Source organism: Anoplophora glabripennis, unplaced genomic scaffold (genome assembly GCF_000390285.2).
Source record: "Anoplophora glabripennis isolate ALB-LARVAE unplaced genomic scaffold, Agla_2.0 scaffold46, whole genome shotgun sequence".
In the NCBI taxonomy this organism is placed as follows: domain Eukaryota; kingdom Metazoa; phylum Arthropoda; class Insecta; order Coleoptera; family Cerambycidae; genus Anoplophora; species Anoplophora glabripennis.
In genome coordinates this window covers 1,739,077-1,811,165 of record NW_019416736.1, presented here as the reverse complement: position 1 = coordinate 1,811,165, position 72,089 = coordinate 1,739,077, and the positions used below count along the sequence as shown (strand labels likewise).

At 32.7% G+C, this 72,089-nt stretch overlaps 6 protein-coding genes across 8 annotated transcripts in view; 4 read left to right on the top strand and 2 right to left on the bottom strand.

Moving 5' to 3' along the window:
- The window catches only part of LOC108904231 (adenylate cyclase, terminal-differentiation specific), a 1,528-nt gene extending 273 nt beyond the window's left edge, over window positions 1-1,255 (top strand). The window contains exons 1-3 of the mRNA XM_018706697.2: window positions 1-588; window positions 713-1,038; window positions 1,129-1,255. The exon at window positions 1-588 is cut by the window's left edge and continues 273 nt beyond it. Of these exons, the coding sequence (XP_018562213.1) occupies window positions 1-588; window positions 713-1,038; window positions 1,129-1,172 (958 nt within the window). The 3' untranslated portion in view covers window positions 1,173-1,255. The remainder of the gene's footprint in view (window positions 589-712; window positions 1,039-1,128) is intronic.
- A 5,425-nt stretch (window positions 1,256-6,680) lies between these two features.
- On the top strand, window positions 6,681-8,274 carry LOC108904233 (putative uncharacterized protein DDB_G0271606). The gene is made up of 3 exons (XM_018706699.1): window positions 6,681-7,458; window positions 7,550-8,067; window positions 8,150-8,274. Exons 1-3 carry the CDS (start codon window positions 6,698-6,700, stop codon window positions 8,194-8,196), a joined length of 1,326 nt encoding a protein of 441 aa, XP_018562215.1. The 5' UTR covers window positions 6,681-6,697; the 3' UTR covers window positions 8,197-8,274.
- Window positions 8,275-10,898: 2,624 nt separating this feature from the next.
- On the top strand, window positions 10,899-11,619 carry LOC108904246. The gene is made up of 2 exons (XM_018706718.2): window positions 10,899-11,070; window positions 11,354-11,619. The coding sequence occupies exons 1-2, from the start codon at window positions 10,945-10,947 to the stop codon at window positions 11,612-11,614; spliced, it is 387 nt and encodes a 128-aa protein (XP_018562234.1). The 5' UTR covers window positions 10,899-10,944; the 3' UTR covers window positions 11,615-11,619.
- Window positions 11,620-19,135: 7,516 nt separating this feature from the next.
- On the bottom strand, window positions 19,136-19,874 carry LOC108904241. The gene is made up of 2 exons (XM_018706712.1): window positions 19,753-19,874; window positions 19,136-19,481 (listed from the first exon to the last, which is right to left on the bottom strand). The coding sequence occupies exons 1-2, from the start codon at window positions 19,822-19,824 to the stop codon at window positions 19,209-19,211; spliced, it is 345 nt and encodes a 114-aa protein (XP_018562228.1). The 5' UTR covers window positions 19,825-19,874; the 3' UTR covers window positions 19,136-19,208.
- A 35,257-nt stretch (window positions 19,875-55,131) lies between these two features.
- On the top strand, window positions 55,132-57,489 carry LOC108904238 (splicing factor 3B subunit 4). Its single transcript, XM_018706708.1, has 4 exons — window positions 55,132-55,299; window positions 55,355-55,438; window positions 55,488-55,762; window positions 56,620-57,489. Exons 1-4 carry the CDS (start codon window positions 55,266-55,268, stop codon window positions 57,421-57,423), a joined length of 1,197 nt encoding a protein of 398 aa, XP_018562224.1. The 5' UTR covers window positions 55,132-55,265; the 3' UTR covers window positions 57,424-57,489.
- A 1,831-nt stretch (window positions 57,490-59,320) lies between these two features.
- LOC108904247 (ribonuclease P protein subunit p25-like protein) lies at window positions 59,321-60,360 on the bottom strand. 3 transcript variants are annotated; one of them, XM_018706722.1, is made up of 5 exons: window positions 60,147-60,360; window positions 59,994-60,091; window positions 59,753-59,934; window positions 59,585-59,701; window positions 59,321-59,531 (listed from the first exon to the last, which is right to left on the bottom strand). In XM_018706722.1, the coding sequence occupies exons 2-5, from the start codon at window positions 60,087-60,089 to the stop codon at window positions 59,342-59,344; spliced, it is 585 nt and encodes a 194-aa protein (XP_018562238.1). In that variant the 5' UTR covers window positions 60,090-60,091; window positions 60,147-60,360; the 3' UTR covers window positions 59,321-59,341. The 3 variants fall into 3 exon arrangements, with proteins under 3 accessions (XP_018562238.1, XP_018562237.1, XP_018562235.1); XM_018706721.1 differs by having other exon boundaries at window positions 60,150-60,359; XM_018706719.1 differs by having other exon boundaries at window positions 59,994-60,360.
- Window positions 60,361-72,089: the final 11,729 nt, after the last annotated feature.

Below are 72,089 nucleotides of genomic sequence, written 5' to 3'. Positions count from 1 at the left end.
GCCTGATACTCTTGCCCAAATCCTATCCCAGTACCAGGGAGACATAAACCAGAACACTTACCAACAACTTCTTGGTGACGTTGACTCCGCTGTTCAAGATGGACAACTCGGCAATGCTATCTACGAGGCTCTCCAGAACTTAAACCAGGTAGGACAAATCCAAGGTCAAGTTTTTGGCGGACAAGTCGGTCAACAGCAGTGGCAAGCGTTGAAACAGGCACAGCAAGTTCAGCAATTGCTTCAGCAGCAAGCTCAGAACCAGTGGAACCAACAGGGGCTGCAGGTTCCTTATGGACAGACCACTGGTAATGTTCAAGGAGTCGTTGTACCTGTAGGAGTAAGCCAACAAGGACAAATAGTTGAAAAACTACTCCTCCAAAATCCTCAGATAGGTTATCCATACTCTGTTGGACCCATTTCTGGACACCAAGGCGTTTTTGGACAGCAAAGCTTTGGAGGTAATTCCGCTTGGAACACCCTTATCAACAACATCTTGTATGGCAGAGGACAACAGCAAAACCCCCATCAATATGGTCAATATCAGGTTGGACCTGTTGGACAAACTGGCCAATTACTTCAAGTAGAAGGGTATGAGTTTATTTAGTTATTCTTGATTGTGTATCTATGTTTTTGATATCAAGTAGTATTCTGAAATGAATGAATGAAAATGTAATAGAAAATATTAAAGCAGTTGCAATTGTTCTTTTCGTAGAGAAATCTTGAATCAGCAGAATCAAATCCACCAGGGACAGATGCAACAACAACAGCAACAGCAGCAAATGTTACACCAACAGTTCCACCATCAGCAACAGCAGCAACAGCTACAGGGTCAGCAGCAATATGTGCAGGAATTGCAGGAACAAGTACAAAAGGAACAACAACACGTACTGGGACAACAGGAACAAGTACAAGAACAGCAAAAATACAATACTTGGATGAACCTTCTATCTGGCACTAAACCTTTAATTCAGACTGTAGGCCAGCAAACTGGTTCCTGGCAACAGCAACCTGGTGTCTATTCTCAAGGAGGACTAAATGGTAATTAATAACTTTTTTCTAAGACTGTAGGCAAATGTTGAATGGTTGACATTTTTAGAATTGTAGGTAATTTTGACCAATTTGTTTCAGTTTTTGGTCAGGGACTCCATCATAACATCCCATTGGTTTTCTAAAAGGATAAATCGACTGAGGGTGGAATTATGACGAAAGTGACTATTTTATGCATTTTTATTAATAAACATCATAATGAAATATATTTCCTCTTTTATTTATCTATATTTGTTTAAGGCCATTTTTAAACTGATTTATAGTGAATCAATAGTGGTAAATTAGAATACTATCAGTAGATAATGCTCATTGCTTGGACTTATTTTTAGCGTTGATCGGAATTTGTTTGAATTTTGAGCACTCGAAAAGCCTACAAATAACTATGGACACGGGAATAAAACTCTAATAATTTTTTATTTTAATGCGTGGTGGTAATAGTTTAAATAACTAGATGGATTTCACAGGGTCTAACGACACTTAGAGTGTACGATAATTCTGTAAACAAAGAAATCTAAATAAAAAATTTAGATAAATTTGGAACGAATACACTGAAGATGAATTTTTCGAGACAAAACGTCTGAATCTGGTTCGAGTTGAGGCAGTACAGTATTGGGAATCATGAAGGCTTGCAAAAAATGTAATAAAATTTCTAGGGTCGTATTTAAAAAAATGAAGTTGATGATGGTCCTGGAGAGACGAACCGTTACATATAAAAATTGATTATGCCATTCGATACAGGGCAAAAAGTGGACATGAGGCAGTGTTCTTATTTTTTAAATATCACCTCAAACAAGACTGAAATGAAACAAAAACTGAAATCCAAAATTTTAGTTTTTTTCAAATATTTCGAAAACTAATCATGTTAGCGTTGATTTTTTAGATGCATAATGTTGGCCCCCTGATTACGCAACTTTGCCCCCATTTAAGCTACTTAGTACCTCTTACCGTTCCCGAGATTCCTGTAGTGAGAAGCGAATTTGTAACAGCCTGTATATGATTATGTAGAATGTCTCAATTTTTAAAAGGAAAATTTTAAATGTTTAGGAAATTATTACCTAAAATATGCGTTAAAATATATATTTTTTAATTATATATTTTTTATTATTATTACCTCTGTTATAAATCAAACGACTGTCTGAGAGATACTGAGATTTATTCGAATTCCTTTTTCAGTTCAGTACAACTTACAAGGATACTTTTTGTACTATTCAATATTATAAGTAAATCAACTTAATTCATGACATCTCCCTTTTTTATTTAAAATTGCTATATTACTTAAATGTGGCATATATTCAATATAAATAACTAATAACTAATTGTAAGATCTAACAAAACTTATAACTAGGAATAAACTAATCTATCAGGTTTTATAATTTTTCTGCCATATCTAGAATTTTGAGATAAACAAATATTTTGAGGACTTGATTCCACAACACTTTCGTGATCGGTGTCACTTATGTAAATTATGTCATCATCACATTGATTTTCACTAGAACTCGGTACAGGTTCGATAAACCTAACTATTATTTCACCTTAAACATTTTGAGCTAATTCAAATGAATTATCTTTTTTAATTCTTTCGAATAAAAATTAGTAGTATGTCATCAAATACATAGGCATCTGAAAGATATATTGTAATTGCATGGAGAAACTAGTCTAATAATCCAAAATCTTTCCTAAAAGTAGTATTTGGATTTATAGTCCAGTCGAATTAGACCATAAACCCTGACAACCTACAAAAATTATTAGAAGACATTTTATTGCACTTTATGACGGCGAAAAGTATACAGGGTGTCCGGAAATACCGTTCGAATAATTCTAGGGGTGATTCTACATGTTAAACTATGAAGAAAAGTTCATATGAACATAGGTTCAATTCAAAGATTGCACCGGGATATAGGTTTTATTTTATATCTCTGGAACCGTTTCAGATAGCCATCTGAATTTTGGCATATGAATTGCCTTTAATAGTAGGTACTTTTCAGTGTTTTTACTAAATTATTATTTTAATGGAAAACAGATTTATAATTAAAAAGAAACAGGGAACAATACAGAAACAAATAATACTAGTGACTTATTATTAAACCTGAATGTTACTTCTTTAGTTACAGCAAGTGTTGGAAGTGATGTCCATTCATTTCAATGCAACTGGCTAAACGATTTCTCATTGAACGTTTAACTCGTTGAAAAACACCTTGCATATTCCGTATTTCTTGGCAACAATGAATGACTCTTTGTTCCAGTTGTTGTACACTGTCAACAGGCACTGAATAAACTAAGTGTTTTAAATAACCCCATAGAAAATAGTCTAACGGATTAAGATCCGGCGAACGGGGAGGCCAAGCTACGGGTCCACCTCGTCCAATCCACCGATCTGGATAAGTCTGATTTAGATATTGTCGAACTAATAAACTGAAGTGGGCTGGAGCCCCATCGTGCATAAAAAATGTTTCTAATCTTAATCCATAAGGCAAATCTTCGAGCAAAACTGGTAAAGTGTTTTGTAGAAAATGTAAGTATGCGGGCCCATCTAAACGATGCGGCATAACATATGGTCCTAGTAACCTATTTCCTATAATACCTGCCCAAACATTAATGGAAAACTTATCTTGGAATCGAGCTTCGAAAATCGCGTGAGGATTTTCATCTGACCAAATATGATTGTTATGAAAATTTACCACTCCTTCACGCGTAAATCCTGCCTCGTCTGTAAACAAGACTTTATCGAGGAAATGACGGTCCTGATGGCATTTCATCTGCATCCACTGACAAAACTCCACTCTAGGCAAAAAATCCCGAGGTTTTAGCGCTTGAATTCTTTGCAAATGGTATGGATACAAAAGTTCCTCGTGTAAAATTTCCCATACAACACTTTTGGGAATATTCGTTTGTACTGAAATTCTTCTGGTGCTACTACCTGGATTAGCTTCAATCTGTTGTAGAACAATTTCCTCTGTCTGCGCCGTTCGGGTAGTACGGTTTCGTCCACAATCTCTCTTATTTGGCGTAAAATTACCAGTTTCTCTTAATCTCTGATGTAAACTGCTGAACAGTTTATCAGAAGGAAGCTGGCGATTTGGAAAAGTTTCTTGGTACAACCTCCGAGCTTCCAAAGCACAACCGTTTGCTTTGCCATACATGAAGTGCATGTCGGCCATTTCAGCAAAAGAGTATTCCGGCATTTTTTGAAAGACGAGAACAATGATTTTTTTCAATTACACTGTTATTAACACAATAATAATCGAATAAACTTTATTTTTAAACCTTATGTCAAATTCGTTTACCGTAACTACAGTAATTTGACCTTTTTCCATTTTCAACTTAGCACCGACATAAGCCTACTTTGATGTAGAAATTTTTATTATTGGGCGACCATGCATGCACTATTTTCTTTGGAGAGTATTTTCTCGAAAACGGCTAGCCTGACAGGTTTTCTACAAGAATACCTTTTTTATGTCATTTATACCGCGGAATCAGAATTTCTAAAGAAAACTGCAAAAATATGACGTTTAATAAAAATGTGAACAAATTAAATCGAGGCCTCCCCTGTCGGTACGCCCCTGATTAAAATAATAATTTAGTAAAAACACTGAAAAGTACCTACTATTAAAGGCAATTCATATGCCAAAATTCAGATGGCTATCTGAAACGGTTCCAGAGATATAAAATAAAACCGATATCCCGGTGCAATCTTTGAATCGCCATAGCAACCTTATGACGCATTTGCGGACCTATGTTCATATGAACTTTTCTTCATAGTTTAACATGTAGAATCACCCCTAGAATTATTCGAATGGTATTTCCGGACACCCTGTATAGAATGATAATATCAAAAAACTCGAAAGAAGCGATGCTAAGTTGCATACATTTGCAAAATTACATGTTTTTTAACTTTTTTTATTGTTCATGAAAATCGACGACCTTTCGGAAAATTCGTTAAGATACCTAAAGTCATATTTTTACCAATTTGTTAACTGTAAAATAAAGGCCGAACGCGGAAATGAAAGTCCTCGAAAATTATGCATTATAGGCCAGGAAAAAGAGCTGGGAAATTTATCACTATACATGCTAAATATTATGTACAATAACATATTAGTTTCCACAATCATAAAAATGGGGGGAAGATTGTTTACAGGGTGGTTAATTGTATAATTTTTACGTAAATTCACGTTTTTCGCTTATAACTTTTTTCCGTTTTGGTATCGCATTCGTATCGAATGGTATCTCATTCCTTATCACTGTCTAATAACTCACACGAAATCTGGAATCGGTAAGTTGAATAGTTTACAAGTTATGGCTTTATAAACAAATTAACTAATTAATAGTTTGGACGATCCCGAGCATCTTCCACAATCACACTGATTTCATAATGATAATGCATTGAAATCTTTCATTTTTTTTTTAATTTCAAATTTGCAACCTGGAAAGTTTTTTTATTTTTTAGCCTTCGACGCACGAGCGTGATATAGTTATATATGATTACATATTCGGAAAACTTATGAAAAGAGCTTTAAGTTAAAAATAAATCCTCAAGATTCGTTGAAAAACAACGAAGTTACAGACTGTCAAAGTTGACGGCCTATTGTTAATCAAATTAGGTTGGTAGCGGCAAAAAAAAAATGCTGTCATAACCGGCAACCCGAGTACTTTCCCAGATAAAAATATTTTATTTGTGGAAGTATGTTAAGTGCATAAGAAAAATTGTCAAAGTCAGTGGGTCGCTTGATTTTCGGCGAGCCGTGGCGCGGCGGACGGGTGGGGGAAGCGAACGACAGCGAGTCCAAAAAAAATTACCATAATATTCATAGTTCTGTCGTTAAATAAACGAAATTCGCTTGAAAATAATATATTTGACAGTCTGTAACTTAAATATTTCTTTTCGATACGTCTATTTGGATCAATTGGAACCTATATTTACGATGTTAACTTCTACAATTATTAAGGTTTAGTAATTAAACAATTACTTGCAAGAAAAACGAACGAAATTAATTAACAATTACCTGTAGCAACAATTTCACGGTCAATCAAATCAGCCTTTAGTACACATGTTGGTCATTCGATTGACCGTCTTTTCCATAAATTTCGTCGCTTTTTGCAATAATGCCCAATTTTTCAAAACTGATTTTTCCGCGTTCGACCTTTATTTTACGGATAACAAACTGGTGAAATATGAAATATAAGTTATTAGATAACTTAAATTGTATGTAATTTAATTGTCTACAACATAAAATAACAAATAAAATATATTTATATTAAAAAAAATTCAGCGACCTTTTTTATTTATACCCCTCATTATGGTATTTTTAAAAATCAGTTGTTCTTCGCATAATTTGTTTTTGGATAAATTCACTCTGTATAGCTTTTATTAAATCATAGTTAAGAATTATTATTAAAAGCTGTATAAAAAAGTTAAAGGATCATTATTGTTCAGAATAATAAGTTTAAATCGGATACACTACTATAATTAATTTAATGATTTACTTTATCGTTAGCGTGGGTTATCAACTTTATCCCATATAGACATATAAATTCGCTCCTGGGGGCGACTTAACATAGAAACTCATGAACTTTTATAGACAAACAATGATAAAATCGCATATAAAAGATCGCCTTTCTTTGCAGAAAATACACTCAGTCGGCTGTGCTAAAGATGAAGTGTATCGTTCTGCTCACCTTCGTAGCCTTCTGCTACTCCTACCCATACGGTTCCGGGTCCGGAGGAAATGTTGAAGTCAACCAGGATGGATCCATCTCCGTAACTGCTGCCGATGGTAGAAAAATCACCATCTCCAGAGGTCCTCAGCAGAACAATATTGCTGCTGTTGGATATGAAAGGTATAATAAAAATATCTGGTACCAGCCTCCTCAAACGGATGCTCTCGCAAGAATTCTTGCCCAGTACCAGGGAGACGTGAACCAGGACTCTTATCAGCAACTCCTCGGCGACGTTAGAGTTGCGGTCCAAGCTGGACAACTCAGCAATAATGTTTTTGAGGCTCTTCAAAATTTGAATCAAGCTCAGAACCAGGAAAGACAAAGGGCTCAGGTACGTTTTGGTACAAATCCGTTCCAAAACCAAGCTGCACAAGAAGCTCTGCAAGAATTGAGGCAAGCTCAGCAAATTCAGCAACTGATTCAGCAACAACAGCAGGTTCAACAAGTACTGCAACAACAGCAGCAGCTAAGCCAACGTCTTCCAGGATCTCAAGTTAGTGCCAACATCAGAGCAATTGAAAATCAGGGTGCCTATGGACAGCAACGCATTGGAAGAGGTGCAGGAGTTGGAAGGCCTTGGGGTACACTCATCGCTGACATTTTAAGTGGCAACAGGCAACAAAATGCTGGGCAGAACAATCAACAGATTGGACAATCGGTTTCTGAACAGCTCTCTCAAATTGCAGAAGAAGAAAGGTATATATCTAACAATTAGGTCTTTAATGCATTGCCGTTTCCTTAGTTAAAATATATTTTACTTATTAACATTATATTATTATTTCTTCAGGGAAATTTTGGCCCAACAGGATCAAATTCAGCAACAGCAGTTACAGCAGCAGCAGCAACAGCAACAACTTCTCCAGCGACAATTGCAACAACAACAGCAACAGCAGCAACAGCAGAACCAGCAGCAGTACATCGAACAATTGCAGCAACAGGTCCAACAGGAACAAGAGCAGATATTGAATCAACAGCAGAGGCTACAACAGGAACAGCAGCAGCAGGAACAACAGCAACAACAGCTGCAACAACAGCAGCAACAACAACTGCAGCAGCAGCAACAATTGCAGCAACAGCAACAACAGCAGCAGTTGCAACAACAACTGCAGCAGAAGCAACAACAGCAGCAACAGCAACAACAACAGCAACAACAACAGCTAGAGCAACAGTTGAAGCAGCAGCAACAGTACAATGCTCTTAGAAATCTTTTGAACGGTGCGAGAGCTTCCATTCAAAATAGAGGACAACAAGGTAGTTTTTGGCAACAGCAACCTGGTGTCTATTCTCAAAGGGGACAATATGGAGGTGAGTTTCATATAAGACCCAATTAATTTTATTACACTTTTTTGCTTATGGTTTATAAATTAATAAAAACCTGATATTTCAGTTTATGGCCAAGGATTTCAGCGTCAGTATGCTCCATTGGTTTTCTAAGAGGATATAGCAAACGAGACTGGATTTATGGAGAATGACCAACTATGTATTTAGTTTATGAATAAACGATTATATTGATACTTAATTTTTTTTACCTTAAAAATTGAAATATTATATATGTAATTTACTGAAATTTGTTAAAGAATAATATTCAGTTGGCGTTTTGGTTGTTCATATGCATTTTTAAGAATTAATTTGACATAGTAAAATTAAAATTGTAATAATTAATTCATATTGATGCAACATCGCAAATTTCCAGAGTCGTATTTAAAAAAATGAGGTTGATGATGGTCCTGGAGAGACGAAAGGTTATATATAAAAACTGATTTTGCCATTCCATAGAGGGCAAAGAGTGGCCTTGAGAAAGTGTTCTTCTTTTTTTCAATATCACCTCAAATAAGGCTGAAATTAAATAAAAACGAATTTAAAAAATTTCGTTTTTTTTTTAAATATTTCGAAAACTAATCATGTTAGCCTTGATTTTTTAGAGGCATATTGTTGGTCCACTGATTACGCAACTGTGCCCCCATTTAAACTATTTCGTACCTCTTACCATTTCCGAGATCCTTGTAGTGAGAAGCGAATTTGTAACAGCCTGTATATTTTAAGTTTCTATCTAGGAGAAAATAGTGAAGATCAAAGTTATAGGAAATCTTGCTACATTTCGAGGATATAAATCAAACTTTTGTCTTTTTTTTTTAAATGAACACCCTGTATATTTGTAGCTTATTGGAATCCTCTCCTTTTTTGATTATAGATCTCATATAATTGCTTTGACAGTTTGCATAATATTTTTGATTTATTTACTGACAACAACGGATAAAGTCAAGATTGTCATGGAACAATTGCATATTTATGCTTTTCCGCTATTAAATAAATATATAAAATAGATCTGTAAATACTTTATTATGAAAAAATATAAAATATAAAATGTGTTTTATAATAACCTCATCGTATTGTAGACAAAGGTCATTTTTTTAAAAAGTTTTATCTGATGAAGAGATAATATTATGAAGACCAATTTGATATCAATGAAGTTTTCAGTCAGTTGTTTTTACCTTCAGAATGTTTCTTAGGTAGAGGTCATAAATCCAGGGGCATATTCTGTGGCAAAAATAAGGGTTTTTTGTTATACAGGGTGATTCATTAACAATGGGAAAGTCGAGAGCTGAAGATACTACACTTGAAATGGTGACCATTGGCGCAAACATGCCTTATCCGAAAGTTAATAGTTTCGGAAATACAGGGGTTGGAAGTTAAAATTTTAAATCGTTTTTTTGCGATTATTCTGAAAATATGTAGGTTAGGAACTTGAAAATTTGTGAAACTATATTTTTTTAGGCGACGAATAAGATGCGTGATGTAATTTCAGCATTGCTCATAGAGGGCGCCACTTACGACCAATTTTACCGAAAATTTAGTTAATAACTTTTTACCCTGTATTTTTAACATGAAACTTGATTCAAAACCTAAAAGAGCTATCATTTTGCCATTAATTATGTACTCTTGTCTCATTTCGGTATCTCGATCCATTTTCGAGAAAAATCGATTTAACGAACACTATGTTTTGATAATGTGAGAAATTAAAAGCGAAACAAACCAAGTGTTTCTTCGTGTTATTACAACAATTAACAATAAAATAAATGAAATACGTAATTAAAAGTTATTAACTAAATTTTCGGTAAAATTGGTCGAAAGTGGCGCCCTCTACGAGCAATGCTGAAATTACAACACGCATCTTATTCGTCGCCTAAAAAAATATAGTTTCACAAATTTTCGAGTTCCTAACCTACATATTTTCAGAATACATAATCGCAAAAAAACGATTTACAATTTTAACTTTCAACACCCTGTATTTCCGAAACTATCAACTTTCGGATAAGGCATGTTTGCGCCAATGGTCACCATTTCACGTGTGGTATCTTCAGCTTTCGATTTTCCCATTGTTAATTAATCACCCTGTATATGTTATTAGACAGCCATTGCCCAGCTACCTCATGTCAAAAATTAAAAAAAAATCAATTTTTAATTTTTAATTTCTAAACCGCTTGAAGTAATTTAACTAAATTATGTGTGCATATTTAGCATGGCAGTAGGTATGAAACTAAAAATTACCAGTTTTAGAAACTTACCAGTGGCGGAGGTGTGTGTATCATCGAACATTCCAAAAACTCAAAAAAAAAGCGACAGTGTATCAAGTATTTTATTGTAGAAAAAAAACTTTAAGCTTCGTTGATATTAGGTATATTTCTTTCAAATCAAAAGATAATTTCCTAAAATTATGGTTTTGGTTTAGGAAAGTGATTTATATTTTCGAACTGCGACGTGCAATGTTTTTTGATATATTTATTTGCCCTTACTATTTTTTTCTAGACAGAAGACCAAATGGATATGAATATCCTTATTGCCCGAAGCCAATTTTTTTGGTGAATAATTAAGATGGCAACGTATTTTGTTTTTGTTAACATTTCAAGTAGGTACGTAAACAAACACTAAAATTAGCTAATTGATGTTCTAAGAAGTACTTTTTTATTATTTTTATAGATCTCTCCAGAGATATTGAATGAAATCACTTTGTTGATTATCTAAATCGATATTTGTACGCCGTTATCTAACAAAGGAACAACTTAGCGGTGTTTTTCATCGTCTAGGAAATTTTGAGATACGCCCTGTAGGCGGGTGTATTTAATAAGAGTCCCAGATTGACACCAGAATATTCAGAAGTAGAATTTGAGAGTAACCGCAACTATGGCATCTATCCGTATCGCATTTTTGGTCGCTTTAATAGCTTATGCTCAAGTACAGTTTATTGCTGCTGACGACCTTACTACAGATGATACACTATCAACCGAAAATCCGAGTTCAGATCGATCGGTGAGTAAGTTTAATTTTTAGTACGTTAATAATAAATAAGGCTTTTTTTCGCGAGTGAAGTCGTATGTTGTAGTATGTGTAGTATGAGTGAAAGAAGAGATTTAAACTACCATATGACAATTAAGATTGAAAGAGATAGAAATAGTAACTACAAGTCAGATATTCACCAATATTCAGTCGCGAAAAAAAGCCTATAGTTTCTGTAACTGTTTAAAATTCATATAATATTGTTTCAAACAGATGTTTTGTACAATTCGTATTATTTGTTTCTTTTATTTTTCAGTTTTCTATCGAAAGCAGCAACGTAGAAGACCCCCAGTACGAGTGGGACGCTATCAAGTGTCTTACTGAAGCTTACGTTATTAATCCTACTAGCTTCGATATTGTCGTAGAGGATTTCGCGAAGCTTTACAAGCTACAACATTCTGGAAATTGGAACGTGAATGCTGGATGTTCCTCCCTGTATATTCCAAAGGCCAAAATTATCATAGTTATCAAAGTTACAGAGGGGGCAGATACATTTTTTATTACTCTTTATGACTAAGAGTATCTTTTATTTTTGCAATATTTTTCAGTAAGATTAATAAATTATGTTATAAAAGTAGTTGTAATTGAGATTTTATTTAAAATAGGTACATTCCTAAATCCTATGAAATCTGAAATTTTAATTGGAGATATTTGATTTTTGTAAAAATGCGTTTATACATATGGATATAAACGGTGTTACAAAAAAGTGTGGAAGAATAAAATGACCTACTAGAGTATTTCTTACAATTTCCGTCCAAACGTTTAAACTGAAATTATGTTGACATCTTGAAACAAATATTTCATGAGTATTTTCTTCCGACCACGAATGAACATTATGAAGGTTTACTGCACCTACTCTAAGAAAATTTGCTTCATCGGTGAAAAGTATATTCATTAGGAAATTTAAGTCATGCCTGGAAATATTAATGTACCATTGACAAAAATCCATGTGGTTAGGTAATTCAGGGTCATTCAATTCTTGCACGGGTTGATGGTGAAAAGGGTATAAAAGATTTCCACTAGTTATATTCCACACAAGTCTGTGAGAAACTTTCAGTTGCCTGGACACCTGTCCTGTGCTTGTACCACAGTCTTGTTCTAGATGTTCCAGTATAGCTTCCTCAGTTTCAACAGTTCGGACATTACATTACGCCTTCTTCCGGCACCCTCACGATTGAGCTAAATTTTACCAGTTTCGCGAAGCCTTCTTTCCACCGAGGCCAATGTTTGTCTATGAGGAATCGGTCGGTTTGGATATCTTTGGTTGTATAATCTTACTGCAGTGTTACTATTTTTTCTGGATTCGAAAAACACTTGGAGCATGTCGACATATTCGTCATTGGTATAAATATTATTTGCCATAATTATTCTGATAATAAATTTATCAATTGGTCAATTATTGGTTGACAGAAAGTGTCAATTTATTAATATGATAAATAACAATTTATTTGTTATGACATCCACCTACTTTATTTTTAGAAACTTTCGCATTTACCCCTTTAGAGAACGATGACGCATCTAATTAAAATGTGAATTTCAATGTCCTCCTTTGAGAGGGTATATCGCCTCAGGGGTGCAACTTTCATATAAGGTATTTTTACTTCAATCCTCTTCTTTTTGGCTTTACATTCACTGGTACCATTTTTGCTACTTCAAACACCCTTATATAGTCAATCATTTTTATTTCAAAACGCTCTAAAATGGCAACGAAAAAAATATCTGGAAATTTTTCTCTTGGACCCCAGACGAAATTATAGCGACAATTCCACTCATATATAAAAAATCCCATTTACGAATGCCAAAATCGTGGTTTACTATCAGTTAAATAGGAAGGAAGAGAAATGCAACTGAATAAAAAAAAGCGGATAAATCAAAAATTTATCGACATGTCTCGATTTGGCAATAACTGTGAAGAAGAAATAGAAAATGAAATTCAAAATTGTATCCCTAAGAATTCGCAAAAAAGCCAATCTTCAATTTGGAACCAATTTAGAATATTTTGTAAAGAAAGAAATTTTGATTTGGACACACTGTTTGACGATGTGGCAAGGATATTAATGCATACAGGGTGTTAAAAAAAGAGTGTAAAATATTTCAGGAGGTAATAGTATGAACCAAAATAAGCAGAAAAGTCTTAATAAACATGGGTCCGCAAAGTAACGGTTGCGGAGATATGGACCACTATTCGTTTTTCAAACATTTTATTTTATTAGGAATAAACCGACAAAGGAAGCTTTTAACAAACAAAAAACAAAGTTACAGAAGATGTTCAAAGTGCCCTCCGTCCATTTCCAAGCAGGCACGACATCTTCGTCTCAACGATATTCGAACTCTTTCGAAAACACCCTCCTTGGTTTGGATTTCTTGACACTTTTGATTAATCCGTAGCTGCAGCTCTTCCAGGCTATTTACAGGAGTACCATACACTAATGTCTTCAAATATCCCCAAACAAAGAAATCTAGAGGGTTCAGATCAGGCGATCTTGGAGGCCATAAAACAGGTCCGGCCCTTCCTACCCATCTATGTGGAAAAGTTTGGTGTAAATGCTCTCTAACGGCCATGGAAAAATGAGCTGGAGCACCATCATGCTGGAACCACATTTGTTGCCTCTGATTCAAAGGAATGTCTTCCAAAAACTCATACAGTGTGTTCTGCAGAAAGTTGAGGTAAGCAGCGCCTGTTAATCGGTTTGGTAAAACAACAGGACCTAGAAACCTGTCACCTACAATACCCATCCAAATGTTTAATGAAAAACGTGCCTGATGTCCAGATTCTATTAGAGCATGAGGATTTTCGTCGGCCCAAATATGCGTATTGTGAAAATTAAACACTCCATTTCTTGTGAACCCGGCCTCATCAGTAAAAAGAATGTTTGCAAGAAAACGAGGGTCTTCAGCATCATGACGTAGAAACCAGCGGCAAAAAACCAAACGTGCTTGATGATCATTTATTGGATTTAAGGCCTGTACTCGTTGCACATGGTATGGATAAAGCAGTTGCTCGTGAAGGATTCTCCAAACAAGAGGACCACTAATTCCTACCTCGGCTGATATTCTCCGCACACTCGTACCTGGATTCTGCTCTACCAGTGCTAGAATTTCTTCTTCTGCTCTAGGAGTGGATACCGACCTTGGTCTTCCGGATAAATGGCACTGTTTGCTCAAGGAACCGGTATCACGCAATCTTTGGTGAATTCTTCCAAACATGCGTTGTGAAGGAATCTGGCGATTTGGATAAGCGTCAACATAAAGACGTCGCGCTTCGGTGGCGTTCCCATTAGCACGACCATACATGAAATGCATGTCTGTTAATTCTGCGTTAGAGTAACCAGCCATAGCGAAAGAAAACTTGTGCACTGAGAACAACTGTCAAATACGTACTGTTTATTTCACTAAACATCAACCAACTATTATAAGAAAATACACAACGTTTTTGCAAAATAAAAAAAGGGGCTAAAAAACATAAAACATTCCATATCTCTGCAACCGTTACTTAGCGGACCCATGTTTATTGAGACTTTTCTGCTTCTTTTGGTTCATAGTATTACCTCCTTAAATATTTTACACTATTTTTTTACACTCTACAGACTGTCTTTTACATGATAGCAAAGTTCGTTTAGTATTTTTGTCACAAAATCACTGATTTAATGCTCTATGGATTGGCCTATAAGGAATCAACGAAATTCTTAAGTGGACGAAAATTTCTGTTAAAAAAATTGCAGCAGGTATTAATGAACAATAAGATAAGTGGACATTATTCAGTAAGTTCTATAAAACCTTTATAACTCGTCAACGATTATCGCTTAAATCTTCGTAACAAATCTTCGAAATAAACTTTTGAATAACGTCAATGTCAACAGCTCATTCAAAAACAGCCATACAATCAGCATCCACAAGAGAATCATTAATAGAGTCAACGTCAACAGGGCAAATTATTTACAATAATTGCGTTTTTAATAATTGTTCACTTTAAAAAAATATATTCTGTTTATTATACGCGATTGTTGTCTTTTGTTTCTGTACTTTTAAATAAAGTTTACTCAAATTTTAGCATTATTATATTCATGAAATTGTCTTACCAAATACCATTCGAGCTTAGATTTTGAACCTTATAATTTTTTACGTTTGTTTTCTCGTACTTACTTTCGTAGGTAATTTAACTCTAGCTGTTAAGAAAACGACGAGTTATTAATAAAAATATTTGTTTACAGTAATTTTGACACTAAATGAAAAGTGATATAAGAAAAGTCCCATTATTTTCACCAAAGGAATCTATAGTTAATAGCTTGAATTACATTTTTTTTAATAGGTACCTTGTATAATTTTTGAAAAATCAATTATCCCAAAATCAAGTACAGAGGAACTCCGGCAATATTTTGCACAAACAAATTATTTGAAATACTTAAAAAGCACATATTTTCTTGGCATATATTTGATAGTAAATACTCTGTATATTAAAAATTAGCATATATTTGGAAGTAGACATTCTGTATATTAATAATCAGCACCATTTATGTCATTAGAGAGTTGCAGAGTTGCTTAAAAACTGTTTTGATATTAGAAGTGTTTACTTTAATTTAAACATAAGATTACAATTTTATTTGTAGTAATCGTTGTCAAGTGATGTTTTTTTGTTTACTTTTGTCTACCCACTTAATGATTAAATAGTTAAACATTTTTTTGTTTGATGTAAATGTTTTTTCAACATTCCGTAATAAAAAAAGATCGAGATAATTTAAAAAAAGGCAAGATCAGTATATTGAAATATTTTTTGATATTGCTCTCAGAAACACAATTGAACAAAATAAGTCACAAAAAAACGATTCATAGCAGAATATCAGACATTTTTAAAACTATTGAGCGTCGTAAAAATTGTAGTTTTCGCAAATATGAGTTGACAAAAAAAAATATAATAAAACCATGAAATCATTATTTATACTTTGTAAAATAGTTAAAAACCATTGAAATCGTTATTTTTGTTTTTTATAAAAAGGAGTTCATTGAGTTTTGGGGAAGTACGCTGAGCCGATACGATTTCTTTATTACTCGTATATTTCTTTAGATTTACCAAACACTCGAAAACTATTAAGATTGCGATAAAATCAATTATATTTCGATATGTTTCCTAACAATACAATTCCTAAAAAAACCTCTTTATCGAGAAAAAAACATTTATTCAATACGATAACAAAGATCCAATATATTACTAGAAATTTGCAAAAATTTATTCTTTTAAAAATAATACTGTAACAACATGGCGGGTTCTGGAGAACAAACAGAAAGGATTTATCTATTTTTGTTCAAATAAAAAAGTTATCAGAAAAAGTTATTGGCGTTCTAAGTTGACTTTTCAATTTTTTTAATAACCAATTTTTAGTTAATCTATATCGTACAGGATTTTTTTGCATTAATTTTAGTTTCATAATTTTACAGTTTCTTTTGTAATAAACAAATACACACATATAAATTACACAAAAATGGTATACTTACCTGTTAAATTATAAAAAAATGCTTAATTTAGAAGATATTTTAGAGAAATAAAAATAGTGCTTATTAGGATATAATTTTATAAAACTTTCTTTCACCGTACCCATAGCAACCATACAATCGACGAAATTTCACTGTTGGAATAATTATTCAAAATAAAATCTAAAATTGAAATATTTAAATAATTAATAGAAAAACACATACCTGATATGTTTACATTCTGAAATAATGCAATAAATCAGAGAAATATCCTAGATTATTGTTTTCACCTTTGACAAAGTTTAATCAATTAGAAAAAAAAACAGCTGCTACATAGAGAACTTTTTCCACATTTTACTTGGGACTCTTTCAATCTAAAAAGGGCAAAATTTTGCGAAAAGTACCAAGGAAAAATTGTTGAAATAATAATAAATCTTTGAATTATTACTTGTATTTTTATTTATGTACATTACTTTTAGTTTTCCGTATACCTAATAATATCTATACCTACTACGATTAATTACAACAATGCATTTAGATGATGTCAGTAGTAAAAATAAATAATTTTATAGATGTCTTTTAAGGTGAAAATGTTTTAATTAAATACAAAAATGTAAAGCGTATTTATTACTAATGGGCTGTAAATAAGTACACAAGTATGAAATTATTAGAAAACAAACAACTTTTCTCTATCACATTTTTTTCAGTTTTTGAGAAATACTTGTAATTCCACTTTCAGCAAATTTTTGATTAACAATTGGCGGAGATTACAAAATTATGCTTGATAAAAAATTTACAGTATTCTCCACCAAACAAACTTGTAATATCAATGGTATAAATGAATTTACTTTTATATTTATACCAACACTGTGGCATGTACTTCAATAAAGTGTAGGTATAGAATACGTCAATCTTTTAACATCTAGTGTAAAGAGAGAAAAGGTTTATCAATTTTGCCAATAATAAAGAATGGCCTTATAGCTCAAATACGATAAAACGGTAAGAACTACCACCCTGTATACAGGGTGATTCCCAACTTATCCAAAAAAATTTGGGAAAAGATGCGGCATGAAAAATAGTCAATATCGTAAAATTTTTTTGTAAAATCTTTATAATTTTTGAGAAAAAAATTATTGAAGTTGTAGTACTTTCCACTATTACATAGCTGGGTTGTGCGCTCTACGCAATGCGCGTGGAAAGCCACGTGGTCCCAGCAACTCCAAATACTGAAATCCGATTTTACAATTAGTATTAACGTTATTGCGATAGTATTTACAATAGTTTTTTAGTAGTTAGTGTCAAAAATGGCTTACGTGTATAGCATTTCGGTGTTGATGGATATCGTTTTAATTTATGGTGAAGCATTTGAGTTATGGTGAAGCAAGACAACATTTGTGTTAGTTCGTAGAAACTGTGTAAGACGGGTCCAAATGTGTTTACATGTCGGTGGACTAAATTTTGAACAGTTGTTGTAATATCAGCTATTATTTTATTAAGTAAAACCACAAATTAATTTCAATAATTAATAATAACAATAGCGACAAAAGCAGTTGAATTTGCTGATATCAAATAGGTGGTATAAAATTTTAATTATTTCTTTCCTTGCGAAATTCTTTCAAGTTTTGTCCGTTTTTTATTACACTTCGCCTTGTGTAAGGTCAGGTTTTACAGTGAACCAGTTTCCAGTGCCGTGTAGAAGTGTATTTTTAAATCATTTTCGAACTACCCATTTTGATTTTTTTTACAAAGTTGTATTGTAATAACAATTCACTAACGAAACTCCTTAAGTGAGTTTGGCCGTTTTGCATAAATTTTCGAGTTTGTGTCCCCATAGAAAAAAGTCTAAGGGTGTTAGATCTGGCGATCTGGGAGACCACTCAATTGAACCTCTGCGTCCTATCCAGTGATTTGGAAAGCTTATCAGGTATGCAAGCGGAAGGAAAGTGATTTGAATACTTAATAAAATAACATTCTTTCATTCATTGATATTTTGTCTTATTCTTTAAGTGATGATTTTATTGTTACATCTAAACAAAAATTTAAAAAAGTAGTACGTCGTTAGCAGAATTGAAAAAGCTTTAAAATGAGGTATCACTCAACAAAGTGTGCCAATTAAAGTTTTAATAGAAATACCCTGTTTGCCGCCCTACCCCTACACACAAATTCATTCCCCATCGTATATGCCTTGGAAATCTTAGTTCGAACAGAGTCTTATAAAAACCGCCAAAACGTAGAGGTCCACCATTTTCCATTTCTATTCGATGTGGAAAGGTCCAACCGACACAACGACACCAAAATCACTCCGATCGGTCCACCAAATAATACATGCAGTTGAATACGATTTACATTATGGAAATGTATTTCATTAACTTAATCTGTTTGAAATTATTCAATAGCAGAATATGAGCATTAGACCGTTGATATTAGCTGCCCGACCCAACGAAGCGAAGCGAATACTTTTTGTTCATTTTGTATACGCCTCAGTAGTGTATATCCTCTTATAAATATACACAATAAGTATATAGGTGAACTCACCTGCACATTTTTTAAAACGTAAAATAAAGAAAATTTCAATTTTTTCAGTAAGGTCTATATTTTATGTATGTAATTTGTCTTAGCCTAACAATTATTATTGATGATGATAATCAGTCGTATATTTTCAATATGCTTCGGGTTCCGTCATCACTATCTTCTATCAGTATTTTTATGGAAATGGTTGCGGCAGGATTATAAGAAGAAATACAGCCCTCTGCGATGTTCCAGCCCTTCTTATTGGAATGTTTGTTGTTGAATAGCTTTGCAACAGCCTCATTTCTGTCATCCATATTTTCGGGGTAGAGGACGTACGCTTCTCTCAAACATTCGATGGCATCCACGTCGTACTGCAGATTTGGCGCGTTACTGGACTCTATGGAAAACTAAAAAATATTTAACAATTGGTTTTAAATTAGACTAGACACTGAAAAAGATAACTGAATGGTTGTGACATTGTTATAATAAAAATAAGACAGATAATTCAGAATTTTATTTTTAGTATGCTGTTAAGGTAAATCTGAATTAAAATTATATCATTTTAGTTACTGAAAAAAAAAAAATTAGTTAAACCAAGCCTTGCACCAAACGGATTTGTTTTGTCACAAATCAATAACTTTAGATTATACGTAACTCATACTGTTAAAAGATACTTACAGTTTTTTCAGCAATCACATAGGCCAAAATCGCACAAAGTACGAAAAACAGGTAAATCTGAGTGAATTTCATTGTCGCTATATTTTTTCTATGCAAGTTTTACTCTCAGTTTAAATAAAATCTAAACATTGTCAGTTTATATATACAAACTTTATCTGATTTCTGTTATAAATAAAAGGGTTCCGGTGATCATTATCGACGAAGTATATTGTATTATTGATTAAATAAATAAATAACGATAATTGTATTTTCTTGTTATAAGATTTGTAAGTACCTTTGAAGATAATACCGTACTATCGAAAAAAAGTGTCCATGTTGATGTTGAAATAACTTTTTTATATTTCAAATATAATAAAAATATTTTAACTTGTCTTTATGCTTGACTTAAGAATGAACTTTTAGCTTTGTGACAAATAAAAAAATGTATTTTTGTAAAGATACCTAAAGGTACGTAATACTATGTTTTGAGTGATACCTACACAGCTACTAGTATATTATAAAAAAGGTTTAATTTTGATATGAACAATACATAATCGTTTATAGTGAGAACTGGGAATCAAAGTTCCTTTTTCACAATAGATTTAATAGAAAACATTTCCGGAAAAGTTGAGTGCCAAAAAAAACGTTTTTTTTCCAGACGAAAGAGGAAAAGTTGGACTTATGTTCCAATTTAGAATATAAAAGATTGTTGAAGCTACCTACCATGTTTGCTAATTCAATATTATTATATTATATTTAAAAAATATAAATATCTAATATATGAAATATTCTTTGGAATAAGTAAAAAAAAATTTTCAACCATTAGAAGATAAAAATCAGAAGAACTTAGTACCTATACCACAGACAATATAGTTTATCGCCACAGACTGCTTCTTAAATGCTGGAAATTTGCTACCCGAAATGGAAGCAGGCTTTTGTTAGCCGGCTTCCATCAATGAAATTTAGCGTGGTAACTCTTCTACTTGGTAATAGGCGGCAGTTCAAGCGGTGGCTTTGTTGCCAAATAATAACTGCTAAATAAATTTAATGCTTTCAATTATGTAATTAAAGAGATATGGAACTTATCTTCTGTTTGGAAATCACATTTGCCTTAAATGCTAAATAAAATAAATCAAATTAGAATTAAAATTATGAATTTACCTAATTAATTATTTATTTTATATCACCTTGGAATGGGAAAATTCAAAAACTTGAAATTAATGTTTTTAGATTTGTGCGTCGACTTCCAATATGGTACGATATTAACACCTATGTTTAAAAAAACTGCATCATACAGGTTGTGTATCCTTAGATGGGTACTGCTCTCTTATTGTTGATTTCTTTAGATAGGTAAAATAATTATTGACACAAGTGTTGCATATTATGGATGCCATTGGTAGTGCTCATATTTGTGACACAAGGTGTTCAAAAAAATTAAGGTGGCCATATCCCTGGCCGAGAAATGGTGAAATTTCTGGCATTTTTAGGTAGTGAAATCTTGAAAAGTAAAACGTGTACAACAAAAATAAGCACAAAAATAAAATCCTTGATGTTTTGTTTATTCATTGTTACCATTTAAATTTACCCAAATAAAATAATAACTAAAAAAAAGCGTTTGTAAAACATGCGCTTTCTGTTATCCTAACCCCACATTTTAAGAATTATTTTCACGTACTTATAAATAAAAGTAAACAATTTTATATGTAGGACTAAGCAAGTAAATGTTATAAGAATATTTACGTGTGGAGTTATATATAAAAAAGTTAGTATTTTCCTAGATTTCAGTACCTAAAACCTTGATGGTTTGATCGTTTTTTGTACCTGTTTATTCGTTTTACTGCGGCGTGTTTGAAAATATCCAGATGGCATGACATAACATTCCTATTATTTGATAAGCTTTAGATTATTCAGTTATTAAATGTTTGAAATTATTTGTCTTTGCGAAAAACACTATTTAAAGAATATGGGGCCCTTAACACAATGTAACATTGCTGGAACCTCATCAAGGTGTAGTTGATTACGAAATTAAAAAAAAAAACAACAAATCATCAATCAATACAGAATACAAGATAATGCGTTCGCTACTGCTGTTGCAATTTTTGACTAACTTTTTTGTTTTTCGACATACAGACTTCGGACCGTTTCCATTCAACGCAGAACAGACAATCAGAACCAGAGGAGTGGGGAGATTTTTTTAATTATTTTTTCGATTCAACGCACCGTTTCCGAATTATAAGACCTTTTTTACTGTATCACCTCACACACCTCTTCTTTCCGAAATTTATTTTCCACATACGGACTTCGGACCTTTTCTATTCAACGCAGAAATGATAATCAGAACCACGGGTGTGAGGAGATTTTTTTAATTACTTTTTCGATTCAACGCACCGTTTCCGAGTTATACGGCCTTTTTACTCTATGACACACATCTTGTTTCCAAAATTTATTTTCGACATACGGGCTTCGGACCTTTTGCATTCAACGCAGAACTGACATACAGAACCAGGGGTGTGGGGAGATTTTTCAATTATTTTTTCGATTCAACACACCGTTTGCGAGTTATAAACACTTTTTTTTATCCTATGATGTCGCACACCGTTGGTCCCAATTTTTTTTTTTTTTGACATGCGGGTTTTGACGTTTTTCACTCGATCAGAACCATGGGAGATTTTTTTATACTTAAGAGTCCAAGCAAATACTGTTTTTTTTTTCTTTCATATATTGTGACACCCCGCGCTGCGTCACCCACCGAGTGCTCTACTCAGAACCAAGTGGACATTTGTTTATATTTCCAGCCATTTCCGAGTTACGAGCAAAAACCGTTTTTTTTTGTCATACTGTGCGACATCATAGATCGATAACGAAGGGTAAAAAGGCCACGCGCTCTACCCCACGCTCCCTCCCTAGGTGTCGTGAAATTGCTGGGGAAGCCCCAAAGACTCCTGAAGCCAGCAGAGAGAGAGAGAGAAGCCCTCTATGAGGACAGAGTCACTCTTTCTCTATCGCACACTATAACTCTATCTCTCTCGCACACAATCAGAGAAAAACGACAGGAACGAACCTTCTTTTAAAAATACATGGGATTTATCATTATTAGAATAACCCATTTTAATTTAAAAAATTTAAAAAAATTACAATGGGTTATTCTGATGACGAAAAATAAAACATAATTAACTGTATTATTCAAATAACAATAATGTGCAAAAGGTCTTCAGGAATATTGGCAAATTTATTTTGGAGGAAGAATCCCATCAACGAACACTAAAAAATATTATTAGAAACCTTAGGTGGCCAGAAAACAGCCCCGATCTCAGTCCTTTAGACATATTTTTGTGACGACACATCAACAAAATATATTATTAAAGACCTGAAAATTTACAAGTATTGAAAGAAAAATACAGGACGAAATGTTTGATAATTTTGAATTCGTTTTTTATGCAATTAATAGTAAATTAAAACATATTTTCAACTGTATCATCACAATCACTTGCATGTTGATTTGTAAAAATTGTAGGTATACATATTAATGTTATTTCGTTTTTAGGTATTCTCCTTATGTTGTTGTAAAGGTTAGTTATAAAAATCGTTGTTTGTTCTTTTCATAAGGATGAATTTTAATTTTTTTAATGATTTTTTTATTTTAAACATATATATTTTATGCCAGCAAATTTTGATGTCAAAAGAAATAAAGGAAAGGTCGTACATTTGTATTTAAAGTTTATTTCTATCTTTAATTATTAAACCTATAAGTGGATGTCAAAATACAAAAAAAACCCTGTACCTACATTCCGCGACGTACTAATAACCCACCTTGTATATTAAATCAATTTATCGTCATCATCAAATATTAAAAAAATTATATTATAAGCTGTTTAAAATATTATAACGAATTTTGTTAATTTGGAAATATATTTTCTGCAGTATTTCAATACCAAAAAATGAAAATATTAGGTAGCTAATTGACGAAATTATGATTAAATAACTAATTGTAACACCGCTATAGAATATCATATGAAACTAGATAGATATTTGTTGATTCTTTAAAAACATTTTTATCAATACCTACATCATACATTTAAGTAAATACAATAACGCAAAAAACAGATATTGAAAAAAAAGTGTACAAAAGAAATCCGTAAGTACGCCTGGCAACATTACCAATGTCTTGTTTATATGTTGCTAGGATACGCGTAGGTATGCGGGCCGCTGCATTTGATTCTTCCTAAAATTCTGCTGGTGGTGTACTCTACCGGCAATTCGGGAATTTAAAACTGCTGGCCTATTCGAGTAGCGGTCTGTGGCGATAGCTATTTTGTCTGTGCCTATACTTTTATATTGAAATTTGGTTAAAAATGCTGTAAATCTTTTTTAATTATAGCGAACTGATATTTGTTTGTATTTGTTGTTTTAAATAAAATTTTATATTTACCGTTTGCCAATTTATGCGCTTAAATCCTGACTTTAAATTTGTTAAAATTTGAGGTTTATTCCCGCAAAATATAGGTATATGAAAAAATATATTAATATATTTTCACGTCTGCTTTTATTTCGAGCTTCTTCAGATTTTTCCATTTTTTCAATTTTTCATTTAGGAAAAAAAAAGGAAAGAAGCATTGTTGCCTCTCGAATTTTCCTGTTTTTTTCTGAAAGGTACAAATGTACATTTCAAGGCAATATTTCAAAAAGTTTTAAATTAAGCAGATATATCAATCTAAGAGTGTTTTTATGGATAGGAACAATATGAAGATTACTGTATACCCAAGTTACTTAATAACGCTCGTTTTATAGCAACCCCAGAAGACCTGATGAAATTATTATCATTCGTGAAAGAAGTATCCTACTATTTAAATAATATAAAATAAATAGCTCTGTTTGCTGTTATGATAAAATTAAAATTGATCGGCGAAAAATTATGTGTTTAACTTGGCACTAAAGTAGATCTAATGGCTTGGTTGTTTAAATAGACGAGGTGCAGCCGAGTCTATTAAATAATAAATAATAAATACCAGCCGCGGCACTAAATCTTGTACCTTTCTTCCTAGTTAAGTAAATTAAACTATTTTGTTCTATCGTGACTAAAAATGTATGAAAATTAACTCTCGTTAACCAAAATCTAGAATGTGTAGGAAAATTATAATCGCTAGTCGATGCAAGATGTTATTTTATGTAATACTTAAACGAAACTACAAAAAAAACGATGTTTCCATAAAATTCCATTTTTCTGGTTGCATGTGAAAGTAACATGAAAACTAAAGGCATAGTTCGACGACATTTGTCACTGTACAACTTTGTTGTAATTTAACTGATTTTGACTTTGTGATATTTCATTGTTCAGCATCCTCATTCAATGAATTAACTTGATTGAGTGATTCTGTTTTAAGATTTTTCGTTTGTGAAAAATCTGTTGCCATATTATAAACTTTACTTTCGAAAAATGTGAGATTGTGATTTACATGAAAAGCATGAAAAAATAATCAGTTGTCGCTATGGGAAAAACAAAAGTAATCGTTCCTTAAGAATTAAAAAAAAAACAAATTTAGTATCATATATTTATTTTTATTTCTGCTTTAGTAAACAGTGGTTGTATTTTTATGGTACAACTAACTCATGTGCCAATTGATCAGTTGTGCAGTTTGATGACGATGGTGATACCAAGCACAACAATTTGAACAAGAATGAAGATTGTGGTGTTGGGTAAGTAGCAGTAAGTGCAGTTGGAACAGCAGTTCCAGCCCAACGCAGTAGGATGCAGGGCGTTGAAGAGGGTGGAAACGGTGACACATATGCCGTTCAAATTCAGTAGATTTGCAAGGATAGCTTGGACGAGAACCAAGAGGATATCCACCAGATATATGGCGCTGGGCACTAAGCTGTCTAGGATGGAGCACTAAAAAAATTGTCAAGTTTAAATTACTGTTTACTTGAGAGGTCTAGATGTAAAACTAAAAATATATCATTTATCTATTTACACTTTCAATGTAAGTTATAAACTTATAATTTAAAAAACTTCCAGTTAAGTTTCTCCATCTATTGTTTATCTGTTGAAGCAGGATATATTACTAGAAAATAATAGATAATTCTACACAACGCTTTGTTTTAAGTTTGAAAACAACATGTTTGCACGCCATATTTTCAGGAAAATTATAAAAGATAGCAGGATTGTGCATTTAATTATCAATATTTTCTACTAATATGTTTTCTCTACTCTTACATTTGAAAAAATGATAAAATATAGCAGGATTGTGCATTTAACCGTTACTTTTTTTAGTTACGTTTCTGAAAATAACTATTTTCTCATTGCTTAGTCTATAGGAAAGTAAATTTTTTCAATTTTGATCTCTAGACGGAATGTAATATTTACGCGGAAATTGTTCTACCAAGCTATTTTTAAATTATATTAAATTTAAAATAAAAGTTTACTTACTTTTTACAATTTATGTCTGCTTTAAGTAAGATAGTTGGAAATCGCGTTTTCTTATTTGGAAAATGTGATTATTCTCCTTTTTTGACTAAACCCCGTATTTAAGCATGATTTGAGTTCTCGAACAACTTTGTTAAATACAGTTTTTAACGAAAACGCCGGGTATGTTTTAGTCCCAAGACAAGCAAAACTTTTTATCAAGAATAACTTGTTCTCGAAATATCAACAATAAAAAAAGTTTACAAGAATGCGGTACCTCATCAGGAGACACAGTGTATATTTTTTCGAATATCTAAAGCAATATATTATATTTTAATAGCTTATTTCATGTGAAAATAAGTTGTATACTTACTGGACAAATAGTGTCGTTAAGGCCAGCTTGTCGGAGGGATATTTGGGAGATCTCCTTGATGTACTCGTATTCTGGGCTGCTCTTGTTGAAAGGTAGATCTTCAATGTTGATGGACATCGGATCGGAAAGCTGAGCTTCTGATAGTTCGAACACCTCACTGCCCACAACTGAGGCTACCCCGACAGCGGCAAGGCAAGCGAGAAATAGACACTTTGACGAAACCATTTTTCCAAGTGTTGATTCCAGGACGACTGATGATCGGTGGTGGTTTCGGCAGCTTTATATGAAGCTGCTACCTGTCGTCAAATAAATGGTGGCATGGAAATTGAGACATTGCAAATTTTTATCTGATGGTCTTGCAAAACTTGAATCTGTAATGTTTATATGTTGCATTGAGTTTATTTCATAAAGAAGTATGATATTTAGTAACATCAAATCAGCAAAATCTTTTCTTCTTGCACTTGTCTTTTGGGCAAGTTTTGGTGGATGAAGTTGCTCCAGAATATATGAATTAATATTTCTTTATTTTTTCTTATAGATAGGTAGCAACTTTAAAGAATCAGGTAAAAATTGAGATTTTACAAATACAAAAGAAAATATATTTGGGTTAATTTTGAAAAAGACTGGATTTTTTTTCTAATAGAAGCTCATAGGTCTATAATGTTTTGCTATTAACTTTTAAATTAACATTTGAAAATAAGGTAGAAAATAAAAGGACAATTTTTTTTGATTATTATATTTTTTTAATTTATTTTTTTTCTTTTCGATATTTTTGCGTAAAAAACATTATCAGTTTAAAAAAATGAATTAAAGATGCAAAATTTATCCTTTAACTGAATTTTAGCAAAAATTACAATTTCAGTCATTCGGTTCAGAGTGAACAAAATATCATAGCAGTTTGAACTCTTGAGGGTTTCTTTGCAAAAATTTAATAATAAAAAAATGGAAAATATCCTTAGTCCTTAAAAAATTGTTCCTTGCTATTTTATGTAAGAATTACAACAACTATTTTTTTCCACGGTCGGGAGTAGAAATCTGTGTCTATGACATCAAAATTAAAACAGAAGTAGTCGATTATTCCCAAGGGAGTATAATGCTCCCAAGGGAGTTGGACATTATGGAGAACGTTTTTCATGCAAAAAAAAACATTGAAATTATTTATTGACATTTAAATTAAATTTTCAAAATTAATATTAGAAGGAATATTACTTTCGCTTACATTTACAGTTTTTGTGATTGCTCTAGTAGTGGTACCTACTAAAACCTGATTAGCAATTTTGGTCTTATTTTCAATGGAGTTCTCGACATAACCCTCAGCGACTGTCGTTGATTTCCAACCAGCATGACGCTTTATTGTCGTGATATCCACACCAGCATCTGCCAGTAATGTCGCTGAACATCTTCGTAAGCAGTGACCAGTATAACATGCAGCATCAGGTAATTTTAAATACGAAGCTACTACACTCGGAATTTTTCCCATGGTATTCTTGCCAACTGGCTGCGAACTACATTTTCCTGCTTTGTAGTACAAAAAAAGGCGCTTATGCTTGACGTGGGGAGGACGAAGGGACAGGTATTTTCGAAACAATTCAAGCATATTTCCCACATCGGTAACCACAAAGGTTCGTGGAATCTTTGTCTTAGTGTTTGGAATTTTTACAATCAAGGAAGAGCCTACATCCTCAATATCATCTACAGTTAAATTGACTAGTTCATCAGTTCGACAAGCTCCGGCAATCCCCAGAATTAATCCAACCTATAAAAAATCAAAATACTTAATAATTGAAATACCTAACAACAAAAGTAATCTTACCTTAATCATTAAGAATTCTTTGTCATCTGCACTTGATAGAAAACGGTCGATTTCACCCTTTGTCAATATTTTCGATTTTTTCGCTTGATATCCGTCACCGGTTCTTTTCAAAAATGCGATTAGCTTGGGGAATTTGCTTATATCTATGTTGTCGTAAATTATCAAACATGACTTAACCATAGAATATTGCGCCCATAATGTGGAAGACTTGCAATTCTTTGCATTTTCACTGAAGTATGCCAACAAAACATTCTCGCTGTATACTTGAACATTTTTCTCGGCGCACCACTTTTTGAACCGATTGTAGGCTATATCGTATAATATATATAATAATTCTGGTGCTACTTACTTCATAATGACAAAATATGTGTTTTTAAGTTAACGAGACCGTGGAAAAAATAGTATATACCATTCGGGAGAGACGCTATTTTGTCCTCGGTGCATTGTAGCCCGCGGGCTTCAAATTGCACCTCTGCCAAAATAACGCATTTCTCTCCCTTATAGTATAATGTACTATTAATTTTACCGCGAACAGTCACATTTCTGTTGAAAATAAGATGGTTGTTTTTAATCAGATTATGCGGTTTGATGTCGTTTATCAAATGTGCAGAACTTAACGCATTTTGCTGAAATTATGCACTTGTCGCTTTTTGAAGGTGCAACGACATTTGTAAAGTTATCTTAAACATACAATTTTTTTGCATCCAATTTTTTTTATCAAAAAACGATAAGAACTTCTTATAGAGAATATTTTGAAGTTTTCTAAACCACGCTTATAATTTCTGTGCGATCATTAGTTAACGAGTAATTAATTATCAAAATCAGATAGGTCATTTTTGCTCTGAACGACATAACTCGGAGACAAATCATCGTACACAGTCCTTGAATAGTTCAAATTTAAGAGGATGAATTAAGCTAAAAGAGTTGATACCAGTTGATTACCAAAAAAAAATATTAAACCCGCTGACCATTTGAAAGCGAGGCTAAAATTTTGAAATTTTTTTTTCTTTGGATTTATTACGATTTCTTAACTGTGGTCAAAGATAAAAATTTTCTTTTCTTTTATTGTTCTATGACCATTCACTTAAAAATTTGGGATTTTTTTTCATCCGTTAATTTTTGTGGCTAGCAAAAGAAGAGAACTAAAAATTTGTAAGGGACACTTTGCAGGTGGTGATACTAATATGAAGTACTTGTACCAAATATTTCTTATAAGGCCATAGTAAGATTGTGAAACAAAGCTTATGGTAATATAAATTTGCACAGATTTTCAATATTCTAATAAATTTCTTTGAATTGAAAAATAACAATTCTCAAAACAGATTATAACTTATTACATAAGTTTGTAAGTATATTTGGTGCAAAATAATGTGCGTTTTTTTGTTTAACATAGGGAAATTATTGACGAAAATTTTTTCCTTGGCAAGTCTACATAATACATATTGATTATTTTGTCAGCAACATTTATTTTGTAACTTCGTGCTCTTAAAGCCACTTTATATCAGTGATATGAATACTAACTTTTAAAGCATTTACAGGGTGGTCCTTAAGTAATTGTACATAGAAGTATGGTAGATTTGTGACTTGAAAATATTACGATTTGAGCCAACTTGCCTTAATAAAATATTGATAATAAAAAAGATACAGGGTGTTATAAGTGAAATTTCAAAATTTATTTTTCGCAATAACTTGAACGTTTTTGGACATTTATACAAAAATTTTTTTAACTGGGGGTGTTTTGGTATGAGAAATCATAATTTGGTATCTAATTTAATGTATCTTTTAGAGGGCGCCACATAAGCCACATGTGTAGCATAAATGTACGCTAAACTTTAAATTATTAATATATTAAAGGCACGGCATTGTAAGAACAAAAATGTATACTTGTTAACAACCTCTAAACTTAACGGTTTTCGAGATAATCGAATTTTAAAAATCGGCTTCATAATTCTTCTTTAATTCATTACGAGAAATATTAACGTAGAAATCGTACACGCTTATCATGTTTTTACATCAACAGGATGAATATTAACGTAATAGTAGGAGTTGACATCAAAAATTTAAAATTTTTTAAAAATCAAATAAAAGCAATTAAAATATAAACTAAATAATCATAATTAGAAATGAATTTTACACATATTAAGAAAAAAAGACACTAAGCTAACTAACATTACAAGTTTAATTATGTCAAAGTAAGTATTCGATATGTCCACCATTCTCTTCGATGCATTTATCCATACATTCCATAAAAGATGGCCTCATATTAAATAACAAGATTGGTCCAAAAGAAACTGCAGTTGCATTTATTTCTTCCCAAAGTTGGTTGCGAGTGTTTATGGGACTTTTATAAACAAGTTGTTTCATTGCGCCCCATACGCCAAAATCGAGAGGATTAAAGTCTGGGCTACGTGCTGGCCAAGGGAAATGACTACCATGACCAATTCAGCGTTCAGGAAAGGTGGTATTTAAATATGTTCTGACTCCTGGTGTACAATCTTGTATAATCCACATATTTTGCCTGAAATTTAGTGGCAATTCTACCAAAAGATCAATGTTTAAAATATTTTAAAATGAGAATTTTCAATTTCCCAGATATGATTTCTTAAATTAAAAATACCACGGCGGCTAAATGTTGCCCCGTCCGTAAATAATATTCTATTAATAAAGGTAGGTGGGGTCAAGAATTTGCCTATTTCGGATATCACTTGCAAATTGGTATCTTAATGGTAGATCTGCTGGCAATAAATTTTGCACAGGCGTAAAATGGTAGGGGTGATATTTATCGAGGTGTCTTTTTAAAATTGAAGTTTTACTGATTTTTAAAGCTGAAGATAACCTTCTTGTACTAACTTGAAGATCATCTGCAACTTGAACCAATTTCATCATCTTGATCAGGCGTAATGATTCTCGGTCGGCCTAAATTATCACGTTTAGGACGAAATGAACCACTTTCGCCTAAATTCCTAAATAGATTTTCAAATGTTTGGTGATTAGGTTGCAGCCTGTTTGAATATCTTCTGAAATATTCCCATTTCGCAGTACATCCGTTGAAAAATATTGCTGGCAGTAAATAGTAACCATATCTCTCATTTCTGTATTAGAGAAATTATTTTCTCGTCATTTTCTGTTATTCCTTAATTATCAGAAATACTCAATTAAAACTTTTTCAAACGTCATACATTATGAAAACAAGAATGTTTAGCTGTTAAAATCATTCGTGACTTCCGTCTACTACGTTACTATTTCTCGTAATGAATTAAAGAATTATGCAGCCGCTTTTTAAAATTCGATTATCTCGAAAACTGTTAAGTTTAGAGGTTGTTAACAAGTACACATTTTTGTTCTTACAATGCCGTGCCTTTAATATTTTTTTCCCAAAAGAGGGCTACCTTGATGGGGAAAAAAGTTTAGTGTACATTTATGCTACACATGAGGCTTATGTGGCGCCCTCTAAAAGATACATTAAATTATACTCCGCGGTCGAAATTATAGAGAGTGATTCATCGCTAGCTTTTGGACTAGTAAGGGGGATGAAGCTTGTCGGGAACGAAACTCCATTGGCGTGTCTGCGTAAAAGGCAACAAGATATAGAAAATAATGAAAAAAGATAATAAAACATAACAACTAATATTTTTTTACGTTTTGCTATAACAGGCACTTTGATCCATTTTAATTATTACAGCATTTTAAAACGTCCCAATTGTGTTTTTTTAATTTATAAATTTATTATAGCCATGTAATTAGACCCCTCGTCTACGCTTATGCTATGACATTTCTCAGGACGGGTTAAATCAAGTCCGTTTACACCCATTAAAAAAGCATTTTCCTATTCCCTACCAAGTGCAAAAGACAGAGATAGAATATAGATCGACGTTCAGTGTAACTCAGTCTATACACGATTATAGATTCTATCGATGTGCGTAGCGAGCGGCACAAAGATAAATAATATTGAACCGTATAAAAATCATTTTATATTTTATACGCATTATGGTAATAGTGTTTTTATATTATGTCTTAGTAACTCTATGATTTCTCATACCAAAAGACCCCCAGATAAATTTTTTTTTGTATAAATGTCCAAAAAGTTATTGCGAAAAATAAATTTTGAAATTTCACTTTTAGCACCCTGTATCTTTCTTATTATCAATATTTTATTAAGGCAAGTTGGCTCAAATCGTAATATTTTAAAGTCACAAATCTATCATACTTCTTTGTACAATTACTTAAGGACCACCCTGTATACTTGACATTTACGGTAGCTTTTAATGAATCCATTTTAATTAGTGTTTATCATCTTTTTTCGCTTAAAATGCATTCTCAAAAAGAAGTTTTGATTTGAAATTCTTAAAGGGCCAAATACTGTTTATACATGTATCACTGTGCATCACTTTCGGCTCAATCAAATGAAATAATGCAAGGCAAAAATTTTACAATTTTATTTTTTCAAAATAGCCCATGGTAGAAAAATTTTTCTAGCTTAATCAATACCAATTTGTTTTTTTATTTTCTGTACGATTTCTCATTGAGATATCGGGTATTGGGTGAAAAGTCACGTTTTTTTTTGATCATCGATATCTCATAAAGTAATGATCGTATAACGAACGTAAGATGGGTTTTGCAAACTTGAATCAATCCTCTTCAAGAGACTTTAGGTGTGTAAAAGAAAACAAATGTAGTATTAATTTGAAAAAGTGCAAAAAATTACCTTTTCTGCTGTTCTGGAAAATCATCAAGATTTCAAAACTAGAATAATCAAGTTTAAAGATTCAAGTTTTTTTCGCGATACCTACGACCATTATTCACGAAAATTTTTCTGCTCCCTTCACTTTTTTGCTGAGTGCATATACCGGCGATTATATACCTTATAAGTATGTAAAAGTAAGACACAATAATTAGTAGCTTCTTATTTAACAATTTTATTTTGCTAAATTCTTCAAAATCTCTATTTACTATTTTTAAATTTCATTTTCAAATAACGAAGTACTCGTTGACTTATGAAATGCCTTATTTCAAACAGTCAGTATCAGTATCAAACTGATAAAAGAGTTCTACGGTAGGTCAAGTACAGATATGTTTCACAAGGCAATCTGTAGCAACCAGTACAATACAATCGATATTTCTTACATAAATTCAAGAATATTTTTCGTAAAAATAAACCATTATTGGCATTAAAAGAATCAATATTTGCCATTACATGCGATATTTAATTACTTACGAAATATTTTAAGTGTTGAAGATTACGTTAGAATTGCAATACCTGTAATATTTGGATTAAACTGTAATTACTGACATATTATAATCACTGAGAAAATTGCATTTACGGCAAAGGACCCCGCAATAATCTTATGGAAATTGGGTTTCTGTCAAATTGTCTGAATTTTTGATATGTTGTAGATTTTGTCATCCTGAACAAAAGTCTCAAAGTGCCAAAATGAAGATTTTGGCAGCTACGGAGCTGCCAAAGCTCCCCTGACCCGTTGCAAAACTATTCATTTTCAATACTATTTACAGATGTCAAAAAAGCATATTTGAATTATTCTAATATATAGGGTAATGTTTTTGAGGTCACTGGATTCAACCCTCATGTCAGATTGGACAAATTGACCGTTGACGGCTGTCAATTTTGCCAATCTGGCATGAGAATTGAATTCAGCTCCCTCAAAAGCCCAAACTCTCAATGTGAAAAGAGAATATTTACTTTTCTATTCTTCGTTGACAGTGTATTGACAGCTGTCAACTGTCAATTTTGCCAATCTGGCATGAGAATTGAATTCAGCTCCCTCAAAAGCCCAAACTCTCAATGTGAAAAGAGAATATTTACTTTTCTATTCTTCGTTGACATTGTATTGACAGCTGTCAACGGTCAATTTGTCCAATCTGACATGAGGGTTGAATCCAGTGACCTCAAAAACATTACCCTATATATTAGAATAATTAATATATGCTTTTGACATCTGTAAATAGTATTGAAAATGAATAGTTTTGCAACGGGTCAGGGGAGCTTTGGCAGCTCCGTAGCTGCCAAAATGTTCATTTTGGCACTTTGTGCCCATGGAGACTTTTGTTCAGGATGACAAAATCTACAACATATCAAAAATTCAGACAATTTGACAGAAACCCAATTTCCATAAGATTATTGCGGGGTCCTTTGGAATAATACGGAAGACGACTCTTTAAAAATTCACATGAGAATTAACCTTATTGTCAAATTGACACATGTTATTCGAAAGATGATTTGTTGCTCTATCAGCCTGTGTTTTTGGTTGCTTGGTTAGATTTAAATTTTGGAAATTTTCATTAATATAAAATGGAATATCAAGTTGATAAAATTGATCATTTCCGGCACTTGCTTCTTTTTGTTCTTAATCGAAATTTATGCCGTATGTATACAGGGTATTCCCATTAAAACATCCGACCTGGAAAATACCGTAATTAAGAAAAAACAAAAAAAAACCTGACACGTCCATATTCTTTTCAAGATTTTGAAAAATTGAAATCGGTTGATTAGGACGGCCACAGTAAAAGTTGCAAATTGATAAATTTAATATACTTAATTGTTTAAAAATAAAAAAAAGAGTGCTGACTTTAAAAATTTACTGTGGCCGTCCTAATCAACCGATTTCAATTTTTCAGAAACCATTTGAAAGGTTGTGCGGTCTTTTCTATGTGAAAAAAATTTCAAGTATCTAGATGCTTTATTTGAGGCTGTGCAACATTTTTTTTTAAAGATTTGTTTCAAAAACTATAGAACCGATTTTAATGAAATTTGGTGTGTTGTTTTATTATACTCTAAATTTTTTTTTACCAAAATTAGAATGCCCTCGGAACAATTAAAATATTTTTAAAAAAATATCCAAAAAAGTCCAGGTATCCAGGAAAGGCATACGCAGCATCAGAGGAAATTGAATGTTTGGACGGGCATACTAGGAGATCACCTCATAGGGCCTTTCCTCCTACCGGGAAATCTTGATGAAAATGTGTACCTGAATCTACTGGAAACGAATATCTACGCTTTGCGCTTTGCCAGAAGAAGATGTGTAGTTTCAGCAGGATGGTGCTCCACCACATTATGCCGTAGCTGTGCGTGATTTTCTTAATCAGAACTTTCCAGATCACTGGATAGGACGCAGGTTCAATTGAGTGGCCCCTCACAACGCCAGATCTAACGCCCTTAGATTTTTTTCTATGGGGACATTTAAAGTCGAAAATGTATACAACACGAACGAAATCACTAGAGGAGCTCCGTTGGCGAATTGTTGAAGATAAGCCCAAAATGCTTTGAAATGTTCGATTGCAAGTGGAGCAAAGATTTTATTATTGTGTCACTCAATATAGGGTGCCATTTAAAGTTTAAGGGTAACTTATACTCCTGCTTAAGGGCTTCCAAGACACCAAAATTTACGTCATCACGTTGAAAAGAAATTCGACTTGTCTTAGTTTTTAAATTCATAACTTGTTTATTTATTATTATTATTTATTAAGACTTGAAATTTCGGGAATAAATCATCATCTCTTAAACTTCATAATAACGGTTAGATATCGAAAAAAATGAACTTTATAGCAATATTTAACCCTTTAAAAAACGTCCTCGAATACATTTTTACACCTGGAATGTGGGTAGGGAAAATAAGACAGAAACGTTCAAAAGTGGAAATCAAGGCTTCAAATCTTAACTGCCCGAAAAATTTGTGATATCTCCGGTAATTGCGGACCAATTTTAACGTTTTTTTTTTTTTAATCTGTGGTAGCGCATGAAAATAATAACAACTGCAAGGTCCATTTTGCAATAATTAATTATTAATTTGTAATAACCTATTAATTTTGTAAAAAAAAAATTTTCCCGCATATTTTCCATATGTGGAAAGTTTTAATGTATGTCTCTAATACCTTCCGAAATTCCTGTGACAATAAAATTTTATTCAGTTTACACAGTTAAATGTAAATGAAAGCAAAGGATGAATAAACAAATCTGAAGTTTGCAAAGAATCTACATTAATAACCAGAAAATTAAAAGTAAAGCAAACATGTTAAAGGTAAATAAATATAAAAAGAATATACATAATTCCATAATGTTGGACCTAAAAGTACCTGTAGTCTTTGTACTTTTAAAGTAAAATAGAATTTTGTTTCTTATATTAAGTACCTTTTTGATAACAACGTTAAGAAATGAAATATTTCCTATACTTTGAAACAAAACAGGTAATATAATGTTTATTAGGAACATTAAGAAAGAAAACATGTTTTTACACAACATTAAGAAACCCAATTGTTTACCCAAACCGAAGATTTCTCATATATAAAGAACATATTTTTTGCTTTTCTGCAGTAGACTTCGGCATTACAAACATGTTCACTTCATCGTTCTATGTGTTCTTGGTAGCTGCTTTTGGTGCAGCTGGTCTAACCAGTAACGTGGTTACCGCCTACGTTATTCACACACCTCAAGGACCCACATTTGAGTTAGTACCAAACTCTAATTCGAGTCAGTCAAGCCATGATGTCTCACACACCGAATTTAACCCCTTGGCCTTAGATCGCAACAATTTGACCACTTGCCCGGTAAGTTTGTCAAATTAAAGAGAGAAAATAAGTCAAACAATGAATCTTATTAGCAAGAGATTATAGAAATGTCTAGATTTTAAATACTCCTTAGCTTCCTGAGTAGCAGCTTTATTATTTATTCTGTTATTAGTACAGTAAATATCATTTTAGTTTTACTTTCTTTTACATAAAATACGTTTTAACTAGATTTAATTTTATTGTCCTTGTTTCAGTGCTCAGTTACTGGCTACCAAGTACCCAGCCCGACCTATTTGACCAACGTTCAACAATGTGTGATCGATGCCTACGCGATATATCCTAGCAACTTGGAATCGTTCTGTCAAAAATTTGCTCAACTTTACGTCGCCATATACATTCTTCCAAGCAACAGAATCTGGAGCGTGTGTGCTGGTTGTTCCAACTGCTACAATCCCGGCTGCGATATCTGGATAAATATTCAGCTGAACATATTCGGTGGTATTACAATTAAAATTTACAACTAGAAGAGCAGTTGGAGAATATTCACGTGTAAGATGTATGTGCACTTTGATTAAATTCAGTATATGATTATATTTATGCATTTTTTATCAACATTTCCTCAAAAACTGTAGACTTAAGATAATAATTAATAGATGCACGCTAGCGTATAATAAGCATCCAAATTGTGGTAGTTTGAAATAACCTAGCAGAAATTAATATTGATTAGCGTTTGACTAATAATAATAGACCGCCACCCATCCTACACAACGTCTTGATTCTGGAGCTAGTTCGTATGAATAGAGCTGAACCAATTTTGGTGTTATTAAATACATTTTCAAAATTAGAAGTCTTCCTAGCATGTTTAAAAAGTTGAAGTTATTATGAACTACATATTTAGATTTTAAGTCTAATTGCACATCAATGTTAATGGTTTAAGCAACCGAAATCTAAATTTCATATAAATTAAATAATTTTCTGTCAAGAGCAAATCTTTTAATCAAATTTCCGGTAATACAGAAGTTTTGGTTGGAAATCTCTGACAGATTCTTTTAATTCTGATGTCAATGGACAGACTTTGTTCAGATTTTCAGACAGGTAACTAGTACGAGTATAAGAGACTATACTGAAGTATACGTTGGTATTAAGTGGATTGATTGTTGTTGAATAACCCAACAAAAGTTCACAAAAATAGCTTGTACTAAAACCAAAAGATCAATCGTTCAACACTAGGCTGTCTAGAATGATGCCCTGGGAAAATATCGATTTGAAGAGACACTAAAATTCTTAAGACGTATTCTTATTTGGTAGTTCTTGTGACAGTTGCAGTAACTTCCTTGGGGCTTTGCATATTCTCTATAATATTCAGAGTAGGTAAGTAGTTTTATTTATTTTTGAACTAGTCATTATGTAACAAAAATTAAATCGTTCATAAAAGAACATAATATTTTAATCGTACTTGTTCAAGTAAAACTCATAGATAAGGATTGCAAAAAACATATTCATCTGATAATTGTCACATTTTTTATCATTGAAATATATAATTCATTTTTATAATTTCATAATTAATCACTTTTATTTCAAAGTTTACATGAGACTATGCAACTGCATTATTTAGATAGGCAGCATTACATCACGATGGCAGATAGCAACAAAGCTGCAACAGTTGAGACATAGTGTTTCATGAAATGAATAGTTGAGATAATATTTTTGGAAATACTATTGTTGCAGCCTAAATATTTTATACTTATTTTTAAAAGTATATGTATAAATTTATGATGCGAATAATACTAGCTTTAACTTTATAGAACATAGAAAATATAATTTTGATTGAATCGATCGAAGTCTTTGTTCTATTAACAATGGCAGAAGGCAAATATATAAAAACAACTATTGACGGGACAAATCGTTCTGCTGTTATTTAGACAGTATCGTGGGGAAATTTGGGTAATTTCCTCAATATATTCACATTATGAAATATTGGTATTCCAACGTAGATCATCAAGCAAAGAACAAAGATTTTGAGGAAATTATTTTTCCCGATTTTGGTTTCAGAAAATCTATTGCCGTGCAGTAAACAAATAAATAAATTTGAAACACATAAAAAAAATGGTACCTAGACCGTTTTCTAAAACAACTCATTGAAATTTTATATATGTGTACTTAGTTCTCGTAAAATTGTACATGCGTCTAGTAAACATTTTCAGTCAACCATTTGTCGTGATAGTCTTGTTCGTTATGCGCATTAATTTGTATTGATAAATTTCTGATGGTTTTAATTTAAAGAAATAATAATTACTAACGATGTGTGTTTCAACTTCAAATTTTAATATTCAAAGCTCATAATAATAAGAATTATAAAGGTGCTTGCTTTTGGTTTAACATTCAAAATTTACATCATTTCTAGACATAATTTAGTATCTGTAGTAGTATAATTTTAAAAAGTAACCAAATTTTGAGGAAAAATTGATGATGGTACCTATGTGATTGAGAAAAAGAAAAAAAAAAAAGAAAAAACAAAGGTGAATAACTTCTTTGGCAACCTTGAGAAATTGAAATCAGTCCATAATTAGACAGATTCTCCAGTTGGAAAAATAATTTCACACAAAAGTACGTTGCATCGACACAACTTTGCGAAACTTCTGATAAAAATCTTAAGCTTATGAAACAATCACATTATCCATACTCAAACACAGGTATATAAGCATGGATTTTTTTCACATTTCCACAGTTGCCCTCAACATAAGACAAAAAATGTTCGCTTCATCATTCTGTTTCTACGTAGTAGCTGCACTCTGCGCAGGTGCATTCACTGGTAACGTCGCTACTGCCTACGTTATGAGCATCCCTGATGGACCATCGATTGAAATCACCCAAAACGTCAATTCCAGTGAACCGATTTCGGACATGATCACGTACAACGGTACCCACACCTTCGCTCTTGACCGCAATAATTTGACAGTTTGTCCGGTAAGTAAGGCGTGTTATTAGAACGACATCAAAGAGATATCAGTATTGATGCTGTTTGATTACACAAAGGAACAGTCGTATTTCATGAAATTTGTGGTATCAACAACATTATTATTACTGAATGAACAAGTTTAGATTTATATTTTTATAATGGTAGTATTATTTTCTTCTAACACAATTTTTTTGTTCAGTGTTCGATTATTGGCTATCAAGTACCAAATCCAAGCTACCTCGTTGATATCATAACTTGCATCTCAAGCGCTCTAATTCTCTACTCCAACAACCTGCAACTGTTCTGTCAAAATCTCGCCCTCCTCTTTCTCCAGATTTATATCCTGCCGGGCAACAAAATTTGGGCGATATGTGCTGGGTGCCAGTACTGCTACAATCCTGGGGTTACTATCTGGATTCTGATACAGCTTAACTTATTCAATGGCATCACAATTAAGATTTGCAACTAGAAGCAAAGTTTGTAATTCATACCTATGAAGGATATGTGACACATTAAATAAATATAAAATAGCGGACTAAATGTTTGTTTCCTTTATTAACAAGACTCCAATTAGGTATATTATTGTACACATAATTTTAAAGATCGCAAAAGTTAGCAGCAGTTGATTAAGTTTTCATAATAAATAAGTAAGAAATATTAACAAGTAGTATGGTTTAATGATCTCTATTGCAAAAGATGACTCTTGTAAAAAGATCCATTTCTACAGTACTCTATTAGTATGAAAGTGCCAAAATCTGTTTAGAAACATCCAGATGATTGTGTCAGATTTGCTGAAAACGTTAGACACACAAGATGGAGAAAGATTGTCAAATCTATGTTATATGAAAATATAGAAAAATGTGCGTTCATAAATTAATAGATGGTGTGATTTCCGATAACATGCCATTCTCCTAAACCTTACTTAAAATATTATTCAATTTATGATCGCAATCTGGGGGTTGCAAGAGGTTTTAATCGGATAGAATGAAATTATTGGGTTTGAAATAAAAATCAACTTAAAGTTGACGAGCACGTAAAATAACATGGCAAATTTAATACATCAGGCTCAACGACATTATTTTAGTTTTGTCTAGTTATTGAAACAGATTCGTCCATAACAATGCAACTTTTTGGTCTCGGTCCATTGGTGGCTGGTGCGGTAGCGCTCTGGGACGCCGCTGCCCTTGTAAATTTTTGTAGTAAAAAGAGTTAATTTAAAAGGTAGTTTACAATGTCATTTAGATAATTAAAAAGGAAATGTTAAATTTGTAATGTGCAGTCAATTTAACTCGACTTGCAAAATTCATTAAAAAAACACTGAATACGTGAGCTCTCCTCTAAATCAGTAAAGTGTTTACAGCGGTGGTCATGGTTACCGTAGCGCTGTAGTTAGAGTAGCGCATATTTAATTTGCAGTTTGGGATCTTCAATACCATCTATTGAAAAATCAATGGTGCGAGAAATACCAAACTTCAATGAAAAAGTAATTCACAAGTTTATTTCGGACAAAAGCAGAATAATGCACTCTCACGTATGTAAAAAATAATGTTGACCAGATTTTCCCTATATTTCAATAGTTCTTAAAATAAAAGAGCCCAATTATATTTGATTTTTTTCAATACTTTATACTTAAATAGGTATTTCCGCCCTTTCTAGTATGAAAGTCAAGAGCCACTACTGCTCGGTACATAATAATGTATTGCTCGCTAGTATCAACTCAATTGCCTTTTCGAATACTGGGATGAAACTTTGCATAGTTGGTGCTTGCTCCTTATAGTTTTAATAAAAACAAACATATGCAAGCACAGATGGAGGAAAGAGGAGTTTTGGAAGATATGCTGTTTTTGTGCACGTCTATGTTCAAAATGTATTGTTCTTTAGATGAAATGTTGGTTCCTATATTTTTTTCAACTCAAAAGTTTTCAGGGTTCTTTCATTGGTGATGAATTTTCTAATTTCTCTATTAAGAAATGAACTGAAGTTTTTCAAAAATATTCCTGGATAAGGTTGATACCGATTCGGATGCATTTCTACATATTGTCTAACAGCAACATTTGAGTTGAAAAAAACGTTTATTTATTCAGCCTTAACACAAAATATGTAGTGTTTGTTTAACAAAGGTGCCAATCCCTTTCTTATTAAAATAGCAAAATGGGTATGAGCAGATGCATGTATTCAACATTTAATCGTAGCATAAAATTTCGACATTAACATGCGGATAGCCAGTCTGTCACTACAGAACTACAAAGACAGGTCAAAGATTCCTAGACAAGGAGCATTGTAAGTCTGTAACTATCGGTGACCAGGGCATAATAACATGAAAAATCATGGAAATAAGTTAAATCATTCTGTAGTATACTACAAGGTCTCATTAAGTAATTTTTGGGATGTTTCTCTACTTAAGTTGAACAAATTACTATGGTTAATGAGCATATTACCTTGGTAATTGTAGTACAGTACCATTTGTACATACATATATGTATTTATAGGTTTCCAATTTAAGGGTACCTACAAACGGCATTCGGTTATAAACTCAAGTTAGTTAAACAGTAGTAATATTTATAACCAACAACCTCAGATTTGTGTAGCGCTCCATCATGTTTCTCCCTTAGTTTGCTGAAGTGTATCGTGCTTAGCAAATGTCCTATATCGACGGGAATGAAAATTTAATTCATGAACTCTTGTTAATATTCTTTGCTTGTGGGTACTATTGTGTGTGTGAAATATTTATTTATTATCCCTTTTACTTTGTATATTACAGACAGAACTGGGAGGTTGCCAAGACGGTGGTGAGTCAGTCATGAATAAGATGGGCAATAAGTTCTTTTGACCCATTTAAATCACCAGGAGCCGATGGAATCCTACCTGTACTGTTACAGCAGGGGGTGGACTGTCTAGCTCCGGTTTTAATTCACGTCTTCAGAGCCAGCATTGCACTTGGTTATATACTGCTGGCATGGAGATCGACGAACGTGGCGTTTATTCCTAAACCAGGGCGTCCATCGTATGCCCAGGCAAAGGCATATCGTCCGATAAGTTCTTTCTGAAGTTCCTCCTGAAAACGTTGGAGAGAATAGTTGATAGGCATATAAGGGACGGGGTGTTGAGGGCAAATCCTCTACACAGGTACCAATACGCCTATCAGGCAGGCAGATCAGTCGACACAGCCCTTCATAGCCTAGTCTCTAGGATAGAGAGGGCAATGGACGACAAAGATCTAGCTTTGGCAGCTTTTTTAGATATTGAAGGGGCATTTGACAATACACCTTTCGAATCTATTAATTCGGCAGTTCGCAACAGGGGCCTTGAAGACACTTTGTGTCGTTGGATAGATACCATGTTGAGAAACCGGACAGTAACAGCTACCCTTTCGGGAGAGACATCCAGGTGTAAGGTAGGCCGGGGCTGCCCCCAGGGAGGCGTACTGTCTCCCTTGTTATGGGGATTAGTGGTGGACGGCGCACTGGAGGGCCTTAATCGAAAGGGATTTTATACACAAGGCTATGCGGACGACTTGGTCGTTCTCATAGTCGGGAAACATAATATTATCGTTTCAGAACTCATGAAAGAGGCTTTGAAATGGATAGATGACTGGTGTAAGGGGCAGGCACTGTCAGTAAACCCTGACAAAACGGTCGTAGTACCCTTCACCAGGAGAAGAAATTTAACTGGACTCTCTGAACCTATAATAGGGGAGAGGGGCATTACATTTTCCAGGGAAGTAAAATATCTAGGAGTGATACTGGATAATAAGCTTACCTGGAATGCGCACTTGGAAAAAGTGGTGAGTAAGGCGAAGCAGACATTGTGTGTATGCCGCCGCCTTATTGGGAAAACCTGGGGACTGAAACCAAAGATGTCACACTGGTTGTATACGTCGATAGTAAGACCCAGGATTCTTTACGGCGCTGTGGTATGGTGGCAGAAAACACAACAGACCACAGCGAGGGAAAAACTGAATAGAATTCAGAGATTGGCCTGTTTAGGTATAACGGGGGCGATGGCATCGACCCCGACAGCTGCACTAGAAGTCATGCTAAATCTGCCACCGCTGCATATAGTGGTGGAAAGAGAAGCGCGGCTAGCAGCATATCGACTCAGGAATAACAATGACTGGAGGGGTGATTCCCACTCCAGGATCATAGACACATCTATGTCGGAACCAACTCTTGGGATGGTATCCGACAAGATGGTTCCAAGGTTTCACTTCCACAAGCCATTTGAGACTCGAATAGAGGATCAAAGCAAGTGGGAGGAAAGGTTTAATACCCTGGAAAGGTGGAGCCTAGTATGGTTTACAGATGGCTCCAAAATGACCAGAGGGACGGGTGCAGGAATATATGGACTCAGACCCAGATGGAGTGCAAGCTACAGTCTGGGGGAGTTCCCTACCGTATTCCAAGCAGAAATTTTCGCGATAATGGCGTGTCTGGCAGAGAATGTACGCAGAGGTTATAAACGTAAACTCATATATATATTCTCTGATAGTCAAGCTACAATTAAAGCTTTGGGCGCACACAAGATAAGTTCAAAACTGGTGTGGGATTGTTTACAAATGCTGACTGAACTGGCCACCAACAATACAGTCAGACTGTGTTAGGTGTCAGGGCATAAAGGCATTTGTGGAAATTAGAAAGCGGATGAACTTGCTAGGAAGGGATCCGAAACTGAGTTCATTGGCCCGGAGAACTTCTGTGGCACATCTCCCAGTGTGGTCAGGCGGGCTCTGGGCAAATGGACTGAGACACAGAACATAGGAAATACTGGACTTCAAGGCCAGGATATAGACATTCTAAGGAGCTCATGGAGTATCCTTCGAAGGAAAGAGCGAATGATACATTGAGCTTGTACAGAATCCGGCTCAGGAGAGTGACAGGACTCATAACGGGACACTGTCACTTTAGGAAACATCTACATCAGCTAAAGCTTGTAGACAGTCCGGTCTGCCGAGGATGTGAATCGACGGATGAATTCTCTGCATATCCTAGGCGAGTGCCCGGGATTTGCACGTAGTAGAATGGTGCTCCTTGGGAGACCCTACTTGGAACCCAAGGAACTGAGAGAAGTGTCAGCAAGGAAGCTTTTGGACTGTAAAAAGGACAAATCTACTTGCTGAATAGGACTAGTAGTGGGACGCACAATAGGCCTAATCAGGCCGCAGTGCTATGGGACTTATTAGGACCAACCACTAAAAGTAGAAGTAGTAGTTGTATATTACAGAATCACCACTTAAAATATATAATCTATAAGTTTTGCAGAACAAAAAACAACAGAAAACATACCTTAAAAATTAAAAAAAAAACAAAATTAACTTTATATGTTTATCTTTATTTCTATTTTATCAAACTGTGGGTTTACTTTTATAAGTTATGTGTACCTAACCACTGATCAGTTGTGGAGTTTGATTACGATGGTGATACCAAGCACAACAATTTGAACAAGAATGAAGATTGTGGTGTTGGGTAAGTAGCAGTAAGTGCAATCGGAACAGCAGTTCCAGCCCAACGGAGTGGGATGCAGGGCGTTGAAGAGGGTGGAAACGGTGATACATATGCCGTTCAAATTCAGCAGATTTGCAAGGATAGCTTGGACGAGAACCAAGAGGATATCCACCAGATATATGGCGCTGGGCACTAAGCTGTCCAGAATGGTACACTAAAAAAAAACTTGAACTTCAAACTATACCTTGCACGTGAAAGGTCTAGACGAAAAATTAAAAATAGTAATATTAACCTTTGCCGTTTTTGAGTAGTTATGTTCTTATTATAGCTTTACTTTAAACGTAAAAGTAAGGAGTCTATTAAATCTATTAAAATAAATAATTGGCTATTCATATTCATTCAAAAATAATTAGATAAATACAGAGTTACTTATACATTTTTTCGAATATCTAAGGCAATATACTATATCTCGATAGCTCATTTAATGTAAAAATAAGTAGTATACTCACTGGACAAACGGTGTCGTTAAGGCCAACCTGTCGAAGGGAAATTTGGGAGATCTCCTTGATGTACTCGTATTCTGGGCTGCTCTTGTTGAAAGGTAGATCTTCAATGTTGATGGACATCGGATCGGAAAGCTGAGCTTCTGTTAGTTCGAACACCTCACTGCCCACAACTGAGGCTACCCCGACAGCGGCAAGGCAAGCGAGGAATAGACACTTTGACGAAACCATTTTTCCAATTGTTGACTCCAGGACGACTGATGATCGGTGGTGGAGTTAGCAGCTTTATATATTATATGTATTTACCTATCGACATATAAATGATGACATGGAAATTGAGATGTTGCACATCTTTATCTGGTGGTCTTGCAAAACTCGAGTTTGTAATGTCTAGGTGTTGGATTGAGTAAATTTCATAAAGTACCTATCATGGTTAAGAAATATCAAATCAATAAAATAAACTCATTTGTTCTTGCATTTGAATATATGAATTCTTAATTTTTTGCTTATAGATAGCAGTGATATATATTTTTTTAATTTTGGATAATCACATGAAATTGGAATCTTTCTGAGAAAGAGAGATAAACTAAAAATACTGTCTTCAGTTTTCAAATTTTACTTCAGAAATAAATTATTCACATATTCTTGTTAGATCTATATACTGTATATTTACGAACACAATTTCTCCATATGTATTAAATTTTAACATCTTTATTTCGGACTAGCCTCATTCTTGCGTCAAAAATATAATAATGACCCTCACTAAAACAAAAGTAGTAGAAAATAATGCTTTTTAGAGAGTTTACAGAAAGAAATGAGTTTAAACAATAAGAATAAATTGTAAAAATTAGTAAAATTTTGATAGTTTTTTCAAATGTCGAAATTAAAAAAACTGGCAAAAATTACTATTTTTTTTAACATATTTGAACTGAAGTATATAGAAAAATTGTATGTCCAAAGATAGTACCAGAAAAAAACACAGTTCATATTGTCTTTCAATATTATCGTTCATTATTTTTATATTATATTTTATTATTGTTGCAATTATGTATAATAATTATTAATTACTTGAAATATATTGTTGAAGGTTGGAGATTACTTTAAAATTAAAATAACTAATATTTGCATTAAATTACTGTATTTCATATTGTCATATTATAATTACTGAGTATATTGCGGAAAACAAACGTCAATTTAGATTTTCTAATTTTTTTTTAATTTTCAGTTTAGGTATTTATTTATTCGTTTGGTATGTATATGCCATCCAACAGTTAACAGTTAGAGATCAATTATTATTGAATTCGAAAATATAAAATATACAAAATATAAGATTATAAATAACACTTATTAATTATTAGCTTTAAATACGGATCTGTTTGAGCCAATAACGAACATATTTTTAAAACGAATTATATACACAAAAATTTTTGTTATATGTTACGCAAAACTGATATTGTTAAATATTTGTATCATCATTAATTTCAAAGATTTTAAAAATTAACTTTTGTGTACAAAAAAATAACGCTTTTTCATATTCAAAGTCAATTAAAAACAATGCAAAGAAGTTAGTTTTGTGATGTAATGGAAATTCAATTTGAAAACATCTAATATTGCATCCTCAAGAAAAAATAAATTTATTGTAATTTTTTAGAAATATGTTGGTTTAACAAATACACTGACTGTAGCACTGAGAAGAGTGTAAAACCACATTAATAGTTCGAGAATTATTTCAACTGAACTACATATAACGGAATTCGCTGATTTTTTAAAAGACTAATTTTCCGTTTTTTCCAAATATAAATTCAATTGTTTTTTAGCAAAATTTGATAAGCATAGATTTTGCCAATTTGAGTCATTAATATTTTTTGAAATTACAGTAATTATAATCAAATTTGATTTAGTTTATAGTATAATTAGATACATATGAAAACAAAAGTTGAATAGACGAATATGAAGGGAATTGCAATTTTAATAACCAGAAAATTAAAAGCAAGGTAAATATTTTAAAGAAATGCAAACCTGCAAATTTTGCTTAGTTTTTGTAGTTTATATTTTCAGAAATTACTGCTTTACTTTTTTTTTATTTAACATGACTCCTCAATTTGAAGGAACGTGATTTCAACGGGATAAAGACTTAGTAAACATTGTCCACACGCAATAAAAATTTAAATATTTTCTTCCTAATTCCTAGCGTCCTTAAATTCTTTTCCACCTGTTCTGGCTCTTTGCCTGCATGTCTTCTTCTGTTCAACAGGTGTTTGCTTTACTATTTTCTTTTGAGGTTCTATGTCGTCCATCATTTCTAGGTGTCCAAGCCATCTTAGCCTATTTATTTTGATGGACCGTACTATATCACGTTCCTTGTAGAGGCGATAGAGTTCAAAATTATAGCGTATGCGCCACATCATTCTTTCAAACTCTTCATAATTCTGACGCGTAAGAAAGTATAGGTTTAATAAGGGTTTTATATATCAATATATTGGTTTTTTTGGTTGCTATGTTTGAGGTTAAAAGCTTTTTTGACCCAAATTAAGGTCTATTAGCTAGGTATATTCTTCTCTTGATTACTAACAAGTTATTAAGTTATTTGTTCACATATTTAATTCAGCAACTGGCAAAGTAGGACTACATTTTTTCTTCGTGGTATATAATTAAACAAATAACAACTCTGAACTTATTTAAAAATATATATTCATTTTCAGTTTAATGTTATTTACGGTGGCGTGCTTGGAAAGATGCTAGTTGTCATTTCTGTTACAAAGAAACTCATAAAGCCTATAACGGTGTACAGTAGAAATGCAATAATACATTTTCAATGTAAAACTCCAAGCTCGTGTTTATTTTAGGAGTACATGAATGTCTAAACAAATTTATGGTGAGTTGAGTTTATAAAAAATCTTAGTGCTAACTTAGCCGTAGACTTTGCCTTAAGAAGTTAAATCTACACATTTTTATGTGCACGTTTATAAAAAAATCCTATTTTAGCCTTAGTCCTAGGGAGGTTTTCAGACCTGACCATGAAAGCTCCTATCATTTAACTTTTTAGGACTCAGACTAATGCCATGACAAGTACGCATGCGTGAAAGAGTTTCATAGCTAATTCTTAAGATGAGATTCAGACCAAATTTGTATGAACGAAATAAAAATATTACAAAAAAGATTAAACTATTTTTAAGATGAAGGTGAAGTTATAGCTAAATTAAGACTAATGTCTTTTTATAAACTCATTAGTTTCCGTAGTAGTATAATTTTAATAAAATTTCGAGGAAAAGAAAAAATGTCTTTAAGCAAAGATGAATAACTTCTCTGACAGTTGGAAAAATAAATTTATACAAAAGTACGTTATATCGACACAGCTTTGCGAAACTTCTGATAAAAATCTTAAGCTTATGAAACAATCATATTATCCATACTCAAACACAGGTATATAAGCATGGATTTTTTTCACATTTCCACAGTTGTCCTCAACATAAGACAAAAAATGTTCGCTTCATCATTCTGTTTCTACGTAGTAGCTGCACTCTGCGCAGGTGCATTCACTGGTAACGTCGCTACTGCCTACGTTATGAGCATCCCTGATGGACCATCGATTGAAATCACCCAAAACGTCAATTCTAGTGAACCGATTTCGGACATGATCACGTACAACGGTACCCACACCTTCGCTCTTGACCGCAATAATTTGACAGTTTGTCCGGTAAGTGAGGCGTGTTATTAGAACAACATCAAAGAGGTTTTGAGTCCACAAATATCAGTATTGATGCTGTTAGACTACACAAAGGAACAGTCGTATTTCATGAAATTTGTGGTATCAACAACATTATTATTACTGAATGAACAAGTTTAGATTTATATTTTTATAATGGTAGTATTATTTTCTTCTAACACTAATATTTTTTTTTTCAGTGTTCCATTATTGGCTATCAAGTACCAAATCCAAGCTACCTCGTTGATATCGTAACTTGCATCTCAAGCGCTCTAATTCTCTACTCCAACAACCTGCAACTGTTCTGTCAAAATCTCGCCCTCCTCTTTCTCCAGATTTATATCCTGCCGGGCAACAAAATTTGGGCGATATGTGCTGGGTGCCAGTACTGCTACAATCCTGGGGTTACTATCTGGATTCTGATACAGCTTAACTTATTCAATGGCATCACAATTAAGATTTGCAACTAGAAGCAAAGTTTGTAATTCATACCTATGAAGGATATGTGACACATTAAATGAATATAAAATAGTGGACTAAATGTTTGTTTCCTTTATTAACAAGACTCCAATTATATTATTGTACACATAATTTTAAAGATCGCAAAAGTTAGCAGCAGTTGATTAAGTTTTCATAATAAATAAGTAAGAAATATTAACAAGTAGTATGGTTTAATGATCTCTATTGCAAAAGATGACTCTTGTAAAAAGATCCATTTCTACAGTACTCTATTAGTATGAAAGTGCCAAAATCTGTTTAGAAACATCCAGATGATTGTGTCAGATTTGCTGAAAACGTTAGACACACAAGATGGAGAAAGATTGTCAAATCTATGTTATATGAAAATATAGAACAATGTGCGTTCATAAATTAATAGATGGTGTGATTTCCGATAACATGCCATTCTCCTAAACCTTACTTAAAATATTATTCAATTTATGATCGCAATCTAGGGGTTGCAAGAGGTTTTAATCGGATAGAATGAAATTATTGGGTTTGAAATAAAAATCAACTTAAACTTGACGAGCACGTAAAATAACATGGCAAATTTAATACATCAGGCTCAACGACATTATTTTAGTTTTGTCTAGTTATTGAAACAGATTCGTCCATAACAATGCAACTTTTTGGTCTCGGTCCATTGGTGGCTGGTGCGGTAGCGCTCTGGGACGCCGCTGCCCTTGTAAATTTTTGTAGTAAAAAGAGTTAATTTAAAAGGTAGTTTACAATGTCATTTAGATAATTAAAAAGGAAATGTTAAATTTGTAATGTGCAGTCAATTTAACTCGACTTGCAAAATTCATTAAAAAAACACTGAATACGTGAGCTCTCCTCTAAATCAGTAAAGTGTTTACAGCGGTGGTCATGGTTACCGTAGCGCTGTAGTTGGAGTAGCGCATATTTAATTTGCAGTTTGGGATCTTCAATACCATCTATTGAAAAGTCAATGGTGCGAGAAATACCAAACTTCAATGAAAAAGTAATTCACAAGTTTATTTCGGACAAAAGCAGAATAATGCACTCTCACTGTAAAAAATAATGTTGACCACATTTTCCCTATATTTCAATAGTTCTTAAAATAAAAGAGCCCAATTATATTTGATTTTTTTCAATACTTTATACCTAAATAGGTATTTCCGCCCTTTCTGGTATGAAAGTCAAGAGCCGCTACTCTCGGTACATAATAATGTATTGCTCGCTAGTATCAACTCAATTGCCTTTTCGAATACTGGGATGAAACTTTGCATAGTTGGTGCTTGCTCCTTATAGTTTTAATAAAAACAAACATATGCAAGCCTAGATGGAGGAAAGAGGAGTTTTGGAAGATATGTTGTTTTTGTGCACGTCTATGTTCAAAATGTATTGTTCTTTAGATGAAATGTTGGTTCCTATATTTTTTTCAACTCAAAAGTTTTCTTTCATTGGTGATGAATTTTCTAATTTCTCTATTAAGAAATGAACTAAGTTTTTCAAAAATATTCCTGGATAAGGTTGATACCGATTCGGATGCATTTCTACATATTGTCTAACAGCAACATTTGAGTTGAAAAAAACGTTTATTTATTCAGCCTTAACACAAAATATGTAGTTTGTTTAACAAAGGTGCCAATCCCTTTCTTATTAAAATAGCAAAATGGGTATGAGCAGATGCATGTATTCAACATTTAATCGTAGCATAACATTTCGACATTAACATGCGGATAGCCAGTCTGTCACTACAGAACAACAAAGACAGGTCAAAGATTCCTAGACAAGGAGCATTGTAAGTCTGTAACTATCGGTGACCAGGGCATAATAACATGATAAATCATGGAAATAAGTTAAATCATTCTGTAGTATACTACAAGGTCTCATTAAGTAATTTTTGGGATGTTTCTCTACTTAAGTTGAACAAATTACTATGGTTAATGAGCATATTACCTTGGTAATTGTAGTACAGTACCATTTCTACATACATATATGTATTTATAGGTTTCCAATTTAAGGGTACCTACAAACGGCGTTCGGTTATAAACTCAAGTTAGTTAAACAGTAGTAACATTTATAATCAATACACTCATATTTGTATGGCGCTCCATCATGTTTCTCCCTTAGTTTGCTGAAGTGTGTCGTGCTTACCAACTGTCCCCAATCGACGGAAATTAAAATTTAATTAATAAACTCTTGTTAATTTTCTTTACTTGTGGGTAGGTACTATTGTGTGTGTGAGATATTTATTTATTATCCCTTTTATTTTGTATATTACAGAATTACCAGTTAAAATATATAATCTATAAGTTTTGCTGAACGAAAAACAAAGGGAAACATACTATAAAAATTAAAAAAAAACAAAATTAACTTTATATGTTTATCTTCATTTCTATTTTATCAAACTGTGGGTTTACTTTTATAAGTCATGTGTGACCATTGATCAGTTGTGGAGTTTGATGATGATGGTGATACCAAGCACAACAATTTGAACAAGAATGAGTATTGTGGTGTTGGGTAAGTAGCAGTAAGTGCAGTCGGAATAGCAGTTCTAGCCCAACGGAGTGGGATGCAGGACGTTGAAGAGGGTGGAAACGTGACACATATGCTGTTTAAACGATAGCTTGGACGAGAACCAAGAGGAAGTTCGCCAGCCATATGACGTCGGGTACCAAGCTGTCCAGAATGGAACACTAAAAAAATAACGGTGGACTATACCTTACACTTGAAAAGTCTAGACATAACATTTAAAATAGTAATATTGTTTAATTTAAAACAAAACTTACTTTTGAATGAATTTTGACAAATTTTAAATAACTTATTTACTAATATTCATAATACGCTGTAATATATATTGCGGGTTCAGACTACCTATCTAAAAAATTAATTGGGTCTTCATATTCATTCAGAATTAATAATATAAATAGTTACTTACATATTCTTTTTCGAATATCTAAGACACTACATATAAGACATGGTGTCATTAAAGCCTGCCTGTCGAAGTAGGTCAAGATTGATGGATATTGGATCGGAAAGTTGAGCTTCTGTTAGTTCGACACCTCACTGCCCAAAACTGAGGCTACCCCGACAGCGGCAAGGCAAGCGAGAAATAGAGACTTTGATGAAACCATTTTTCCAGTTATTATGATAGATATCTTTTCTTTAATAGATTTTAACTAAATTAATTGGATTGATCTTATTTTAATGCCGAGTTACTGGTTATCAAATACCCAGACAGACCTATCTGACCAACGTTCTACGATGTATCATCGATGTGATGCCTTGGCGATATATCCTAATAGCCTGAAATAGTTCTGTCCAAAATTTGCTCTACTCTACTTCGACATATACATTTGCCAAACAATAGAATCTGGAGCGTGTGTGCTGGTTGTACTTACTGTCACATCATATTAGAGAAGGTGGATAAGGATTGCAAAAAAGATAATCTTTTGAAAATTGCCACATTTTTGTAATCACCAGTGTTTGCTGTTATCGGTGAACCTATTCTTTTATAAAAACCGAATAGAACTCAAAAGGAAACAAAATTAAATAACAAACACTGGTTTAATAATTTATTAATAAGAATCATAAAAACCAGTATACACAAAATAAACAACAATTACTCTAATATAAACAATAATTGATTAAAAAAGTAATGATTAAAAAATTACATTTTTAAAAATGAAAAAGGAGTCTGTCAAGTTGATTTATACTAATCACGTCATTAATTTAAAATTTTGTAGCTTCCACTAATCATCCTGTCTTATAAACTTTGGACTTAATAATGCCCCACAGAAAAAAATCAAGTGGGGTAAGGTCCGGAGATCGGGGCGGCCAAAAAAATCGTTCTGAAGGAAATGTAGAAATTATTTGCCATTAATATTCCCTTCAAAGAGAACGGACCAATGACTCTCTCGTTAAGTATCCCACACCAAACGTTAACTTTCTGACTATATTGTCTTCGGCAATTAATTATCCACTCTGGATTTTCTGAAAACCAACACCGTGAGTTCTGTGATGATACAATTCCATTCGTCGTGAATCGCTGAATAAGATATTTTATAATATGATAAAGAAAGAAATTATATAATTTTTCTAGTTTCGATTTAAGTATTTTAAAAATAATATGTATAGGCCTAGTAAATAGGTGTCACTTAATAAACATAATAAATCAACTAAATAATAAACCGTTGAATCGAATTTTATCTTATCATCCTCAAAATAATTATTCCACAAACCAGACTGTCTAAATTCTAGATTAAATTATTGTGTCTTTTTAATTGATTCAGTAAACAATTTTATCTTGCGGACCACAAGCAAACAATATTGATAAAAACCGTTGAACTTATAATTAGCTGTATATAGGCATATAAATTAAAGCAATCATTATTTTTTAAATAAAAATAAACACACAAGGCATAATTAAGATTACATTTCGTTTTGTTAAAAATAAACAAATAAATTAATTAATCACAAGCAATTGACACAGATAACTGATTTTTATGATTAACAGAAATATTAATTTTCATATGTTTAAGTGCAAATATTCATAAACATGTTTGAGATATTGAAATTTTAGTAATAAGTTATAACAAATAATAAATATACCTACTTATACCTACTTATATAGTACCTAATACAGGTTTTGTATTTTTACCTGAATACCTATATTTTTTATTGCATAAAATATATGTAAATTTGTTTATCCTTCTCTATCGCATGGATTTCTATGGCTTACTTTATCGCTCTCACGTAACTTCAGATAGACCATCGGTACTTTCCTAACCTGTATTTATTTACTTGGGGTATTATAAAAGTAAAATATAAGAATAATATCACGAGTTTTTTTACTTCATTATTTCTTATGAGATACGGAAAAGGCTTGATGCAAAAACACAACTGTATAAAACAAAATTTCATCATCATCTTTATTTTAAATTGGTTAAGTAAGTATATGTTTCTGATTTGATAAAACTTTTTTTGTACGAACATCTAGTTTATGTCTTGAAATATGTTATTAATAAATATGTAATTTGCTGTTTTCCCATATCATATTAATTTTATTGGAAATTGTGACAAATTATTTTAAAATGGAACATACCCGTGCACTAAGTTTTTTGAAGCGGAAGAAGATGAAAATGACGACGAGTAGAAACACAAACCGTGGGATGGCGCTTAAATCGTTTCATGCATATTTCATGATTTTCATGTAAGCGTCCTTGTTCGTCGACAGAATTTTTTTTGAGGTTGTGTTTTAAGAAATAACCTAACAAGTGTATGAAATTTAAAAATTTGTATAAACGTATGCTTCTTGAATCAGTATTAAAATTTTTTACGTTATTTAATACAACATGGCAAACGGTCCGATAGCAGAAAGAAATCGAGGTAAATATAACGTTTACACTTAACCTACAAACCGGTTAATATTTAACTTTTCTAGATGCTACAATATATGTAGGAGGATTAGATGACAAAGTGTCGGAGTCTTTACTGTGGGAACTATTTGTACAAGCTGGACCACTTGGTAAGTGCCTTATCACTATGATATTTTTATCTTACAGACTTCTTTTCAGTAAATGTTCATATGCCCAAAGATCGAGTTACGATGATGCACCAAGGTTATGGCTTTGTAGAATTCATGGGAGAGGAAGATGCTGATTATGCCATAAAAATAATGAATATGATAAAGCTGTATGGAAAGCCCATTAGAGTAAATAAAGCTTCAGCACATCAAAAGAACCTGGATGTTGGAGCTAATATATTTATAGGAAATTTGGACCCTGAGGTCGATGAAAAATTATTGTATGATACATTCTCTGCTTTTGGAGTAATACTGCAAACACCTAAGGTAGGCTTCGTGAGTAATTGTAGTTACCGTAGATAGGGTCACTGCGATGGTTATTTGATATCAATACTAGTTCCCGACTAGTTTTGTAATACTAGGTCAAAAATTACTTCCTTTTCGGTTTCCTTGTTAGCGACCATTATTTCCCACGCGGTTGTAATCATTTTGTTCAAGTCATAGTCATCCAGTTGTGCAAACATTTGTGATGGCAGTCAAGTCGTCTATTGACATGCTGAATTCCGTTACAATTTTGAAGCAAACTTTGATCAAAAATATAGTAACTATTGCACTAATCTTGAACAGGTTTGATTTTTATTGTTAATTTCCAATATTATCAGTAAGTATTGCATTTGTGTGCAACTGTGCTTGATTAAAATTGTCCAATATTATAAGGAGTTGTAAATTGAAAATATTAATGGTCGACGCCAAGCTGCAGTAAGTCGAAAAACAGGAAGAATAAATGAGTTTTCAATTATTTGTTCATTAAAAAATCTCTGATCTTAAAAACAAAATAATTTTTATATTTAGTAAATGTAAAACAACTGTTTATCATATTCCTAACAAGTTTACCTCAAAGTAAATGACTTTTGATTTAGGCTTGAATTTAAAAAATCTACAAACTGGTTGAAAACCGATTAGTGACCTTATGTAAGATGGCAATAGATATTTAAAAAATGAAATTGATATTTAAATTGTTACATAATGGGACTATTATCTATAAACTCAAATGTTAAAAAAATTACAAAATAAGAAAATTAATATATATTTTATTAAATCAGTTACAAATGCATCTACATCCTAATTTCAAAAAGCTATTTATATTTCACTGATATCATTTGCATATTCTTATAATTTTCTAGATAATGAGAGATCCTGAGACTGGAAATTCCAAAGGCTTTGCATTTATAAACTTCGCCAGCTTCGAGGCGTCAGATGCATCTATAGAAGCCATGAATGGACAGTACCTCTGTAACCGACCCATATCAGTTTCGTATGCTTTTAAGAAAGACTCTAAAGGTGAACGTCACGGTTCAGCAGCCGAACGTCTTCTTGCTGCTCAAAATCCCCTGTCGCAGGCCGACAGACCTCATCAGTTATTCGCAGATGCTCCTCCAATGGGAATGATGCCTATGTCAATAGCGCCTCCCCCACCTCCTGTTATGATTACCGGCATGATGCCACCTCCTCCTCCCACACCTGCAAGCATGCATCCTCCACCTCCACCACCAGTACCTCCCCCAAGTTCTTTCCCTGCCGGTATTCCACCACCGCCTCTACCACCTACTCAACCTCCCCTTCCCCCGGGAGCCCCACCACCCCCACCGATTTCCGCAACTTCTGGTCCTCCTCAAAGACCGCCTTTACCTCCAATGCCGCCCACTTCTGGCGGTCCAGGAGGCCCTCCTCCTCCTCCACGCATGATGCCCCCACCGCCACCATGGTCCAGTTCTGGAGGTATGCCACCTCCACCACCAGGTCCTCCAGGGTCTGGGCCGCCAACTAGTGGTGCACCTCCCTTCCCTGGAATGTTTCCACCACCCCCTCCACCTGGTGGTAGGCCGCCACCTCCTAATTGGAGGCCACCCCCTCCTAATTTTGTGGGAGGGAGGCATCCGTTCCCACCTAGGGGTCCCCCACCACCGCCCCCTAGTTTCGATAGTTGATTAACTATTTGTATATTTTATAAAGTCACTACTTTAATTTTTGTATGTCACAAATAATAAATAATGTAAGATGTACATTTTATTTCAATTTTAAATAAATTCTTTTTTAACTGGCTTGCAAAGTATTGTTCATGAAGTAATACAATGGTGTATACAATCATGTGTATATATTCGTCATATTCATTGGGCATATTAATCTGCACATACAGGGTGTTTGGTAAGTCGATGCATTCCTTGCAGGAGGTTGTAGTGCAAGTGATTTGTGATATATTTCCTTAATATACCATATTCCGAAAACGCTTAGTTTCTGATCTACAGGGTGATAAAGTGTTAATAAGAAAATGCGAATTTATAAATATTGCGGAAACCGCTCAGAATATTTTAATGAAATTTTACAAGCTTTGACAATTAACAACAATACATGTTTTACGATAAAAATATTGTTTTTAGTTTCACCAGTGGCGTACACACAGGCACGTCTTTGGATATTTTTAAAGAAAAAAATGAAAAGCCACTGATTTTTCTTAAAATAAAAATTATTTTTGAATTCCTTGTTCAATTTGGAAGAGAAAAGGTATTTCTACTGTTTTTCTTATGGTGCACCGTTTTCGAGTATAAAAATTAAAATCGATTTATTGCATGGCGTAATTTGGTTTCAATAATTTGAAAAATAGCAGAAATTATGCACTCAGCTTTTTTTTGTACCAATTTTATTACAAAAAATTATTATTCCTCGCAGTTAACATCAGTCTAAAAAATTTGTATCAGTTTTTAGATTCACTATTTTCTATCTAAACAGAAATTAGCAAGTTGGCTATATTTCATTTAAAAATAGTAACCTTTTTGCCGTAAAATAAACTGCAATGTAAAAAAAAATATATTCATTTTAAAAATATCCAGTGGCGTAAAAATTATATTAAAAATAGGGGTTTCAGAGCTCCTTACGGACACCTATGATTGATCTATTTTCATAGTAATTTGTAAAATCGATAGAGCTCTTCATTCGTACACTTCATACTAAATATACATCAAATGGCTTTATAGTTTAAGAAAAAATAAATAAAAGCCAAAAAAAAATTTTTTTTCAAGAGCTTATAGATATCTCTAAAAGGAAGCCTCTAGAACAGGGGTCGGCAAGTAATTTTAGGTGGGGTCCGGATACTTTTGAAAATTTTTAACAAGGGCCAGAAAAAAAATTCATTTACAAATTTTTTATTTTAATTTGGACTCAAATTTAATCTGCTTACCATTAAGAACTCAAATTAGTCACACAATTGTTAAGTATTAGAAAAAATGATAAAGGCGGCACTCAAACGTAAAAAAATATTTTTTAAGTTTATACTTTAAAAAAATTTTTGGCAGTCCAGTATTTTACCTTCCGCGGTCCGGACCTGGACCGCGGTCTGCCAGTTGCCGACTGCTACTCTAGAAGAAAAATGTATACTTCAAAATGACATTATTTTGATGAGATCTATCGATGGTTAACGTCCTAATCATAAAAAGTGAATCACCCTGTATAGAGCAGTAACTGGATTAGTATACAATATAGAAATTGTGTGTTAATAACTTATAGCCTGCACATTTATTTTATTGACAATGTTAATTTAACATAATCAGCATAATAAAAATGAAAAAACCTAAATATGAAGAGCTCAACGCTTAATAAAAAAAAAAAAATTGTTTCTATTCCACCCATGGGGAACTACTAAGTACTAGAGACTATGCTCTATATAGAGCTATGCTTTGTGGTGATAATCATTAAGAATTATTTAAATTTATTCATCATAACCGGTTAAGAAATTAAAGAGTAATATTTAAAAGGCCATGAAATACATATAATGTGAATTTTTATGAATTTGTTTTTACAACGCATGAACATGAAATTAAACAAAATTAATAGTGTGAACCATTTTATTTACTACCTGTTACTTTTAACGTTTGTATTACTAGAACTACTTGCAGGATCATCTTTGCCAGATGTATTTCTCTTCTTTTTTGAGTCCATATATCGCCTTGTATTTGTATTTTTTTTATTCTGATTCTGTCTTCTATTTAAAGAACCATTTTCATTTGGATTATATGGAATAAAAACACCAGGCGCTTGATAACTAAAAAATAAACAAGTCGTTTTAAATTTAGACAGAAATATTTTATTACTAACCCAAGTTCCTCTGTATTTAAAGGATCTTTCGATAAATAAATGTGTATCATTGGTAATTTTCGTTTTACAACTATTTGATCTAGCTCTGGATTTAAAGGGTCCCAGAATTCCTCCACACTGAAATTGCACATTTAATGACTGAACTGAAATAGCAATTGTTTAACTTACAGCCTATAACACAACTTGGTAATCTGATGTAACGAATTATTACATTCGCGTTTCATGATTTCTGCACAAGTGATAGCTTTTCCGACTGATGTACCTGAGCCAGTCCATACCAGTGAGTTAACAGTCGTAAATTCCTTCAAAGCGTATGATAGAAGGTTCCTAATTTTGCTACCACCTTTCACCTAAAAATATCGATTATGAATAGACGAATGATTAATTTGAGAAAATATAGCACACCTACTTGCATCCAAAGAAAATTATCGGGGAGGTTCGGTATAGCTATTTTATTCCGTTCTAAAGGTTCTTCTATATTTTTACCTTTACGATAGTTTTCCATTGCTACAAATAAAAATTCTTTAGTGATTCTTCCAAAAATAATTTTTATATTGCTAACATCTTGGACGGTGGTACTAATTATCATAAAATTCACTTGGCTGGGAAATAAGTGTTTTTAAATCATTTAATTAAAACAATCTCTCTGCTATTTCTTATTTTTGAGTTTGTATGCTCTGCAGATATTAAATTCAACACTTTCATAAAAGCTAAAGCTACAAAGACTAGTTCAAAGTAAGGTTATGTTTACATTCCTCTCGAACCACAAAACAGAGAAAAGAGATTAACTCGAACAGAGATATCCACAGATTATTGAGCTACTAGAGATATCTCTGCTCTGGAACTAAGAATTTTTATTCTATTAAGTTGGGAACTTGGGAAGTGAACTGGTTAGATTTTTTGGTGGGAATTTATAGATTTAAAATTGCCTACTAGTAACTAATTTTTGAAACAAAATATGATATAAATTAGTAGTAATTATTATTAATTACTTTTATACTATTTTCCTGATATCTAGTAAATTTCGGATGCCGTAAAAAAAATATATAAAAATGCGGTCTTATTTGAAACTTTTGAATTCGATTTTTTTAAGAATTGTCATTTGCTATTGTATACCAAAATATACCTGAATTAACTGACTGGGTTACTTACTCAAAGGCACTATTAATTTGCACTAAATGTTTTGTTCAATCTTTTATTAATGCTAGCTTAGAATTAGTTTTACGTTATTAGCTTCCTATGTAAACAAAATCTAAGAATACCTACTACGAATCCATATAAACTGTTATATTTAATTATCTCTATGTTATTTGAATTTCTCATCCTACATATGCATGCTTCATTCAGCAGACGATTTGTTGATGTATATCTAAAAATACGCGTGCAATTTTTGTCTGAAAATGGATGGAATCATAACATTTATACTTAACAAAAGAAGAAGCCCACCACAAAAATTTCTAATTATCTCGAGTTGCTTAGGATAATTGAATAACGTCTGTCAAGCTTATAATTTTCCTATCGCGCGTCTGGAAGGCTATGAGATGAAGTGAGAAAGTTTATAGCATCGCGTTATAGCAGGGGAGCATATTCGTTGAACGCACCACGTTTATTTCCTTCATATTTTTTGCTTGACAATGTACAAAAAACAAACTAGGACAAAAGTTTTAGTTGCAAATAATATACAGTGTGACCCATCAAGAAGCAGAACATCACTTATTCAAATTATTTTATGGACGATGTGTATGATATAGAGAAAGTGGTAGTATTATTACAGTTCTTTTTTATAAGTCGATTCAAGATATATTCAATATATTCAACATTTATAAATTTACCCACAAAAAACCAGACCTCTAAAATTTTACAAAATTTTGGTTATCAAGGACTTTTGTAGATTTTTGTAGATTTTGATTAATTTTTCGGCATGTTGTGAAGAAATTTATCCAAAGTCGCAGTTTATATTATGCCGGGTGAACCAAAATTATGTTTTGGTGGTAGCCTGTGAAATGATCAAAAAACCTGGAGACAATTTAGACCGATTTCTTTACAGTATGCCGAAACAATAAAGAAACTCACTGAAGATTTACAAAAGTTTCGTAAAATTGCGAAAAAAGTATTTATTGTTTTACTTAATTAGATTTTTTTAATAGGGCTTAAAAAATGTATTTGTTATTCTTTGTGACAAAAATTGGTTAACGACTTTTTTATTTAAAATGTGACAACGCCGCTATACCAAATTTCGTTTATTAGGGATTTCCTATGTAGAAACTTTCCTCAAATTGAATTTAATGGCAACTAAAAGTTACGAATTGAATTAAATCAACAAATGCTCCCTGACTAAAAACTCAGCGGTAGAATCTTCCATCGTTTAATAGATTGTCGAAGGCATGATATTGAGGTCACCCCACTAGCCTCGAGATCCCGAGTAGAATGCGATGGAATGCAACCAATTCCAAGCAGTTGAAGAGAAAATGAAATTTAACGGGATAGTTAGCGACATCGTCCTCGAGTTTTTGAGGTATGAGGCGTCTGGAATCGATGATTGCCGCTGAAGGAGATGGAGAAAGACTTATTTGAATGGGGCTGTCGTCCACAGGTCGTCGGAGTAAGAAAGGCAACCTGTTACATCAAACAGAGAATTGTAAATTTATAGCGGGAAATTGAGAGTTTGTAAATTCTATCCAGAAAACTATATTCGCTCTTGTTTCTTTTTAAATTCTTTTGTTTACCTAAACTGAGCCATGGAAATATTGACATGGTTTACTAAACGGAATTTGATCACGTTCGAAAGAAATATCATTCATAAATTACGGTTTAAAACATTTACTTCAAAATTAAAAAAAAATGTTTAATGATTACTAACGTTTCGGACTGGAAAACTCAGCATCAGTATTATTTTCCTTCGAGTGCAAAATATGAAATAATTTTCAATATCTTTTTTGATATGATTTTGTACATTTTTTTATATGTTTCAGAAACATTTTGAGTTATCAAAAAATAAACAAATTTTAACGAAACTAACATTTTTATTAGACTAAAAACCATAAAGCTTGGGAAAAGTATCAAGTGATTCCAATATTGATTCGTATAACTTATAAATGACGCTTTAAGATTTTGGTAATTTATGAATACCTACTTTTGAATGTAAAGTTACTAAAAAGTAAAAAATGACACTGACGATGAGGTTTCTAGTCCGAAACGTCACTAAACGGTTTTTCATATTGTATATAATTCATTACTGAACTTTGAAGAAAATAAGAAGCAAGTACTATGGAGTGAATATAATGCAGATTTGTATATAAAAAAATTAAACTTGTGATGGTTATGAAAAGATGAAAAGCTACAAAAAACTCAATATTCAAATAGAGGGATAAAGATGGCATTAAGAAACTGTTTCTATTTCCCGGAAAACGATAAAATAGAAATATGAATATTCTCATTTAAAAAAAAATCTCTTAAAAATATCAAGTGACAAAAAAGTTTCTAATTTCAATAGCTTTCTAGCGGACTAATAATTTTTTTTTAAGAAAAATCGTCTTATTAAGGGGGTTCTCCGCCAAATAGCGTTCCACATGTCATAAAACCTTTAAATCTCGTACAACAGGGTTCTGAGATATAAAAAAGAAACAGCAGATTTCGGGAGGCTGTAAAGAGGCAAAAATAAAAAATATGGGTCCCCTAAATTGGTCTTAAGAACCAAATTTTGTTGCATTAATTTCGATACACTTGGTATAATACTTATCCACACCCAGTATAACAAAAAAAAAAAACGAACGACTTATTGATGCTCTTCTTTATGGCCGGTTTTATGGAATTCAAATTAAGAATATTTTTTGTATAAATGATCTCTAAAACCTTCATTTTAGTATACAGGGTGTTCAAGACCTTCTTATTGGGCCATTCGTATTTCAAGAACGTTTAACATCCGAACATTATCTAAATTTTTTACAAAATGTGTTGCCAGGATTAATGGAGGATGTTCCACTTCAGAATACAGTTAACACGTGGGTTCAGCACGATGGCGAGGCGCACCACCGCATTTTGGTGTAAATGTGAGAGAATATCTAAATAACAACTTTGCTAACCGGTGGATTGGAAGAGGAGGTCCAGTTCTCTGGCCTTCTAGGTCGCCAGACCTAACACCTCTTGACTATTATCTTTGGGAACACATGAAACATCTATTGTATTCAAATAAACCACAAACCAGAGATGAGCTAATTCAAAATATTATGGCTGCAGCTGCATTCATACGAGATGACCCAGATACTCTTCAAAAAGCTACATCTTCAATTAATTATTAGAAGAGCAAGAATGCGTTGAGAGGCAGCGGGGAGACATTTTCAACCATATCATCAATTAAATTATTTTCTGTTAATAATAAAAAAATCGTAATTAATAAAACATTACATTAATTCAAATGGCTACAGTAGGAAGCGACCTGCCATTTTGCCAGGTACTTTGTTGCACGACTGCCGCCCACAGAGGGCGAAACACAATGTTTTTATTTGCCAGTGTTGCGAGAAACATCTATTCCGCACAAATTAAATTACTTTATTCAACATGCTCTTCACCAGATTTATTTACTGTTAAATTTAATATTGCCCATAGATCCTCAATTATTGAGTTTTGGGCAAATAGAAGTGTATAAGGCACTTTCAACTTAAAATTGTCCAAGGAATGCGACCTTAAGCTGTGGTCATCGAGTCACGGGACATCTTGTATCATGTGTCTAAATATCTTTTGAACAAATGTAGATGTTGAAGCGCAATATATGAACGCAATACATGAAAAGCCAGTGACGTAGATATGAACATTTTCCTCACTGAAAAATATGTATCATTTTTGAAATGCAAGTCCTATTTTGAACAAAAGTGATGCCTTGTTTTTTTTGCAGAGCTTTTACCGTTTTGGCACACATTAGTAATTTGTGAAGTTAATTATTTCTTTAAAAAGTTGTACAGGGTGTTATACGACAATATGTCAAAAATGAGTTCCAAATTTAAATAAATAAATTTAAAATAAATTCAACAACTAGATATTGCTAATTTCTACCAAAAACGGTAAAGGCTAATTAAAAAATTTAGTTCCTCACAATCGAGTTATAAATAGCAGTGCCCCCTAATTTCCTCACCGGGGGGGCAGTACTTCGCAAGTGATGAATGAAATATCGGAGAGGCGTCGCTTGCCAACCCCCTGGAATAAAATAAGACGCGAGGCGCCGTGGCGGAGGTTTTCCGAGTCGGCGACGCGTTGTCAAAGAAGCAGCAGCTGCCGCCACCACAGTACAGGACATCCTACCGGTGAGGGAGCTCTCCTGGTGGCTCAGTGTTCAGCATCGCAGACGCTCGTAGGAGGAAGCCCTACAAGGGGATCAACAGGTAGGATTATTGTCCTTTTAATTCAGTTACGCGACCTAGGCAGTATTGGTGACGCTCGCGAGTCGTGTTATGAATTAATTTCGCATAGAATTGCATGTCACTAATTTATTAATTTCGGTACTCCTGAAGTGATCTCTTACAGCTTGCTTTTAAGGTTTGGGAACCACTGGTTAGTACCTGTATTTAAAATTGTTATTGCGTTGATTGTTGTTGAGGTGAAAATTGTAGGTCGATTTAAAGTTTTGCATTAATTTATACATTTGGTAGTCATTAAGGCGACATTCTTCTGGGTAAAAATAAGCAAACCAGTTTATATAAACATTGGTCCGAAAACGCAACATTTCCGTGGTATAGGCATTCAAATTGTTTGAAATAAAAGAGTTTATTTTTGAGGAATATGTAATGGTAGCTTTAGCACAGATGACTTTTATTTTTAATATTTGTGCCTACTTGACATTAAAAAGGGCGAAAAAAGTAGAAAAATGATAAATAAACATAAAAAATATGTAAATATGGTTTAGCATTGTTACAATAAGAATCATTAAAAAAGTAACATAAATCTTACCCATATGTCTAGTGTCGAAGAACAGTGTTTGATTTCATTTGATCAGGTTTTTTTAAATTTGTTTGAATTAGTTTAATACCTTAAAAAATTTATAAAAACATGTGAGAGTTGCAAATAAAATTGGATATAATAATTTTTAAATAAAAAGTAAGTTTCTTAAGGAAAAGAGTATCTTTATGATTATAATAACAGCTCGGGGTTTTCGTCGGCTAGTCAAAGGCGTGTTCGTCGTAAATAAATAAATAAATAAACAGGTAGGTATAAATAAATTTGCTGACTTTATCAGCCAAAGGTCGTTTTTTATCCCTTGGCGCGTTCGACTTCATTAGAATATTAAAACAACACGTATACTCCAAGCAAACGCGAAGCCAATAACTGCCGTTATTACCTGTTTCGTACGGAGCGCTATAGCGAAAAGGCCGACGCGACGGCTATGATCATCCGACCGAATCCCGAGCTCTATTATAATCTGATGCTGGACACTTTGAAGACAAATGATAACCCAAAGTTGTGTGCTATTTTTTAAAAATTTATTGAGCTAATAACAATTTCTTATGTTTATTTGTTATTATTTTTGCGTAGTAACTTCGTCCAGATTTACTTTTTCTGTTAATTAAATACTTCTGAAAAATTACAGTCGTGTTAAAAAGTAGTTTTTACTCATTATCATGCAACTTACTCCAAAATCTGAGAAAAATACGGAAATAAGTGTAAATTTTTTTTCGTAAGTGTCGTTTTATCAAAGTTCCCATAAATATTAAAAAAGGACTGAAACGTAAACTACAAAAATTTGTGAATCTCTCATTAGGCGTTCCTGAATTATAAAAAAAACGATTTCTTTTCAAAAAAGGCCTTATATTTGCTTATTTCTACCTCTGGAATGTGCCCTTTGTACACAATAAGTAATATTAAATAAGATATGTGTGATGAAAATTGCCTACAATTTTTAAATTTGAGCGAATAAAAGTTTATTTGAAAAATACACTCGCGTGTGTGTTTGATTAAAGGTTTGTCGAAAATGATAAATAATTTTTATTGTGCAAATTAGGTACAGTAAAATTGAACAACTTGTGAATATTTTTAATGTTTTTTAGATACTTTACTGAATGTTACTTGAAGTTTTGTATCAGAGTTTTAGTTTTTTTACCTTTATTTATTTGGTATTTTGCCACCCGGGAATTAAATTTAAACAATTAATGAAATAAATCCGATATTTATCTTTTTAATTTTTTTTATGAAAATAGTTTTGTTTAACCTAAAATCTCACTGAAGACAGTAAACAAATACCCATCACTATATCGCGCCCTAAAAGGTTGTTGACGTTTCGAAAATCAGTCTGTTTTCGTCTTTACTAATTATTTTTGACAGTTTAAATTGTTTGTTTTTTTTTCTGCTTCATCTTTTTGTATTTGTATTTGTATTTGTGTGCCCAATAAACATTATGTTGGGGAGACCTTTCGACCTGTAAATATTAGGGCAGACGAGCACAAAGATTATATTAAAAAAGAAGAATTTGAAAATTCAAATATTTGCTTGAGAAAACGGTCATATAATTCAATGGAGTTCGACCGCGATTATTTTGATCAACGATGTGAGATGTTTCAAATTATTTAGGTACCATAAAACCTTTAAAAATAGAAAGTCAGAACCATCAAATTTTGTTTGTTTCTATTTTGCATTTTAATATATTTTACTTTAAAAAGTTATGAAGAAAATAAACCTAATTAATATTGGTGGAAATAAGGGATATTTTATATTTAGTATTTAAGCAATTAAATATGTCATTTTGTTTTGTGTTGCAAGGTGATATCTGCATTTTTTCTTCAATAATGTTACAATTTTGAAATTCAGGTGCAAAATACGTAAAATTTTATATTGTAATACAAAATTATGTCAAGAGATTATAGAACGATATTTTCGTTGCTATATTTAAACAATGGTTACTTCATGTATGTACGTACTATGTATTTATCATCAAATTAGAGTTAGACATTAAATATAAAGACTTTTAAAATGAATGAGTGAATTTGACATTTAACAAATTTTGGTTTAGAAAATTGTACAAGAAATTATCACAGATCCTATATTTGTGACATTTTTTAAATATACAATAAATTATTCAAGTTATTAGTCGAATTTAACCACCAACCTATAGAAAAAAAAAAACAAATCATTATAGACATAACTTATACCAGATTAACCCAATACTTACATACACGTGCGTAATCCATTTTAAAATATTTAAAATGAGCTACTCTGCCCTTATTTTTTTAATGGATCATCTTGCATCTATTTAAAACACTTTTTTTTCAAAATAGATTTATTTTATTTTTTGATCATATGTAGAAATATAATTTAATTTGATTGATTTAACATAATTTTCAACGACTTGTTTTGAAAAACATTTCTTAAATTCGTTGACAGCGTTGACTAACTTCAAAGAGGTCACCAAAAGCAATAAAGCAATGGAAAAATTATGCAGGAATCATTATCCCAGAGAATAATTGAATTCCTGTCTTAATTATTTAGCACCCTTAGGCATAATTAAATATAGGGTTCAAGATTATTATTTAATTGCAACCAATTTCGGAGAAGCAGTAAATTGGCGTTACCTACAAACTATATTCGAAAGTTGAGGACAAAAATAACCAGAAAATTTCTCTCATTCAGAATTGTATTTACAGATTTTTTCATTGAATTCATTCATTGTCGCCAGTTCATATCATTGCGAAAGTGATTGTTTTATATTTTTGTCTATTAAGTACACTTTAACATATTTTATGTTACTTTGTATATTATGATGTTTCTTATTTAAATCTAGGGTGATTCACAACTTATCCAAAAAAAATTGAAAACAGATGCGTCAATATCGTAAAAAAATTATTTGTAAAATCCTTATAGAAAAATAATTGAAGTTGTAGTATTTGCAACTTTTTCATCGATGGGCTACTGTAATCTCTAGCGTCATTCGCTCCAGACGATTCCGAATACTGAAATACGATTTTAGTATTATCGTTGTTGTGATAGTGTTTACATTAGTTTTTCAAGTGTTAAAATGGCTTTCGTGTATAGCAACTCGGATTGATGGATATCGTTTTAATTTATGGTGAAACAAGACAACATTTGTGTTATGGCGAAGCATCTGTGTTAATGGTGAACCAAAACAACATTTGTGTTACTTCGTAGAAACTGGGTAAGATGGGCCCAAATGTATTTACACGTAGGTGGACAAAATTTTAAAGAGTTGTTATATGTCAAATTATTTAATTTATTATTTGATTAATTAAAACCACAAATTTTGCAAAATTTTATTAATTTATACAATAGCGACAAAAGCAGTTGAATTTGCTGATATAAAATAGGTATTACAAAATTTTATTTATTGTTTTCTTTTGGAAAAAGATTAATTCAATTTTTTGTCCATTGGCCTTTTATTACACTTTGCCGCCGTGCTAGTCGCTGACTGCATGCTTTGATTTGCGTCAGATCAGGTTTTGCAATGGACCAGTTTCCAATGCCGTGCAAAAGTGTATTTTCGAATTGCCCTTTTTGATTTTTTGTACAAAATTGTATTTGTAAGAATCCCCTGTACATTCAAAAATTTTTTTGGATAAGTTCCGAATCACTCTGTATATTAATTCCTCTGTAGAAATAAATAATTGCAAATTAAATGTTCTGTTATTGGTGTGAAAAGATTTGCTGAATTCTCGAAGAAAAATTAATTAGAAAATAAACGTCGTTTTTTCCATTGCTCAGCACTTCAATATTTCTCACACGGACCTAATGAAGTGGCAAATAATTAATCTCTCTCTTTACAAATTGCTCTTTTGTAATCCGGAACTACCTGAAATATTTTTTCAGGTATAAAACAGAATAGTTTCTTTTTAACTCTTTTATGAATTCAAATTATTGTTGAGACATCAAAATCGTAAATAACATTTTTATAAGTGAAACAATCTGTGTCCCAAGTCACGTTTTATTCATTTAAATCGCGAAACTTATATCAATCAATTGCGAGTCCGCAAATATGTTAAGTTTATTACCCCCTCCTTAAATTGTCGTTAAACTCGTGCTGGTTTTTATAGATTTTAAAGCTTTGGAAACCATCACGGAGAACTTGTACAAACCTGATTGCTCAAAGCAGTATAAAACTCGCATAAACCGTCTGCATTATTTCTTCATTAATCTTTTCATTCAGACTTAATTGGGGTTTAGGTTAGAATAAAAAAATCTTAATGTTGACTGAACAATAAGTTCTTTCAATATGTCTCGGAAAAAAATTATCAATAATTTCAAATAGGTATCATACTTTGTCTCTACTGAATCTTGCCTAAATACAAGGAGGTTTCGAAAGTAGTAAGAAATAATTCTGCTGGCGTCATATATACCCCTACTATTTCTAAAAATAATTAATCTTATGACAGATTGTACAACATAGATATTAGCAATAAGTATAGTCTTCCCGAAGTCAGTTGAACATCTATAAAAACGCCTAGCAATAATTCCGTTTAGTAAACAAAATATCCTTATTATTTCTCCCTTTTACAATTGTAATATGAATGATTAATAGAAGGTGCCTATTATAAATTAAAATTACCTGAATTACACCAAATTTTGCATTGCTGCACTGCACTGCTAGCCCATTTGTCGACAACTGAATTTATGGTCAGGTCACCCAGTTCGGCTGTATTTGTGCCGTGTTTTCCCGAGTGCTCATTCTTCGTCTGGGCGACCAGGCCTGTACATAGGTATATAGGTATGGTTAAATAAATATGGGAACAAGTTTTTCGAATATTTCAATGCCGAGTTGCTATGTCTGCGACCGAACCTGGTACATACTGCCAAACTCTTGGTTCTTCAATTGAGATCGGAAAGACTATACGTACATTAAGTTACATTTTTAAAGAGAAAATGTGAGGGCTTCCGATCCAAAAATCATGGGGTATGACTACAGATGACATTACTGAATTTTTCAAAAAGCTTAAAGATAATATACCAGTCTAAAGGGCATTCAATTTTGCATTCACCCATGACAATTATGGGTTATTCCATTTGAAAAAAAAACATTTTCAACTAGTAAGATTATTAAATGTAGGTCTCAGTCTCAGTCCCAGTCTTGATAAAATTTGAGAGAAAAGTGGTTTTCCAAGGCCTTCTTGACGCTGTTACATAGCTACTTTTTCGGACTTTAGAAAAGAACCTGATTTTTCTGGAAAACTGTTAGAGATAAGTATGGACAACCTTATATCAGTCGAAAGGGCATTCAATTTTGCATTCATCCAATTAATATGGGTCATTCTATTTGAAAAAAAAAGTTTTTCAACTCGTAAGGTTATTAAATGTAGGTCTCAGTATTTGCGAGTCTGAATAACGTACACGTTTTGCTCAGAGATGACAAGATAGAGTAATTTATGCCAAAACGAACTATGAAAACTGCAGGTTTCTAACTCCTACGGTTTAGACACTATCTAGCCTCATTTAGAGAGCTGAAATTGTGACTTTTTCAAAAACAACTGATTATCTCGAAAATTTTATTTATTTATTATAAATTTTACAGTTACAGAGTTACAGAAGAATCTCTCTTAGGTGGAACACCCTGTATACCGGTCATTGTTTCCGAAGATCGTCAAAAAATTTGAGTGAAATCGGCAAAATTAATCCTTCAACTAGCAGCTCGGATAAAAAAATTAAATTTATTTCCAAGTCTGAATCTCAACTTTCTTCTGCTGGTCTCAGTCTTACAACTCACTATTCTGTTACGAATTTACAAAAAAATTAACTTAAATTTACAAAAAGTAATACGAATATTGCCCATTGATTTAGAAAATGTTGATATGTTTGTGTAAATAAATGTTATTTCTATGAGTATTTTAACAGCACAGACATTTGTGATTATGAATCAAAGATGACATCAGGAATTCTGCTTCCCTTGCAATGCAAACTGTTTAAAATACTATTATATCGTTTTTGAGCACCAGTACATTTTTTTTTTGACCGAATGCATATTCCGAATTATCCTCGCCGATGGTATTCCAATATTAAATCGATCCCCGACGCCGTAGGAATACTGAATGAAAAACGTAAAAAATCTAAACTCCCACCAATAACACCTTTGTTTTCTTGGATCCGCGAAATGAAAAATGTCACGTCCATGCCTCCTTGAACGAAGGAATGCATCTCATTCACATTTCTGCTCGTCCAGAAAGTGGAAAATAAAATATAAGTGAACAATTTAATTGGAATATCTTCCTTCTAATATAAATATAGATCGCATTTTTACACCCGCCTGAATGCTGAGGCATTTCTGAACTTCATTTCCGCCTAAATTACATCTCCAGCAAAAAAAAATTAATCAGTAGTTTAGTATTCATACAAAAATAAATTGCCTTTAAATTTAAGTGGGGTATAATGTCAAATTTGTTGCCCTTAGCAGTCTAGAAATAAAGCTGTGCCCAAAATAATTAATAATTAGATATTCTCTGATTCTGCTCATGTAAATAGTATAGTTTTTTATGTGATAACTGCATATCTTAATCTTATAGTTTTTCTGCACTCCCATGGCTTG

Coding starts and splice junctions, on each gene's coding strand:
- LOC108904233 (XM_018706699.1), top strand. CDS start 6,698: ATGAAGTGTATCGTTCTGCTCACCTTCGTAGCCTTCTGCTACTCCTAC. Junction 7,459..7,549: donor CAAATTGCAGAAGAAGAAAG/GTATATATCTAA, acceptor TTATTTCTTCAG/GGAAATTTTGGCCCAACAGG. Junction 8,068..8,149: donor TCAAAGGGGACAATATGGAG/GTGAGTTTCATA, acceptor CTGATATTTCAG/TTTATGGCCAAGGATTTCAG.
- LOC108904246 (XM_018706718.2), top strand. CDS start 10,945: ATGGCATCTATCCGTATCGCATTTTTGGTCGCTTTAATAGCTTATGCT. Junction 11,071..11,353: donor ATCCGAGTTCAGATCGATCG/GTGAGTAAGTTT, acceptor TTTATTTTTCAG/TTTTCTATCGAAAGCAGCAA.
- LOC108904241 (XM_018706712.1), bottom strand. CDS start 19,824: ATGAAATTCACTCAGATTTACCTGTTTTTCGTACTTTGTGCGATTTTG. Junction 19,482..19,752: donor ATGTGATTGCTGAAAAAACT/GTAAGTATCTTT, acceptor AATATTTTTTAG/TTTTCCATAGAGTCCAGTAA.
- LOC108904238 (XM_018706708.1), top strand. CDS start 55,266: ATGGCAAACGGTCCGATAGCAGAAAGAAATCGAG. Junction 55,300..55,354: donor GATAGCAGAAAGAAATCGAG/GTAAATATAACG, acceptor TAACTTTTCTAG/ATGCTACAATATATGTAGGA. Junction 55,439..55,487: donor TGTACAAGCTGGACCACTTG/GTAAGTGCCTTA, acceptor ACTTCTTTTCAG/TAAATGTTCATATGCCCAAA.
- LOC108904247 (XM_018706719.1), bottom strand. CDS start 60,173: ATGATAATTAGTACCACCGTCCAAGATGTTAGCAATATAAAAATTATT. Junction 59,935..59,993: donor ATAATTTTCTTTGGATGCAA/GTAGGTGTGCTA, acceptor CGATATTTTTAG/GTGAAAGGTGGTAGCAAAAT. Junction 59,702..59,752: donor ACCAAGTTGTGTTATAGGCT/GTAAGTTAAACA, acceptor GTGCAATTTCAG/TGTGGAGGAATTCTGGGACC.